This window comes from Chelonus insularis, unplaced genomic scaffold, assembly GCF_013357705.1.
Source record: "Chelonus insularis isolate UGA/USDA-ARS -01 unplaced genomic scaffold, ASM1335770v1 contig_12_pilon, whole genome shotgun sequence".
Lineage (NCBI taxonomy): Eukaryota > Metazoa > Arthropoda > Insecta > Hymenoptera > Braconidae > Chelonus > Chelonus insularis.
In genome coordinates this window covers 58,017-118,964 of record NW_023276370.1, presented here as the reverse complement: position 1 = coordinate 118,964, position 60,948 = coordinate 58,017, and the positions used below count along the sequence as shown (strand labels likewise).

The 60,948-nt window shown below is 34.1% G+C and overlaps 2 protein-coding genes across 2 annotated transcripts; one reads left to right on the top strand and one right to left on the bottom strand.

Annotated features, from left to right (window-relative positions):
• Nucleotides 1-1,524: 1,524 nt before the first annotated feature.
• On the bottom strand, nt 1,525-4,831 carry LOC118070121 (uncharacterized). Its single transcript, XM_035088554.1, has 4 exons — nt 4,726-4,831; nt 4,450-4,599; nt 2,485-2,634; nt 1,525-1,837 (listed from the first exon to the last, which is right to left on the bottom strand). Exons 1-4 carry the CDS (start codon nt 4,783-4,785, stop codon nt 1,649-1,651), a joined length of 549 nt encoding a protein of 182 aa, XP_034944445.1. The 5' UTR covers nt 4,786-4,831; the 3' UTR covers nt 1,525-1,648.
• Nucleotides 4,832-13,718: 8,887 nt separating this feature from the next.
• LOC118070199 (uncharacterized) lies at nt 13,719-14,481 on the top strand. Its single transcript, XM_035088655.1, has 2 exons — nt 13,719-13,999; nt 14,148-14,481. The coding sequence occupies exons 1-2, from the start codon at nt 13,719-13,721 to the stop codon at nt 14,479-14,481; spliced, it is 615 nt and encodes a 204-aa protein (XP_034944546.1).
• Nucleotides 14,482-60,948: the final 46,467 nt, after the last annotated feature.

Sequence of the window (60,948 nt, the reverse complement as noted above, 5' to 3'; positions counted from 1 at the left end):
AAAGGCAAAACTGCTCGGACGATAAATTTCAAAATATAATCGATAAACTACTTTGATAGTTTATCGACCTGTTTGCTAAATGATTTTCCTATTTTATCCACCCCCCAAGGACTAAACTTCATTACAAAATAGACAAGAAATTGTAATTGATGCTGCAAATGAAAGCTTATATAAGAATTATAGAGAAAATGCACGTATAATTTGCCCATAGATTATATAATTATTAGGTAAATGAAAAACATAGAATTGGTGAAGGAAAAAATTTTTTGTCAAGGGCATGATAGCAGAGAAATTGAGAGTGAGAAAAAAAGAGAGAGGGCAAAAAGTCAAGACGTCACATGGCGCGAGTGACGAGCAGTCACTCTTAATTCCCTATAATATTTCATTTCTATGATCAAGAAGTCAATTATCTCCTCAGTTCGCATACTTGTACAGTGTTATGTTCAAAGAAAATTTTATAGGAAGTTATTATTTTTATAATATTATTCTAAGAAGTAGCTGGCGATATTCATGGAGGCTTTGACTAACAGGGGGTTTTCTCCAATACTCAGATTTATGAATATTGAAGTTAAAAATAAATCTGGGATTTGTTAACCGAGATAGGAACCCTACGCCCTCGAGATTCCTTAAGCAATATTAGTGGTTAGAGAAAGTATAGTTAAACAAAAAATGTACACTTACCGCTTCCTTACATCTATGTGAGGTTTGAATGAAAGAGACGGTTGATCAGTAGAATTAAAGAGGCTGGATGATACGTAGAGGTGATTACCATGATCAGAGAAGCACTTAAATTAAGGGAGGAAAACGAGGCGTTAAGTCAATAACTATAACACTCCGCGTGATTCCCTTTAGTTGCACTACACTTTTATTAAAGCAAAAAAAGAATACAATGAAGAGATGAATATAATAATGATTTTTAATACCGATCTTAATCGGATAATTCTTAAGGGTAAAAACCCAGAATAAACTATGAGTCCCTTCAACGCGTCTTAGTATTCACAAAAATATTATGTTGGTGTTTCTACAGATCCTGAGAGATTTAGAAAAGAACATATTACGCGACGGGTTAGCGAATGCGAGCCGTCAACCAACGTTTTACCGCTAGCTTGAATTGACTGAGCCCCGAGTAACATTTTAGGGTGATTTTTATACAGGTAGACGTTAGGCGTTGGCCCTTTTGATTTCCAAGAGAAAATTGAGGACATTTGTGGAAAAGTACTGGATTTCCAAATATTCTTGACTGATAGAGAACATATTTTTAGCTCTTATTTACAAAACTGTAGATAGAAAAGAAGAACTCAGGAATTGAATCATGAAGCCAGATTTAAACCCTTTACTTTGTGAATTGTCACTTATCGGATTATCCAATGATGGCAGTTTTGGTAGGATGTAATATGTATAATTTCATTCCATAAAATCAACCATTTTTTGCATGCAAGAAGAATATTTATTGAAATTTTCTTTATTCAGTGCAGGTATAAAACATAAATTGTTTTCAAAACAAGAACTGTGCAGTGTCATTGAAGAGATATGAATTTACTAGATATTAGCCTTTTGGTAAAAATTTATTATAATACATGTAAATTGAGAATAAAACGATCTGTATCTGTCTTTTCTGTATCCATTAATTAATCAACCGAACTAATTCTCAGCCCATTAGTGAAGATGGATCTGGGACATCAGTATGTAATAATGACTCAGCATGGATTGTTAACAATGGGTTACTGTCATCACCATCAAGTGATACATAAATGTCAGTAATAACTGTTCCATCAGGTAATCCAGGTGGTATTTCTTCCGGTGAAATGGCATAGTTGAGAATAGTATAATTCATATTCTGTACAAAAAAAGCTGGATTATTATACATTCTGGGGGCTTAGTTGACAGTGATAATATGATTGTAATAAGTTGCGAAAATGAAGTTAATTCTAATACCAGTGTTGACAAAAGATTTTATTAAAATAAAACATTTTGATGATAATGAGCCTGAGGTAGATGTCTATACGGCGAAAGATGGCCAATCGAAACAATTTATAAAACTGTTGACTAAGTGTCGCTAGTAATTGTTTAGTTCGCTTCGCTTTGTATGGAGGATTAAAGCTAAGACCAGAAAGGAGAGACAAATATAGAGGTCCGATGTGAATAGGCGCTTACAGATGAACCTTTTACATGTATTAGCCGACGTTTTATATGGCCAAATGTAAATCTGTTAGTTGAAACTAGATTCCAATTTTTAACCTGGATTTGAACTTCTATAGCAGTCCCTTTTCTCTGGCTATGACGAAAACTTTAGCAAAAACGATCAAGAAGTAGAGACAGCTAGTGAACAGTTCTATAAATTATTTCGATCAGCCATCACTCCCTATATGACTGGCTACCCTTGAATTACCCTAAAAGTAACACAGTTGTAAATGAATCAGTATAAAGTCTGTTACATTATGAAAAAATCAAAATCGTTTACAATTTATCTATTTTTAATTTTACCGGAAGTACAGGGCATTGTTTCGGAAATTCATCTCTTGGTACTCCAGCTTCCAACACACTTGGAGCAAACACTTTATCATCAAATAAATTACATAATTCACCTTTCATTGGTGGAATCGGTTCGCCATTATAGACAATGTAATTGCTTAACTGTTCAAAAACAAAAAAGAAACGATTATTCAATTAACAATGAATCATGATTATTTTCAAAATAGGTTTTTTATAGTCAATTATCACGTCGCTATCGTAAGAAAGCAAAGGGGCTAGTTGCAACAATTTTCAGTTTTGTGAATAAGGAAATTAAAATATTGAGTAGTCTCATGATGAAGCGGTTTTAAATGAAAGAATAACTATTCAAGTATTAACTAAATCAAGAATTGGGGTTAATAATAAAAAGAAATGTTTTTATAAACAATTTTTTGTGAAAGTAGTGGCATGTTTTTGTTTCCCCAGTTCTGGAAGCAAGTTGTAACTGACGTGGAAAAAGTATGAGAGTAGTAATAAATAAATAAAAAATATTTGTATGATTCTCAAACATAAATTTTAAATCTACATGAAAAATGTTTATTCAACGAATATACTATAAACTCATTTCAACAAGACATTGTAGTAACTTAGAATCAATCTCTACGAACTTAATTGTGTTAAGTTACGCTGAGTGATTAATAGTCGAGTAGCTAAAAAATATACTCAAGGAATAATTGTTTAATGAAGATGGAATTATTGTAAAAAACACCGAGGAGAGCATTTGTGGAAAGTATTTTCACTTGGAATTGATTATTACTATCATTTAAGTGACGTACAACTTCTGCAACATGCATTTTTTCCCTTTCACCGCTTACGTAGCGACAACGGTGATAGATACGAGGAAAAATAAAAATACTATTTTTGTAGAGGTTCGGATTATCTACGAAAAGCCCGCAAGAACATCTGTTTATCTGAAACAGGTAAAGGAGTCTTCGAAGCGCTGTACAATACTTTACACAAATGCTCTCCTCGGTGTCTTTTACAACAATTTGTCGTCAAAAAAATTCCATCTTCATTGAACACTTGCTCGCTAGTAAGATAGATCTTAAAATTTCAGCGACTGGACTATAAGTTGTTATTACCTACACCTACACAGGAAAATTTTCTAGAAATTTTTGCTAGTAAATTTAGAATGAAATTCACTAGCCAAAAAAATTAAAAAGTTTTTTTTTAGTAAAAAAAAGCTAAAAACTTAGGAACAAGTATTATTCTGATTGCTAAAAATTACGAAAAATAGTAAAAGGGCCTTAGTTGGTTGGCAAGAATTTCTAGAAAAGAATTTATAAATTCAGGCATTTTTATCAACTTTTTTCTAAGTTTTTAGCTTTTTTAACTAGAAAAAACTAGTAATTTTTAATTTTTTTAGCTAGGAAATGTTATTCTAAATGTACTCGTAAATATGCTTAGAAAATTCTTCCCGTATATATTTATTACGCTTTTGTCTTAAGTCTTATAACTATTTTTGGATTTGAATAGTTGTAGTTAGTCGAAAGAAAGCCTTTACAAAAATAGAATCAGCAATGCAGAAAGTTTACTTGTTTTCTTGAGGAAGATAAAAACTAAAATATTGTTGTTAAGTTAAGAATTTCTAATCACAAATAGAAGCAATTAAAATAGCACATTACAGTGAATGCTAATAATTTTCAGTGTTACCCATCAAGTGCAATGCGGTTCTGAGTGTGATAAGGGATTTGTGTGTTACAATTGACTTAAATTTCAAAATCCTCTTCATGGCATGAGACAATATATCATCACAACAGCATTAACATACAATTAAGAATTAAGACAATGTGCTCCATCATTGAAATGTCATATCATTATAAATTTCTTTCAACTTCTGTAGACAAATAAACCAGATTCTCATTTCCGAATTCTCATTTATGATTATTATTGTTTGCTGACCGATGAATGTATAATAAAAAAATATCAAAAACTTACAATTATATTATTTGGAAGCTCCTTATGAATTGGTATCTTAATTGTCACTGTATCGTTATGCTGTCCATTTATTATTACGTTAACATTTGTAACATAAGGATTTGGATATACTTCAACAGTCACCTCTTGTATTATAAATCGCTGAATAGACTAAACAAATATTATTATGTCAATTATGATCAATAGGTTTATAAGTTTGTATCAAAGGGAAGAGAAAAACCGATACACGCAATATTGAAAGTCTTGTTCTTTCTAAAAAAAACGATTTCGACTTACTACTCCTGAAACTAAGCCGAAAGCTAAAATTATTCCAAAAATAGTTAAATAAAATTTCATATTGAAAGGTGTTATGATCGTAACCTAGAAAGAAGTTGGTGATGTCATCCACTACTAAGTTCACTACAGTCTTGTTCGTTCTTTTATACTTACTGTCTTTGCTATCTTTATCTGTTTATCATTCAATCGTTTTATTTATTTCAACTATTTTTAGATTTACAATTGTTGTATTATTCTCAACAAAGCAAAAATCACGATTGATAAAAAATTGGACGTAAATATTGTGATAATAGTTAAAAAAAAATCATATCTCTCCCGGAAAATATTTTGATTTTCATGTAGTCATTATTGAAAATTATCTTTGTTATCTAACACATATCTCTTTTGTTCTTTTTGTATTCATCATAGCAGAAAACAGTAATTATTGTAAACGACACTAGAAGGTACAAAAAGATTGTTCGTGTTTCATGAAAATACCATGCATTATCAAATCAAAATTATCTTATCGACTAGAAATATTAATCATTCTGTTCATTTCCGATTTTTTTTTTACCAAAAATGTGATTATATACTGAAAGATATGATCTAATCATCTAATAATTCTCTTCATTCCTATTTTAAAGGCATCAACGATTTCGTTACATCCAAAATATTTAGACCAAATATTTGTATTTGGTCCCGTACTTGATTCCTCTTCCCTGGTAGAACCACTCGGAAATGCGGTGTACACAGTTTTAACATCTGACTTTACTACTTCAGACGCTTCAGATCCTGGAGAAAAAGTCGAAGTGACAGCAAAAATGACTGAATCAAAGAGGGACATTCCATCTTTTCGCTTTGTAACAGACCTTCCGTCGTCCCCGTGAAAGTGCCAAAGACCAAAACTTGATAAACAGGGTAGGTAACGTTTTCCAGCAGTTACTCTCTTACGTAAACAACTGTACTCAACTGTGCTAACAAAAAATTCGACTGTTGAGAAACAGAACACATCAATTGAACATATTGAACAGATTTGCAAACAAGATCAAAAAGTGTCAACAAGATGCTTTTAATATTCAGGGTCTTAGACATTGTTTATAGTCGTTATAAAAGCTTGGATTCTATTTTTCATTTCGCAAACAATTTTGAATTGTTGAGAAATAATATGTTCTTCTTGCCTATCGGTGTACCGTTAAGTAGGAATGGCTTAGGCTCGCTTCCTGATCCTAATAGTGTATTTTTCCCGCAGCAATTAGCCTGTGCAAGTGGTAGAGTCGTCTTTATTTGTTACGCTAGAGGTTGAAAATGTTTAAATTATCGATTTGTTGTCCTCAGGTAAACTACCGGATAACTAATCAATTATCTTGCAAAATATCGTTTCATACAGGGTAACTCCTCTTCAGTTCTCAAATTGTTACAGAATCTAACAAGCAATTTCAGCTTAAGCTAGCTCGAAATTCTGCATCGTGTCGGAGGCCTTTACATCTGAGCATATATATGTATATAGCATTACATAGAATAGGACAGGTTTGAATTTTTTAGATTTCAATTTAAATTGTGATTTCTATCGTTTTGCCTTTTTAATTTTGTCAGTTGTTTAAAATATGCTCACATTTTTTTTTTATTTCTTTAACATTTAAGATTTGGTTGCAAAATCATTCTCGAAAACCATTGCATAATGAAAAATTCCACGACCTTATTCAATTTCAGTGAGCGTAAAAATTCAATCGGTTTATCAATATTGATATTTCAGACATTAGATAGTCAGTTTTACTAGTTGATAATTCTAAGTGAGTAACATATTACAATTTATGTTTTATATATTGATAAAGTTATGAAGTACATACAAAATTTCGAAATAATATGGAATTGTGTTCATAACAATTGAACATTGTTACTAACAAGTGATTATTGATCATAGTAATATTTGAATAATAAGTTTTAAATTGTTATAAACAATAAAAATAGGGACCCTTTCTATATATATGAGTACTTTTAACGCATAATTTTTTCTTTTACTAAAAAAATGTTACCAACCGTATGACATAAATGAAAACATACTTTTTTCGTGTATAACAATGAAATTTGTTGTAAATAATGAAAAAAAGGATCTATGAGGTATATTTGAATTCTTCTAACGCACAATTTTTTCTTTTACTGAAATAAAGTAATTTACCATATCAATCGAATAAAAACACGCTCATTTCGTTTATAACAATTCCATTTGTTACATAGAATGGAAACGGGTTCTATTCGAATTGTTTTTTCATTTTTTCCACTGGGAAGTTGGTCGTGTGGACCTTTCGGGTCGCACCCAGACCACTGCAGAGCACTGTTATTATTTAAATCTTAAGTTACACACTCGATTATATATATTGTAAAATATTTGTATGTTGCCATCTAATGACTAATAGACTAACGACAGTTTTATAAGTTGTTAACGTTACTTGATGATTAGAATGTTTCTAGCAACGAGGGTAGAGTTTGTTGATCTCCAGTTTTTGACTGAGACTTGAGTTGATCGGACGTCTTCTTTTCAATCAATTAATAGCTGTTAATCTTCAATAAACATTTCCATTACTTTATTGATTTCAGAAGTTATTTCTTGGATATATTTTACAATATAATAAAAAGAAGACAATGAGACAAAATCGAAACAAGCGGAGAAAAACAGATGAAGATGAGAATAAAATCAGATGAACTAACGTTTACAGGAGAAAAGCAGAAGTAGATCCACAATCAAGCAAAAATCTGACTAATTTCGGAGTAAAACAGGTGAAATCATCAATTTTAGGTATAAAACAGATAAAATTTTTCGACTTGGGTTGAATTTTTTTTCAATGAAACTAATTAAGCCTGTATTTCATACTAGCACTTTGCTTATATTTCGGATTGTGTTGTCTGGAATGTAATTAAATATTTATTAAAATTTTATAAACGGCAAATCATTGGTCGTGATAATTTGCAACGCCATAATGGTCAGTAAAATTCATGCTTTTTTGGAGCTTTTTCGAGTTTGATATTGAAATTTGTTTGTCTCGAAATAAAAAAATAAATGATTTAAAAAAACAAATCCAATGAGTCATTATAATTTATAATGTATTTTTTCTCATTTAGGTACAACAAAATATTATAAAATGAAGGAAAATTTGCCTTTCTGTTTTCTCTCAATTTTCTTTTGTATCCAATGAAGTGAATCATTGGTAATTGAAATAATTATTTAACTAAATACTTTCTTGTTAATATAATATTTCAATTTAATACTCAATTACTAAAAAAACTAATAAAATAAATTATAAATTTAATTCTTCTCCTATGTAACGAACAACTTTGGAAAAACGTATCGAGGTTTCTCGAGACCATCAGTGCATTCTACACGGAGAGAAGGATCGAGTAAAATTTACACTAAAAAACAGGGTAAAAATTGTTCTATGCAGCGTAATGCTGGGATGGTGGTAATTTTTATATTTCGTTAGGATAAATATTACTCAGTATGCAGGGTAAAATTTACCCCTGGTGTCAAATTTAAATACTAAACAAATAACATTTATCGACTGTAGATTATTTATAAATTAAAGCAGTATAAAAACTTGATATATGAGTTTTCATGAAACAAAAAAATATTTGCAATACGTTTTGTTTACCTCAATTATAATAAATAAATTACATAATTAATTAAAATTTCTATGAGATGATTTTTTTCTATTATAATAAAAAAAAAGAATTTTCTTCTATACAAGGGAAAGAATTAAAAGGAATTGATGAAAAGGTTTTTTTCAAAAAGAAGAATTTAGATTTAACTTGAAATCATGAACAAGTTATTTAATTTTTATTGATTTACTGTACATAACATCTTAAATATTATGGCCACCTTCTTACAACATAACTATCACCATTGCTGATTGTTACAATGTGTGTAACACAATGGAATCTAATTGATCTAATCATAGAATTTTCCACTCCCATATCATACTTGCCATTCTATATGACTTAGGAATAGTATTTTAATTTATTTGTATCACTTTTGATTCACATTGATGCGTACTATATGAAGGCTGTTGCACTATTGAAAAAAACACTAGGTCTACGCATACGTATTGCGCATATGGTGATTACGAATACACTCGAAGACAACCGACCATTGTAATCTCACTGCTTTAGAGTGCGGAGAAATAGTGGAATATTTTTGTGTGGTTAATGCAGCCTGGCAACAGAAGGATTGATTTTTGGTTAATAAATTCATATTTAATCGATACTTGTTCTTTGATAATTTTACGTAACGAGGAACCTTCAACTCCATCCTTTTATTTGTTGTTTCGGTAATTTTCGCGGGGTGCAACCGATAAATCTCTTTGCCGGACCTGACCCTCTTTCTACAACCCACATAACTGAGCTCCAGAAGATTCCCTGTCAGGACCTTTTTACCAACAGCATCTTACTTAAGTTTAATTTTTAGATTTTGGAACTAGTTTTAAGCTATTGATTGTTCTAACGTTTGGTTTCAGATTTTTGATTAGAAATTAGTTGTAAGTTTTGGTCTAAGTTTAAGGTTTTTGGGATTTAGATGTAAGTTTTGCCAGTTTAGTTATTCTGGCGATTAAAATAACTTGGCGCCCGTCGTTTATGATGTTTATAAGCAAAACAGGGATGTTAGTTGGTAAAATAGTGTCCTGGAGGAAGGTGAATATTTAGTACACCTACCCCAGTGGAAAAATATCGTTACAAATGGCGCCCCCGACGTGGGGCTGGGCGAATAATTTTCAGTTGTTGTAGTTTCGGAGTAGAGTGGTTGATTTCACTCTATTTTATTTGATAATATTGTCTAAGAAATGATGAATTTGGGGCATTAGAATAAGTAGAAGTTGTAGTTTATGGGTTTTGATTTATGTTGAGATATTTGTTGAATTATTGAGAATTTTGTAGAGTATTAGTCAGGGGGAATTATTAGTTTATTTCCTTTGTCTTGGTGTTGAAGGTTCAAGCTGAAAAACGTTCCTTTTTTTTTTATTTAGAGTGCTTTCTTTGATGGGTTCTGGAACACTCTTCAAGAGATTAATTTTTGTAGTCAATCAGAAAACGTCAAGAGATCGAGAAATTCAAAGATTTTATTGTTTAAATTCACGGAATCATTCGATATAAAATGTTAGTTAGGGATTGAGCTTAATCCAGTTAAGAAAACTACGCAAATCCTTTTCTATAAACAATTTTTTTTCCGTATCAGTATTAGCTCTAGTAATATTCCAGATTTTCCTTTGTTTGTTATCGTTGATGTTGTAAAATTAGATTAACAAAGTAAGTTCGAGACATGCTTTGTTTATTCACGGGACCGAGCTCTAGTTTAATTAAGTAATTTTTTTTTTTGCTTTGCCTAATTTTGGCTATGGAGAGGTCTTCACCACCCGCTTCAGAGATACACCTTTTTTCCCCTTTTTTCCTCGTAAATTTACTTATTTTGGTTTCACCTGTAAATCCCTCGAATTTACGATGGAAAGATCTTTGTTCCCATATTGTAAACAAAGTGTACTTGCTACGTACCTTTCCGGTAGTAAGGGCAAAATAAGCCAATCAGAGAACGCAAGAGATGACGCGAGAGCAAATCCGAGTGTCAGTTCTTCAATTAATCAAGTGATATTTCACTAATAATAATAATATTAATAATAATATAGTAATTATCAACGTTATTGTGGTGGTAGTAAATTATTTAAGTAATTAAATAAAATCAAAAGGCTGTTAGTGGGTGTAAGGAAGTGGATAAGTGCCACGAAAGTAGCTGTTGGATTAAGTACAACACATTTATCGGTAAGTTCCAGTCTTGTTACAGATTATTGCATGATCTAGTGTGCTTCTATGCTTTTTATTAGTGTATTTGATCATTATCAAAGTGAAGATCTAAATAATTTACCCTAAAATCATCGTTGGAAAATGGGAAGAAGTCAACTAAACCAGTGTGGTAGTGCACGTGCTAGCGTTGTGAATGATACCGCAATTTCATGAACGATTCAGTTATTTGCTCTGAATAGTATCATATTAAGTTGTGTGGGAATCGCGGTAAAATTGTTTATTGTCGATTATTTGTGTCAATTCTGGGGTTATTAGCATCTAAAAACGAAAATTTCTAGCCGTTTAGGGTTCTTTGTCAGCGAGATGCGCAGAAAGACGCGCGGTGGAGAAAACGAGAGACCAACGTCAACCTGCACGACTTGCCTCAGTTGCGAGCGGCAGGCATCCCCTCTCCTCGCAACACTCACGCTCGACGCTCGAACGTTGAGTTGAGAGCAAGTTGGGTTCATAATTTTTACATTATTGTAACACTCTCAATTTACCACCCTTAACTTTGTAATTTGGCAGAAGGCTAGAAAGAAGGTTAAATTTTTAAATATAAGTCATAAAATTGTAAAATTTTTAAAATTGAGGGAGTTATGAATCAATGTAAAAAAAAATCATATGTTGTCATTGTGAAACGTAACTAAGTGTTGATTTTGTTCATTTTCGTGACTTTAAGATAAAAGTTATGCGGTCGTTGTATATTTCTTTCTCAGTTAAGCATACAGATTTGTTCTAGTCTTCAAATAATTCGTTACTAAATCAATCAAACAGTACTAGTGGAGTAATTGTAAATCATAACAACCATTAATCTTTACTAATAAATATGTAATTAGCTCTTTTGACCAATTGTGATTTTTTTCCGGTGAATACTTAAAAATGGTTGGTAGCCATGAGTCTATCTCCTTCAATTGGTGGCCGACGTTTAAGTCAACATGGTAGGCTCGAATGAAACGGTGATTTACAACAAAAATACATAATATAAATGTATTAATTTTTTTTTTCAGTTGTGCTACAGTATTATATGAGTAGTTGTTTGCTCGAGTTTTGCTCCAGTTGCGGATCTCTGTGGGAGAATCCAAGACTTAACAGAAGTTGAAAAGAGTGAATAAAGTTTTTTTGTGAATATTTTTTTTTAATTAACGAAAAATGATTAGATAATATAGACTCATGAGAACCAGACCTGTTCCAGAAAGCATTAATGAGTAAAATCGAAGGCAGAAAGGTTCTAGTTTGGAAAAAAAAATTTTATAAAGAGAGAGAGAGAGAGAGATATATATCGACATCATGAGTTTGGGACTAAGAACCAAAATAAATAATGGTAGGATGCTACTCGAAGGAAAACCTTGAAAGTTTGCAATGAATTTTGTTTCTCGGGGTTCTATTAATTTTAGTAGATTTTTCTTTTTTTTTCTTCTCCCTCTTGCGAATGACAGAGCAGGAGAGTTAGCGGGTCAGTGAGAACATGAACGAGAGTCAGGAGACGAGTGAGGTTTCACCGACTCCAGACGTAGCTGAGAGGTAAGAAGTAGATCCTCGTCCTGTTTATGAGACACCGGATGCACATCAAGCAGCAGGGGGATCTGGTATGAATTTGGAAGGCCAAACTTGTGTACCTGGCACCTCAGGTGGGTATAAACGATCTGTGTCTAGCGGTTACCCTAGTTATACCTTCGATCCTCGTTCAGTTCAGGGATATTATTACCCTGAGTTTAATCAACCACCATTTAGTGGAGTCTACAATCACCTGGGATATGAGAGAAGACAATTCGAACATCCTTATATCAATACACAGTGGAGGGAGGGGGGTTATGAAGATAGTCGTAGTGAGGGTTTGAGTACCATCTCTAGTGGGCAAGAATGGAGTAATTTTGGTAATTCTGCCGTTAATATAAATACAGGGAATGTCCAGTCAGGTCAAAATGACAATCCACGACGTAGTACCATTCATCCAACTCATGCTGATTATCGTATAACTCTGACGATTCAATACTCGATCCAGCAAGCTCTAGCCAAGTAAAACTAGTTGCTTTTCTGCAAGCAATGCAACGGTGGGATATTAATTTCAGAGGTGCTCTAAGAGAAGACGTTGAGTTATTTTTGAGTCGAGTTCAAGAAAGTGTTGATTTGTTAGGAGTTAGCGATGAAGTTTTATTGAAAGCTATGCCATTCTTTTTGAAACGTAGTGCTCTTGTATGGTATCATGGTCGTATGGGCTCTCTTGCAAATTGGGTGGACGTAAACAGGGCGTTCCGCTCTAAATTTTCTGATCCAGACTATTAGATAGCGCTAAGAGAAGAAATTGCCAGAAGAACTCAGACTGAAGGGGAGCCTGTAGATTAGTACCTCGCATATATGAATGGATTGTTTGCTCGTACTGACTCTAGATGGATGGACGTGGAATGTGTTCGATATGCTCATCGGGGGTTACATCCAGCCTATCGTATAGCGATTCCTTGGAGCGATAGGTTGTCCATGGCGAAGTTGGAGAATCTGGCAGCTTGTCAGGAGCAAGTTTGGCGTAGTTTAAGAGATCGTAGGCCTCCACCTCGTCCGGAGGAATCCATTTTTTCTGCTTATGCCTACACTGATCCTAGAATCACCAACACTGGACCCTATCCTGTTATCCTCCCTCAAAGAGCTCCAGTAAATTTACAAATGATGCATCCAATGACGAGTTATCCTGCTGGAATGTTGGAGGTCATGCCACCCCGATCCAATATGGAAAAGACGGGTGATCCAACTCATCCAAACCCAACCCTTGGAGCGCTCTTCCGGCTCTAGCGCACTCACTTTGCTTTAATGAGTCAGCTACTAGAAATATTACAGTATCTTCAGATTGTGTTCCAGGATGTAGAAGCGAAGATAACTCTATAATTGATTTCTCAATCAAGTCGAATAAAAACCGTTCCTCCATGGCATTTTATGTATCTTTTCATATTGGTGACCATATCATTACAGCTCTTGTTGATTCAGGGGCCTCAAAATCTTTTGTGGGACAGAATGTTATTAATATCATTAGGGAATTAAAATTGCCAAACAAATTCATTATGTTTCGTAGAGTAGGAACAGCCAGTGGTGCCTGCCATAAGATCAATAAAGAGTTTACCTCTGATATTGAACTGAGTAAATGAGTTATCTCTATTACATTTTTATTAATATATCCGTTGTCCGAAGATTGTATACTAGGTATGGACTTTCTTCAAAAATCTGCGATAGTTATTGATTTTGCTATGAGAACGTGGTTTTTTAGAGATAATCCTCAGTCTCAGTTTACTTTCTCACCAACTATTGCAGCGTGTCAGATTACCTTATATGGTCTTCGAGAAGTAACACGGGGTGAAGGGAGTCAATTAGAACAACTATTGACTGAACTCATTCCTGAGACCCCTAAGGTATTAAATACAACGACCATGGCTGTTCACGATATTGATGTTGGAGATAGTCCAGCTACCGAACAGAATTTTACTCAGTAACTCCAGCAATTTTAGAGACCATGTGGAAAGAAGTTGATAGCATGCGGGAAACAGGGATTATAGAGCAATGCCAAAGTGACTGGGCAAGCCCAGTGGTGATGGTGAAGAGCCAAACAACACCTGGCGATTTTGTATTGATTATAGGAAAGTAAACGCGGTCACAAAGAAAGATGCGTATCCTATTCGTCACATGTCAGATATATTAGATCAACTTCGTCACACTCAGTATATAACCACGTTAGAATTGAGTCAAGCATATTACCAAATTCCTCTAACAGAAAGAGCGAAGCCTATCACTGCTTTTATCGTTCCAGGTAGAGGTTTGTTCCAGTTTACGAGGATGCCTTATGGGTTGACTAATGCTCCAGCTACCTTTCAGAGGTTATTAGATAAGGTTCTAGGCCCTGAGGTTCATTCTCATGTATTTGTCCACTTTGAATCAATTGTTAAAAAAGAATCAAACTTGGGAGTGGGGTGACGAGCAAAATAGAGCCTTCAGGAATTTGAAAGAAAAATTGACTTCTGCTCGGACATTGTCCAGTCCTGATTTCAGCGTACCCTTCACCCTGTAGACAGACGCTAGTTCAGTAAGCCTAGGAGCTGTTTTGACTCAAGTTATTGATGGAGAAGAAAGAGTGATTGCATACGTGCGTCGTTCATTAACCGATCCTGAGATAAATTATTCTATAACAGAACAAGAGTGTTTAGCAGTCATCTGGACCATACAAAAGTTTCGTTTTTATCGAAAGGGTTATTCATAACGTCAAAAATCCTACAGGTCGGCTAGCAACATGGGCTCTAGAACTATTGGAGTGTGATTTTAAAATTGTTCATTGAAAAGAGGCCCTGCACAATGTCCCTGATGCCCTGTCTCGTACTCCGGAAGATCTACACGGAAGTTTTACACTTCATAACAGCTACAGAAGAACGGTGGTGTATTCGTCGTTATAGAGGTGTCGAGAGACAGCCTCATAAATTCCCAGACTGGCGTATTAAGGATCTTAAATTATATTTTCATCGACCTTCGGCTTTTATTGACGTAGAAATTGAAGACCTAGATGCCTGGAAGTTAGTTTTACCCAGAGAGGCCAGGTTAAGAGCGCTCCAGAAAGGTCATTGTACGCCACAAGCGGGTCATCTACCTCGTAGTAAATCGGGGTTTTCGTACGTTCTAGTAATCCAGGACTTGTATGCCAAGTGGATTGAGGTCCAGCCTTTAAAAAAAGCTACAGGCAGTCTTATGAGCTCGTTTATCTACGACACCGTCGTATCTAGATGGGGTGCCCCTCGTAGATTGCTGACAGATAATGGTACAGAATTTGTAAATCATAATTTACGTCTTCTATCTAACACCATAGGGTTCAGGCATGTCATGACACCTCCATACCATCCTCAAGCGAATCCCGTCGAGCAGGTGAATCGAGTAATCAGAACCATGTTGATTTCGTTTATAGGAAACGACCACAGAGAGTGGGATAAGTTTCTTCATGACTTTCGTTTTGCACATAATACCGCTCACCATAGGGCCCCCGGGGTTGCATAGATGTTTCTGTCCTTAAGATATGTCGCGTAATAACGGGGGCAGATTAAAGATTATTAATCATAATCCGTCGTGCCCCATATTCGTACTGCCTTATATGGTGGTCTGAATACGGGCACGTGGAACACGTCGAGCGTGAGACGTGTTGGCGACCGCCGACCAAAGTGGATAAAGTTGGTACTACGGGAAGCCAAATTCCAAGCCCTGTGCCTGGGGCTGCAAAGTCAAAATATAACATGTAGGCCTAGGTACAATTGGTCAATTGAGGTCATTGGGAAATGCCATCGCGAAGAGAGTAGAGTTATTTCCCAGAGTTATGCCCAAAGAGGCGAGGTACTCAATTTCCGTCCTTCGGACGGGGGAAGCATGGTGAATATCGCTCACCATAGTTCCTAGAGTCTTCACTAGCCTTCGGGAACTTTGGACGAGACCAAAGCACTGTTCGATTACGCCAAAAGCACGAGGACCAAGTAGAGATGATAGAACGACCAACAGACGACTGGATGCAGCGTATGAGACGACTGGAAGGACTACGAGCTTCAGTAACCCATGCTCTAGAGGAAGCTCACTACTACAACCAAAAGAGGCGTGATGTAAAGAACAACATTGGAGACTTAGTTTGGAAAAACACCATGTCTTGTCATCAAGTGCTCAACATTTCTCGGCCAAATTGACACCACCATATCATGGGCGTTTCAAAATCACGAAGAAGACCTCAAAAGTCGTGTACGAAATCATTGACCTAGATGGAGTTCCAAAGGGAAAAGTCTCCATTCAAGATTTAAAGTCCTATAAAGCTTCAGTATTTAAGCTTAAAGCTTAAAAATATTTTTTTTTATTTTTGTTTTCTTTCACCCGCATGCTCTAGTACAGTAGTGTCTCTTAAAATTTTCCCTACTTAACCATTGTCCGTTTAGTGCTTCATTTTTTACTTGTAGATTGTTGAACTAACCTAAAAATTTCTGGGTGAATTGAATGACGAAGACCATTTGTATTTTTCAGGTATCAGAAGACGATTGAGAACTGCTCCAGTATGGCCGGATGTCATCCAGATGATGACGCGTTTAACTTTGTTAAGTGCCAAGGGCAGGAAAAAGTAGCGGAAGGTGACGAGAACTTGGGGGTAGACTCGTCAGACGGGAGCGATCTCGAATCTATTCCACAAGCAAGGCGTGGTTGACCAGGACCCGGAGGGCTGGGCACCTTAGAGCTGGATAAAGGTATAGTGATGGATAAAGATCCCCTGTGGGATCCTATTAGGCAGTACGTTCCAGCACTAGTATAGCTAGATGAATATCAACCTGGCTTAGTGAGAGCTCTAGGGGCAACATCCAAAGCCTTGGGACACAAAGTCAACCAAACGTGTCCACTTAAGGAAAAGTTTGGCATCAAGATTCGCCACGCGCTACCCGAGGAGATCCGGGAGGTGCCCAGGATGATAGATGTGGGAGTCCAGAGTGATCCGATGAAGAAGAGGATTACGTTAGTACCCCCTAGAAACTTGTCAACCCACACACTTGTGGGAAATGGGAGTGGTGGGCCAGATCTAGCAGCTCACTGTCTAGCTTTTCTCATGCTTGGAGTGGCCCTAACTAACAAGATTAACTTGCCTCTAGCTACAGTCAAAGCCACCTCAGGTCCAGTCAAATCAGATATTGAGGCTCCAGGTTCAGTGAAACCAGTGACAACGATTCCAGATCGATCCAGGAAGATCCCGCTCACGATACCAGAGACCGAGAAATTATGCTGGAGCTGCCGAGAATCGGGCCCCCGCTACAGCTAATGCCCTCAGCAGAGACGAGTCTTCTGCCAGGTGTGTGGGCGGAGAGGAGTTACCGCTCGTACATGTAGCCATTGTCATCAACGGTGGGAGAAGATGGGGCCATATGTTCCATAATATGGCAGGAACATACCTCGAGCTTCATCCACTTCGGAGGACACCTCTCGACCAAGTACGAGTCAAGCTTGGTGACTCGACTGACCCCAATGACACCTTGTCACACGTTTTTTTTTCATTTTTATTTTATTATTCTATTTTCTATTTAACATTAAATTCTTTCCATTATCTCTCCTTATTTATAAAATTTCACTTCACTACGTTAACTATTTTTTTTTGTGTTTCTTTATAAACAATATTTGAATATTTTTTTTTTGAGATAATTTTAGGCAGGTGCCATAACTGCTTCCTAGTAAAGACACATTATTATTAATATTATTCTACTGATATTACGAAAGCAATACAAATTCCTAAAAGTATACCATATACCACTTCACTTATAATTTCTATTTTCCTAAAATAGTAGATTAACCATAATTATGTGTTAAATATTAATGTAATGGACAAAAAAAAAATAATAAATAAGGGTTCCCTGAAAGTAATCTGATACAACAGTGTGTGAAAACCCTAACTCAAACCTCATCCCGAAATCCGACCTCGTGTAACTTACTAGTGTTAGTGCTACAGCCAAGATAATATGAAGAAACTGGGGGAAAGATGGATGAATCCAGGAACTGCAGCTAAATATGAATGCACCTCGCGTATGGTAAGTTTCGGAAGTTTCATTGTTACTTACGTTGGTAGCTGTCACCATACTTAGACAATAATGTGATCAGAGACTTAGGCTAGTTCAAATTCATGCTAAAGTACTTTATGGGCTGTTGCATGGCCCCAGCAGTTAGGTTGTCCTCTTTCCAGTAGTCTTGTCTCAAAATAATAAACACACCGAAAGAAACTGGGGAGAATTAACGAGAGAGAGCTATCACTCCATAGGCCTTAAGTGTTTAGCCAAAGAAAAAATAAAGAAAAAAAAAGAGTAATAATAAAAATAATAATCAGCGCTTATAGAGCATTCGCTATGTCTCTTTGTTGTATGTGTTTCGACTGCTCCAGCTTACAATGGTTCAGAGAACCTTGGCTAACGTAAGTACGTGAAGAGAAATAATTAAATAAGATACAATGCTTCGAGATTATGCTAAGGTTTAGTTTGCTCTAGGAAATCATTTAGCATTAATAATTAATCATTGTAGTTGAGTTGTCCCAGCATATGATTTAATTGTTGCACGACCAATTCTTTTGTTCATCGGATTGCTCTAGTTGAGATGCTTTGGAAAGTAAAGAGTTTTTTGAAGTAGTTAATAAAATGAGTTACTTTATAAGCTCTAAGGCTTTGATAAATTTGTCTAATTTCAAGATGTTCTCGTCAAGTTACAGTTTTGATTTTATAATTTTTCGAGTGGTCCAGGTTAATGTACAGAAGAACATGAGACTCTACGTCTGTGCATATCAGGCGTGGGTTCGAGCTGAGCAAAAAGTACAAGTAGAGTCCAGTAAAGTTGTGAGGCAGTTCCAGTATGCAGTGAAATCAGAACAAAGTTCCAATTAACCAACAAACAGTCACAGCTATCCAGTATCATCAGAGGCAGAAAATGGAGTGTTCCAGTTGTTCCAGTTTATATTAAATCTTTTATTGCAAATGTACTGAAGAAGATTGTGTCAGTGAAGACATTATTACTCATAGTTAAGATAAGTTATAAAGTATTTCAGTCGAAGGAATTATAGTTATTATTGTTATTATTTGTTTCCAAAAATTATTGTAAAAAGAGGTAGGAAGATTATGTATGTAATTCTGGTAGTAGAAAAAGATTCAATAGGATGAGGAGAAGAAACGAGCATTTGTGAAGTGGAGAACCATTAAGTGGAGAAATGAATCGCTAACGTGGAGTAGAGGGCCAACGAAACGTGCCACCCGTTAGACGGTCCATGCTAGGAGACGTTCTAGCCCTATGAGTTATCATCATCCGGTCAGGTCCAGCAACGTGGCACTCCAATAAAAGAGATGGATGTGTGAAAGGTGCATTTTGAAGATTTTGTGAAATAGTTAGATTTAAGTTAAAGAATTAGTTGTAAGTCTGCAGGCCTTGTGGGGGAAGCCTGATCAACTTTGCCTCCAGAAAGGCACCTAAAAGAGCGCTGTCCTTCCTTTGGATAAATTATCGGCAGCGATTGATTGTGATTGTTTTTTTTTTACCGACTGTGATAAATTATCTTCAATGATAATACCGATTTTGTAGCAACCACGATTAAAATTTCACTATCAGCAAAAATAACTGATTTTCAAAGGTTTGTCAATAAATTAATATTCTCTCAAATTTGCGCTATCGACTCTCGGGTTTTTCTGAAAATAAATAAATGAAAACAGTTATCTTTTTCGTGTACACAATTTATTTATAGCAAAAAAATTTGATTAATACATGAATAACATAATCATAATTATATAATACATATATTTTTTTACAATATTTTACAAGTGGTGCTTTATCTATAAATTTTTTCCTCGTGAGTAGAGGTTCTGCTTCTTTATCACAATATGATGTTTGAAAATCTCTATACATATCATATAATAAGGCAAATTGATTGTGACTTATGTCAAGATCCATGTTGCCATATGGAAAGCATTGTGAATTGAGGAAAAGTTTTACATCGCTTAGATCACAATGATCAAAATGACTTGCATCTTTTGTAGCATCATTTTTGCGTGCAGTTTAAAATCCTAATACAACATAGCGGGATTTTTTCGATTGAGTTGATGTTCTTACGACCCATACGTGTTTGGCTGTATTTGGCAGCATTGGATATTCATATAATTCCCATGATCTGAAACTCACTGGAATCGGTGGGTCTTTTGCGATGTAACTTAACAATTCTACTTTTTTCATGTCTGCTACAGTAACATGAGGAATTATTTATTCAATTTTTATAAGCGTGATCGTCTCTTCAGGTTCCGCTGCAGCTAGTACAATTGCATTAAGATCGGTATTTGAAGAAGTGGGTATTAATTGATGTTTGGCATTGACAATTATGCGATGATAATCTTCAACAAATCCCAATAGCATATGTAACGCTATCGAAACATCAAAGTATCCATTATCATTAAATAATCTTTTATTATCAGTTACCCAACCTGCATTATCTTAATAATTTTTTTGACTTGGATGAAGAGATAGATATCCCTTCATGAGACTTGTAAGACCAACATTTTTATTTTGGTCAATCTCAACATCTTGTAATTCATATCGTATTTCTTCAAATAAATAGTATACGGCCATATTAACGAATCTTGATGTTGCTGCTACTGCATTTCCGTAAGATTTTGTAAATTTCACCGTAATATGAAGGAAACTTTTGCTTGGCAACAGACATAAATCTTGATGTTGAACTGAGATATGTATCTCATCGTTATTATTATATGTTGTAGATGCATATGGTTGATGAGCATGCACCTTAATGTGTGCAATAGACTCATCAAATATGACACCTTTGCTTATTGCTAATTTTTCTTCTTCCATGGTAAAAGACATGCAAGGCAGCCCACTTTCACTTTAATTTTGTTGCACTTTTGCGTATTTTTAGATAAGTTAATCGTTTGAGTTTTCTTCATAGCTTCCACCATTGAGTGTATAATAAAATTTATTGCTGCCGTTATCAATATTTGGAACGGAATTAAAGGTTAACAATTCCACAAGTCCTAGGGTATATTCTTTAGATGATAATAATTCAATTGGTGGGAAATAAAACGCTTTTAGAATGGACGTTTATCCAGACAATGTTAACGTGAGTGAATCATCCATCACTGATACATATTGGCAAGTGCATATTACTTTCATACTTATACAACACAAGTGTCCGCAATTATCTGTACTGTAATCTTGATGTTTTTCATGATTGTACAGTATTTTATCTACATTAAGATATTTCATAAGCTCATGTAGTAGCTGCAAATTGCCAAAACTGTCATAATATATAATTTTATTACCACGTTTTTTATATGCCACCTAATGTGTTCCATGTCCAGTTTTGTCATCGAGATTAATAATTGCTGATTGATTTCATTACGGTGTAGATTTTGGAAGATTATTTCGCATAAAAATACCACGAAAAAAGGGTATTTTCATGATTCTTGCATATTTTTGAAGTTCAGTATCAGTCAGCGCACGATGGAGTAAATTAAAAAATTTTTTTTTTGCCAGCTTCAAATACGATTCTAATCCTCTCTTGTGCGGTTTTAGACGTAGACCTTTACCCAAAGCTATTGCTTCCATTTTCTCGTAATGTCATTTAGCTTCTTTTAATTGACGTTTGGCGTCTCTAGCATCATTAATTGCTTTTGCAATGCCAGCAGCGCCACCTGCTACAGCACCAACTGCACTTAAACCTGCAAATAGAGGTATAAGAGGTAAAATACCTCCCACTTTTGGCGGCATTGGTATAATACGTGGAAGTTTGATTTTTTTCTTTCCACCAGCATCGCGAACAGTCTTCCGTGCAGCAGCTAATGTAGGTTTAATAGGATCTAAACTGGAATTTAACATAAGCCTTGCTGAATTAAAAACTTTTCGCAAATGTTTAACTCCCTTGTCCTTCTTGTTTATTTCTTTCAAACCCACTCCCAATTTTGATTTAACTTTTATGACGTTGGAAATTCCTAAAGCAGCAATTCGTTCAGCAATATCTGCGTCTCTCGCAAAATCACGTTTCATAGATTTTTCAGCAAGTATTCTATCAGCTGCGTTTCTAGCTTCAATGTTATCTCGATTTTGCGAATATGCAATATCGTGTTCTTTACAAGCAGCGTCCAATGGATTGATTCCTGGATCTCCACGTGCTAATTCTTCTTCAATCTAGTTCCCGGACCACAATAATGATATCCTGGTATATGAAGTTCAAATGGCAATTTGTTTAAAAGTGTGTTTACAATACCAGCACCTCGTTTTTTGATACGTCTTTGCACTATTATTGTTCAAGAACGACTAACTCGACACCTATAAAAGATGTAAATTTATAGCTAGAATGTCATTCTACATCAAGATGAAGTTTAATAAACAGGACATTAAGTTGCCTGTAATCAACTTCAACCTATCACGAGACACAAATATCAAACGTCACGGGCAACTGTTACCAAATAGTGTCCGTGGTGTTATTTGTGGTCCATCAAATTGTGAAAAGACAAATACTCTTTTAGCACTTATTGTACATCCAAATGGCCTACGATTTGAAAATCTTTATTTGTATTCAAAATCATTCAACCAACCCAAATATTAGTTTTTAAAAATAATAATTGAACCAATTAAAGATACTAAATTTTATGCTTTTAATGAGCATGAGGAAGTGGTAAAACCGGATGAAGTAAAACTCAACTCAATTATGATTTTCGATGACGTAGCATGCGAAAAACAAGATAATATGCGAACCTATTTTTGTATAGGACGACATAGAGATATTGACTGCTTCTATCTTTGTCAAACTTATGCACGAATTCCTAAATATTTGGTGCGTGACAATACAAACTTTCTTGTACTTTTCAGGCAAGAATACATGAATCTCAAACACATTTACGATGATCATGTGAACACTGACACGACTTATTCTCATTTTCGAGATATATGTTCAATGTGCTGGAATAATGATAAATATGGCTTCTTGGTAATTGATAAAGACAGTGATCTTAATAATGGGCGATATAGAAGAGGATTTGATTGCTTCATAAGTATAAATTCATCGTGAATACATTAAATTGTACATTATGTATGTGATTGTCAAAGTGTCAACATGAAAACGACGAAGCTGCAACAAGAAAAGAAGATATCGCATCAAATAGCAAAAGCTAGTGATGCAATACGCCAAAAGCATAAGTTGATTAAACTTGGAAGAGATATGACTCAACAAACCATGAGTGAAATATTTAAACCTATGGCGACTTCTCTTAAACAATTAGCTGATAAAACATTTCTTTAAGAGGAACCACAAAAAATAAAAATAAAAAAAGAAGAACCTAAAGAAGAAGTTGTAAGCAAACAAGAAAGCCTTACACCTGATTTTGAAATAACTGATGATGAATCTTATACAACAGCAACAATTACCCATCAAAGTACTCCTATTAAAGACATACCTGTAGTAAGGTATTTGAAGATGTTCGATTCTAAGCTCTTGTCCAAAAAATTAGATACAAAGTATGGCATACGAAAGTTAAAAGGTAATCGACTGATGATGGGTGACTCTGAAGTCAGGTTTGACAATAATTTTATTTATATTGATGATAAAAAATACAACACTACGTCTGGTCTATTGGAATTATTGTTTATGAATTCACTTGATCAATCAAAAATAACAAAAAAAGATGAAATCACTTATGGCGGAATTATCAGTATGACAAACGCCTATCGAAAGCATTATCTTCCTGACAGAAGTATCAGAGTAGATAAGAATTTAAGAAAATTCACTGACATAACCAGTAAATATATACCGAAAAGTGGAGAAAGTTTACCACAATACATGATTAAACATAAACAAAATCATTCTACCGATTGTATTTATTGGGATGATCCCAATGAACTTGTAAATGGACTTCGTTTACTTATTGCATCTCAAACTGCTGGAAATTTCAGTCATACTAACGAAATTTTATCAATTTTAGAGGAATTGCGTGGAGCTGAAATCATTCATTAATCTGATGTATTCTACACATCTACTTATTCTTTGGAGAACTTTTGAAGTGAGAGGTTTAAAAATGAGTGTTGACGTTTTGGACGACAGTAGGCAAAAGATATTGTAAGAAGTGCTGTTCCTGGGTCTCCTGGTGAAGGATTCAAATTAACTGTGGATCAACAGTTTGACATGGACAATGAGAGATCGTGTAATCTCGCTGAACCAGTAGATTTGAATGATTATTAGGAGTAATTAAAAAAAAGATTACAATTGTAAAAGAATTTATTGAAATAGAATTACGTCTGTTATGCGAAACTGTAGCAAATTTAAGAAGAATTGGTAAAGAAAATATAGAAAGAAGCCGGATCATCGATGTTCAAGTAGAGCAACATATTGAATCATCACAAGAACATCGTAAATGTCTGAAAGAAAAATTGAATGAAACAATTGAACTGCATGAGTCAGATTGATTACGTTTACTGAAAAAAGCAAATCGTAAACAAGCAGAAATTATTAAACAATTGAAAGAAAATATTTGGAAATATCTTGATCAGCAGCATCATGAACGAGGAAAAAAAAATAATAACTGAAGAGCTGCATAGACCGGTCAGAAGAAATTATCAACGACGACATGTTGATGTACGTGGGCTTGATGAAACTTGGCAAGCTGATCTAGTTGACATGACATCATATAAATCTTATAATAAAGGTCATCAGTATTTATTGACTATTATTGATATTTTTTCAAAATACGCTTGGGCTGTGCCCACAAAATCTAAAAATGGTAAAGATATAGCCCATGCAATGAAATCGATTCTATCACAAAAAAGAGTGCCAAAATTTTTGCATGTTGATAGAGGAAAAGAATTTTACAATAAAGAATTTGAAGCACTTATGAAACAATATAATATCAAAATGTATTCCACACATAGTAATCTTAAGGCATCTATATGTGAACGATTTAATCGCACGTTAAAAAGTCAAATGTGGAAACAATTTACTTTCCGAGGTAATTACAAATGGATAGACATCTTACCAAAATTGATGACATCATATAACAATAGCAAACATAGAACCATCAAAATGAAACCGATTGATGTTACTTCAGCCAATGAGAAACAATTCCGTCATATTATCTACAATAACAATAAACTTGAAGTTCAACAAAAAATGAAGAAGACTAAATTTAAGGTTGGGGACAAAGTACGTATAAGTAAATATAAGCATGTCTTTAAGAAGGGATACACCCCTAATTGGGCAACTGAAATCTTTAATGTAAGTCAAGTATTGAACACTGTTCTGACTTCGAGTCGGCCGGACGAGCAACCTAAAAACTAGTGGACTGTAATAATTAAGAGCAGAATAAGAACAAAGGTTGGATGCTACTTGGTTCCTTAAAATAGTTTATTAACACCGAATTGCATGGGTTTTATAGATTTTATTCAACAATAACACTTAACTTAAACAATAGAAATTGATAATCACTGAGTTTATGTGAGTTGACTGTACATTAATTGTTTATACACTTATGAATTGTCTGATTGTTATTTTTTCACCAAGAAAAGTCTCAAAACAGTGAATAGCAACATTCACGGTATACACCAGAGTTGTTCGGGTGTGCGATGTATGTCTCTTGCTGAAGAGCTAGAAACAATGGCTGACAATATGTAAAGTGATGCTCAAAAATTATCATGTTATACAAAAGATGAAGCTGCTAATATTAAATGGATACTTTTAACTCATAAAGAACAACAACAAGTTGAAAAAGAAAAAAAAATAATTAAACGTCTTGATAAAATTAATAAACGAATGTTAAAAGAAATTTAAAAAAATAAGCCCAATAAGAATGAAGATGATCTTGTCATATTATTTGTAGAAGATAAATTCAATACAAATTAATGTAAATAATTCATAATATTTTTTTTTCTTACAAATTATTTTTTTTACATAAACCTCACATTTACAATAATTTATTTACACTATTTAATATAAATTATAACCCCAAGTGTATCAGTTGTTTGTGCTAAAGAACTATTTTAATGTCTTCCCAACTTAATGCTAATTTTTGTCTACTAATTGTATGTACTTCATGTCTCTTGCTGACTATATGATATTCCGTTTGACATCATTTTCCATGATTAAGTAAGCATTTTTTGTCATCATCAAATGTTATAGATTTGATTGTTGCAGTTTTGACACCCTTTGCTTTACTATATTTGTCTTTTTTATTTTGAACTTTAAATGTGTACATTTTTGCTTTTAGACCCATGAATTCCGTCATTATTTTACCTTTATTTTCATCTTTCATAAGACCTACAATTTTTGACTAATGGAATATTAAAACGGTTATTTGGTGGATAGTCTGAGGTGTCAAATTTATGTATATTATCTTTGATGCAATCGTTAATATCAGCATGGAGAAATTGATAAAGTAAACGATCTGTATCTGTGTATAATAATTTTACCTGATTGTCTGTAAATTGTCTTTTAATTAAATTGTAATGGAAATCATAAATAAACATGTTTGAAAGATCCAAAACTACAAATCCTACGTATATCAGCTTATTGAAATATATATTTTTTCGCTCCATTTTTATTATTATCATGTCATTGTTAAAAATTAAACTATTGTGGAATTTTAGAGAGGCAATGAGATTTTTTACACCATACCGACCTTCTCACTGTGTAATAAACTTCATACTTCCGAACGTTTTCCATTATTTTTCCGTAAACTGCATTATTCATTAAATTATAGAAATTCTTTTCAAAATCATTCTTAGATTTTTTTCGTAAATCGGTATTCAGATCTACATACTTCTTCATCCATGGTGATTGATTAAATTTAAGGATCCTATGGATTTTGGTTACAATCATTCCTAAATCGAGACATTGTCTTAAATTTCTGTAGTGAATCACATATTCAAGTTGAGGTAATAATGTCGTCATAAGTTTGCTGATATTGCTGTTTGGAGGTTTACGGCGTTCAGGACACAATGGCAAATCTTTATGATGCTCTTGTAAGATTTTTGGATACTCTAAATCAACCTCGAAAATGTAACCAACTGGAGAATCATTGGAGATATTTTTAATTATTTCACAGATATTAGAAATATTGATGTCATCTTTCACCCATTCAAATGATCCAGTTGGTAGGTACTCACTCATTGCTGCTCCATACAAATTATTTACATCAAAATACATGAGATATGATATATTTTCATTGGGGTTATGATCATTACACATATACGGGTTATTTGCTTTTGCATATCTATTTAAACACTGTGCCACTCCTCCTCTAATACGTTTTTCTATAAAATTAAGCATTTCCGCATTGTCCAAGAGTTCAAGTTCAACTTCTGTATATTTCAACATAGCATCAAAACCTAATCCAGGTGCAGTGTAGTGATTTAACGGATCAAGCTCATAAGTAGAAACGCAACTTTGTCTAGAATTTTGAGAAATGTCTACTAACAGAAGAACGTCTGTTTTTAAATATAAATCTATATATTCACCGAGGGTGTTTAGTTGAAATTGATCTCAAACGCGCCGTGCATGTTGGTAATCATCATCGGAAATGTCCGAATCGTTGAGTTTCGAATAGAATTTTGTTTTGTCAGGTAGTTGTCGTTCGTCAAGTTTTTGCCAACTGTCAATACATTCATATGGGAAAACACCTTTACGAGTTACTAACTGAAATTTATCTGGCTCGGGATAGAAACTTTTGGTAATTGATTTAGCGTTATTATCCAAAAATGATGCAAGTTTCTCAATACTATTGCTCATGAATCGGAAAGAATCAATAAATCGTAATTTAACAACTATTGCTTTCTTTCTTTTTTAATAAAAAAATGTGAGTCATATCCTGAAAGGTTATGAAAAATGACTGGAATTATGCATGAATTTTGATAATTTAAATTACAATTAACATGAGCAGCGCCTCGATAATTGCCTGTAAAGTGACAGTGATCATGTACTTTCGTTTTATCATGTAAAAATGGGTTATTATAAATGTGACAGATTTTTGCATTACGAAAATCATTTTATTGTTAGGATGTAAATGGTTTCATTGGTACTATGTTTTCTAGGTAAGTTTTGATAGTTTCAGCTATTTTTTTCAACTTAATCATGAACCAGCTTATACAATTAATGTCACATTTGAGATTAAATCGACATATTGAATTGTCATATGTACAGTGCATATAATAGGCTACACTACATGGAATATGCTTTTGATTACCTTTATTATCAGGTTCAAGAATACTCGCAAGATCAGCATGGATAGCAAATGGCACAGGCTCTTTAAAATGGGAATTTTTAAATTTTATTTTAACACCTTTTTCCGGAAGTGAAATTCGCGTATCGTTCATATTGATACAATCTTTTTGATGATTTTTATATAATTTTTCTATCTTAAAGTGATTTAAATATCTATTACATAAGAATAGTTTGTGTGCATTTTTAGAAATTTGATTTCCAACTAATCTCGAAAGATCCTTTATCAGACAAAAATGAAAAACTGGATTAATATTATTTTCATCACCTACTTCTACTCTACTGTGTACCATTAACAGGTGAATACATGGCTCATTTACTTTATAATATTTACTTAAATATAACGAAATAATTTCACAATTATTATCTAAACCATACGTACAGTAATCTAAACCATACGCATTTATTGCTAAATCGTTGAGTTTTTCAAATTTGGGAACATCATGTAAGTTGCGGGACAGTTGATACCTTCACATTTTAACACACTTTTGTCATCAGGATATAAACTTGTTCTTGTTGAATTTACAAAAGAGGATAAAAAGCTGCACTAACCGCCCAAAAAAAACCACATTGATCGTTGTTTTTAATATTTAGTACTGCTTTTTTTTGTTGTATAAATTTTGGTAGAGGTATAAATGTAGATTGTCCAGCTGATAGAGGTTGATAAAGATTGATATTGACTTGCAGATATTCAATTTCTACAAGTGACCAACCAGAATCTCGTTTTTGAAAATCTTCGACTTTTGTTAGTAGTTTGTTAACAACATTTTCCAGAAAATGTTTTTTTATGTCTGTTGACGGTAAAATTGCTTCATTTTTAACATTAAAATACTTAATTTCTACAACTGTTCCATCATTTGTTTTATTATTGAATTTACAAGCGAGGGCAAAGTTTATTTTTCAATTTCCCTCACTTATTACTATAGCTGTCAACATTTCGGTAATCAGCTTTTCAGCGTCCAATAAGAAGTCTCGTAAATTTAAATGTCGCAAGTTAATGACAACACCAGTGCAAATTCGATTTTGGAAAATATTTTCTAAATCTTTCCATCGAATCAATTGTTCTGTTGATTGAAGGCTTCCTCCAATGATTAAATGATTTATAAACTTTTCATGTAATGTGCCGAGTGCTGCAATTATCGATTGAATTCGTTGTTTTTCACCAACCGATAAACCACTCGATTGCAAATGTCTGTTTAATGTAGTAATATTGTCACTACTAATTTGCATCCCCTTATCAATGATTTTACTAGATTCATGATACAAAGATGGTAGAAGAGCAAATTCTTTGATTGTTATCGACTTTTTACTAAATTAGCTGTAAATCCGTATATACGTTTATATATTCATAAATTTACGAATAACTTTGTATTATGTTCACCAAAAAAGCGCCGTCCTTCCTTTTTCCGTTGAAGTTAATTTTGTAAAACTCAATGGCGAATTTCTTACTGGACAAAAAATACTTATGCATCGTTTAAACATATTGTAAAATATTTGTATGTCGCCATCTAATGACTATTAGACTAACGACAGTTTCATAAGCTGTTGACGTTGCCCGACAATGAAAATGTTTATAGCAACGAGAGGAGAGTTTGTTGATCTTTAGTTTTTGACTGAGACTTGAATTGACCGGACATCTCCGGAAAATTATACTCTCTGCAGCGCATCTAGCTAGTACCAAGAAAGATCTCGACCATCGGGTAACAGATGGTATAGACCTTTTTACACTGAATAATACAGTCTATAATGTGGCTCGAGGGTTCACCCAGGGAACACGAACACCTGTCAATCCTCAGTTAAGCCTGAAAAGATGCATCAAACAGATTGCAAATAAGATCAAAAAGGCTCGACAGGGTGCATCTCGTATTCGAAGTGTGATGGATCACTTAAATACTTACAGGCCTTATACGCCAAGGATTCAGCGTATCGTGGCGAACATTAGACGTGAACATCACACTTTGAATACGGCCGTGTTACTGATCCTAACGGAAAGGTACACAGGCAAAATAAGATCGCTAATGGCCATCAAAAAGTCATTAGCAAAGCAGTACAAGCGGCGAAGGGACAACGGATTGTTCCAATCTAACCCTTCGCGCTTTCCTAAGCCGCAGGCCCCTGTCACTTAGGAGCCTCTAAGTGCAGAAAGAGTCGAAACCTACTGGACCGGAATATATTGTCGCATTAGTGCGCTAGATATAGACACTCCAGCCCTTCAACTTTTCAGAGAATTCTGTGACGAACATCTATCACGAATTCCTGAAGAGTTTCAACGAGTCAGCATTGATGAGATCAGGAATGCTCTAAGGAGCACAAAAAACTGGGCTGCCCCTGGGCCAGATGCAATCCCCACCTTCTGGTGGAAGAAACTGACGTCATCCCACCAGCATCTGGCGCATATCTTCTCAGAATATCTAGGAGAAGATACACCCATTCCTGGATAGCTCGTTGAAGGGCGTACTGTGCTGATCCCAAAAGTGGTGATGTGTCTAACCCTAAAAACTACAGGCCTATGGCATGTCTAAATACTCTCTACAAATTGTTTACGAAGATTTTGAACGAGAGGATTTTGTCTGCAATAGAACCTGTATAGAGACAGATAAACGAACAACGTGGCAGCAAGCGTGGCTTGACAGGTTGCAAGGAGAACTTGCTAGTAGACCGATGCGTCACAATGGACGCATACTACTACAAGCGCAACTTGTCAATGGCCTGGGTGGATTACAGAAAGGCATTTGATACAACATCATACGAGCTTCTCCTCTACTTGCTCGAATGCCTTTTATTACCCCCACAAATAGTGAGATGCATCGAACGTCTGATGCCGCTCTAGAGGACACGTTTCACCGTAATATCTGGTGAAACAAAAGTGTCTACCAGAGCAGTGCCATTTAGGAGAGGCGTATACCAGGGAGACACCCTGAGTCCTCTTCTATTTTGCATCTCACTGCTGCCATTATCTGTCACTCTACGCCGAACGCCTGGATATGAAGTCGAACAAGTATCCAACCGCGTACAGACAGGAGCATCATAAAACATCTGGATGCTAGAGAGACTTACCGATATCTTGAACAGGCACAATCTCCTTTACAGGACGTGTCTGTCATCAAAGATACTCTCCGCAGTGAGTACAAGTGGCGACTTAAGAGAATATGGGGCTCTGAATTATCAGGCCCTAACAAAGTCAAAGCCACGAACATGCTCGCTGTCCCAGTCTTGCTATACTCATTCGGAGTTCTTAAATGACTCCGAAAAGAGCTTGAAGATCTAGACATTATCACGAGGAAAGTGATGACGTTATATCGAAGTCATCACCCGCGATCTTCTGTCCAACGCCTATACTTTCCCCGTGATCTGGGAGGGCGCGGACTACTAAGTTTGGAGTGTCTACGTGACAGGTTAGTGATAGGCCTGGCTTATGACATCTATGAGAGCTCTGATCCTCTTCTCAAGTTCGTGAACAGCTTTGAACTATTTGGAAGGGATGCGTTCCTATACAGAGCAGCATATCAGGCAGCGCAGAACCTCGGCTCAGTTTTCAACCCTAGCAGCCTAGACGGTCTAAGGCTTTTGCAATTGACCAGAGGGCAGCGAAAGGTCGATATAAAAACAACTAAGCAGCTAAAACTGCTCGACAAACATGTGGCAAAGTCCCTACATGGTGTGTTTTATCGTCATCTCGAAACACAGGACTTGTCACACCAGCTGACTTTCCAATACCTTAAGTCAGCTGGCTTGTTCTCTAAGACCGAAGGATTCATTATGGTCTGCGAAGATTGTGTATTTTCCACCCTCGCCTATCGGCGTGATGTTATGCACGAGCAACTCGAGGACACAAGATGCCGAGTTTGTCACGGTGATGTAGATGAGACGCTATTTCATGTTTTATCGGCTTGTCCGATATTAGCGCGCTCAGCCTACATTCACCGGCATAACGCCGCCCTAAGAGTGCTGTATTACCACCTTCGGCACTCTTATGGAATAGACGAGACACCAGTGCTGCCCTATGTGCCCGATGAAATTGAGTCAGTCGTTGAGAACGGGAGAGCAAAAATTCTTTGGAATTATCCGCTCTCTACGCCCCAACGTATTGAACACAATAAGCCGTATATTACTCTTTTCGACCATACCATCAAGCACGTGTATTACATTGAGTTCTCAGCCCCGGCTGAGACAAATATACGTGCAAAAAAAGAGAGTAAACAGGAACGCTACAGAGAGCTCATGGAGGTCATGAGAAATGTCTATCACGAATCCACTATCAGAGGGATGAGGGACCGCTTTCTGACAGAGCTTCAAACAATACGAGTCTGCCGTAGTCAAGCTGAGATTCTCGCGGCTCGTATGCAGAAAGCGATCATCCTTGGTTCTCTCTGTATCCTGAGACGTTTGTAACAAATGACTGAACGGCTGCAGCCTCGGCTCACCCTCAAATCTGAGGGAGTCGGGTGTCTGCAGGACCGTCTGGTCGGGCCCGAGGTGGGTCAGAGCCCTGGGATCCCTGGCCAGACACTTTTGACGAACCGAAAGAAGATAATGATAACAATAATAATAACAATAACAATAAATAATTAAGAAATTTGTAATTTAGAAAATAGTTCTAATAATTTGGTTGAATTGGTCTCAACCAAAGTCCATTTGCTTTCGCAAAACCAAGTAAATTTGATGGTTCTCAGACGTAGGAATCTTATTTTCGTCAATTTAAAACTATCGCTCGTCTGCAAAACTAGACTAATGAAGTAAAAGCATCGATTTTAGTTTCTCTTTTAAGGACAAAGCTTAAGTTATTTTGGAAAATTTAAGTTTAGAAGATTTAGGGAATTTTAAAAAATTGAAGAAAATTTTGGAAGATCGTTTTGGTGAAGCTCAATTTTCTAGAGCTTATTTTAGTCGTTTTCAGGCTAGAAAACAGTCTGAAAATGGAAATTGAACGGACTTTTAAAATGATTTGGATAGAATTGTCAAATTTGCGTATTCTCCGGTCTCTTTCGAGAAAAGAGATGAAATTGCTGGTTTGCAATTCATTTCTGGATTAAAAAAATTAAAGTCACAATTTTCTCTTCGTTCGGAGAGAATTGAGTCTCTTTAATTAGCAACTCAGAGAGCTTTAGAACTTGAGAGTTAATTCAAGAATTGATCTTTGGAGGTCAGAATAAAAATAAATTTAATAATAAGAATAATTATAATTTTAGTAAAAATAATTATAATTTGAATAAAAATAATAATTTTAGAAATAATTTTAAAAAGGAAGATAAAAATAATTCGTTTAAAGGAAATTTTAGGTCAAATTCCCAAAATCAAAATTCTTCGCAAATTTTTCAATGTTGGATTTGTGGTAAAAAAGGACATTCTAAGAAGAATTGTCAAGTTCTTTAAGCTGTTCAAAGTAGTTTATTAAGTATTCATAATTCTAATGAGTCTACTGGTGAAAGTTCATCAAAAAAAAAAATTTCGTCAAAACTAAAAATTAATTCAATTGATTTTTCTTATTCTTCTGATTCTCAACCGAAACTTTTACTTAGAGGGGAAGTTAATGGCAAAAAATTTATTATGACAGTTGATACTGCTGCTGATATTACGGTTGTTAATTCTTCTTTGTTTAAAGGGATGGTAACTGTTTCGAATAATTCTTCTATTTCTTATTCTATTTTTACAGTTTCAGGTGATAAATTTGATTTTGATTTTATCGAGACTGTAGAAATAAAGATTTCCAATATTAAGGTTAATTTAGAGGTTGTTTTTGCTCAAATTGAAGAAGAATGTATTTTAGGATTAGATTTCTTAATCAAGTCTGGTTTATTTACTGATTTCAAAGATCTTCTTGATAAAAAATTCTCAGAAAGTAATAAAGTTGTTTCAATTAATAAAATTAGTTCTTCTTTGAATAAACTTCCAGAATTTGTTTTAGATTTGTTTGAAAGATCTTCAAAATTTTTGGATGTCAATGATAAATTTCGTTTTGAAGAACTTTTATTGAAGAATTTTGATATTTGTGCGAAAAATTCTTTTGATTTAGGAAAGTGCAAAATTTTACAACATAAAATTAATGTTGGAAATGCACTTCCTATTAAACAGGCTCCTCGTCGTATTCCTTTACATTATAGGGATAAAGTTGATTCAGTTATGGAGGAAATGAAACAACAGAATGCAATAGAACCATGTAATGGTCCTTGGGCTTCTCCTGTTGTTCTTGTTCCAAAAAAAGGTGATGAAATTAGATTTTGTGTTGACTATCGTAAATTAAACGATGTCACAGTTAAGGATTCAACTCCAATTCCTCATCAAGAAGACATATTGAATATGGTTCTTGGTGCTCAATGGTTTTCTACCGTTGATTTAAAAAGTGGATACTGGCAAGTTGAAGTTGCTCCGGAGGATAGATCTAAAACTGCTTTTTGTATTTGGAATGAGGTTTGGCAATTTAAGGTTCTTCCTTTTGGTTTGTGTTATGCTCCAGCTATCTTCGTTATACTTATGAATATAGTTTTAAAAAGTCTTCTCGGTAAAATTTGTTTAGTTTATTTGGATGATGTTATTATTTTCAGTAAAAGTCTTGATGAACATTTTATTTATCTTCAAAATGTTTTTGAAAGACTTTTACAAGCTTCTCTTAAGATAAATCCTAAGAAATGTATATTTTTCCAAAAAGACGTTATTTTCCTTGGACATGTAGTTTCTGGTGAAGGACTGAAAAGTTCTCCAGATAAAATTTCTGCTATTATTAATTGGCCTGTTCCTAAGAATAAATCTGAACTTAGAAGTTTTCTAGGTCTTTGTTCTTATTACAGGAAATTCGTCAAAGATTTTGCTACTATTGCAAAACCTTTATATCTTATTAGTCAGGAAAAGAAAAATTTTATTTGGGATGATTTAGCTTTTCAAACGTTTCAAAAATTGAAACAAATTTTGACTTCCACTCCAATTTTGGGTTAACCTGATCCAAATTATCTTTTTATTCTTGATACTGATGCTTCAAATGTTGGCATTGGTGCTGTGTTATCTCAAAAGATTCCAGTTAATAATAATGGTGAGACTGTTTATGAAGAAAAAGTTATTGCTTACTTTAGTAAGACTTTAAATAATCGAGAACGTAACTATTGTGTTACTAGGAAAGAATTATTAGCTGTTGTTATTTTTGTTGAACATTTTCGTCATTTTCTTCTTGGCAAGAGGTTCACTATTAGAACTGATCATGCCTCTCTCACTTGGTTACTTTCTTTCAAAAATCCTCAAGATCAAATCGCTCGTTGGTTTGAAATCTTATTTCAATATGATTTCGAAGTTCAACATAGACCTGGTCATAAACATGGCAATGCTGATGGTCTTTCTCGGCGTCCATGTGATTATAAAAAATGTCTGAAAATAGATTCTGATGAAAAATGTGATAGTAGGCATATTTTCCGTATCATTTGTGAAATTAATAATGATTCTGATTAGGTCAAGTTTCAGAATGATGATAACATTTTGAGTTTAATTATTAAATTCAAAAAGGAAAATAAAGTTCCCGAGTTTAATGATGTTTCACATTTGGATTCTACTTTTAAAATTTATTTACTTTATTGGAATTCTTTAGAATTGAAAAATGGTGTTTTAGTTAAACGTTGGGAAGCTCCAAATCTTTCTCATATTATTTTTCAGGTTGTCATTCCTCGAGCTAAAGTGAATAAAATAATTCATGAGGCTTATAATTCTTCTCCTGGTGGTCATTTTGGTATTAATAAAACGATTTCAAAAATTCATCAACGATTTTTCTGGGCAACTCTTAAGAAAGATGTTGAGATTTGGTGTAAAAAATGCAAAGTTTGTTTCGCTAAAATGGTCCCTATAAAAAGTCTTGTGGTCAACTTCAAATTTATAATGTTGGTTCTCCTTTTGAAAGGGTTGCCATTGATATTCTTGGTCTTTTACTAAAACCTCTTCTGGAAATAAATTTTTACTTGTTGTTACAGATTATTTTACTAGATGGCCTGAGGCGATTCCGCTGCCTAATCATCAGGCTTCTACTATTGCTGAGGCTTTAGTGACTCAAATATTTTGTAGATATGGTGTTCCTATTGAAATTCATTCTGATCAGGGTCGAGAATTCGAATCTGAAATCTTCAAGGAGGTGATGAGTCTTTTTGGTATTAAGAAGACAAGAACCACACTTCTTCATCCTCAATCAAATGGTTTAGTTGAAAGGTTGCATAGGACTATTCTTCAATATTTGTCCAAATTTATTAGTAAGAATCAAAAAGATTGGGATAAGTAGATTTCTTTATTTTTATTGGCCTATCGTTCTTCAAGACATGGAGACTACTGAGTATTCTCCAGCTTTGTTGATGTTAGGTCGTGAATAAAGGTTGCCTATTGATCTTCTTAGAGGAATTAATCCTTCAGATAATTCTTTTGAGGATAATTCTATAACTGATTTTGTCTTTAATCTTCGTGAACAATTAAAGATTGTTCATGATAATGTACGGGATAAGTTGCAAATTAAATCTGAAAAACTCAAGTATATGTATGATTTGAAATCTAATATTCTTTCTTTTGATGTCGGTCAAAAGGTTCGGTTACTTTTCCCTAAAAGAGTTAAAGGAAAGTGTCCAGTACTTCAATGTGAGTGGGAAGGTCCTTATATTATCAAAAACAAACTTAATGAGGTTGTTTTTCGAATTCATAAAATTCCGAATGGTCGTTTGAAAGTTGTTCATGTGAATAGACTCGCTCCTCATGAAGATGATAAGTTATTTTGACTCTTTCTGGATTCCTAATTTCTGTTGAATTCAGGGTTTTTGTAACTTCCAGTCTGAGACCGTTGGCTCTCATTGATCATTTGATTGTTGATTTAAATTCACAATGTCTGTTCTGGAGCGTTCTCGTGGAGTCACTGTAGGATATACTCGGTTGGAGTCATTGTACTGGAATCCTTTTCTTCATTTATTGGCCAAAGTGAAGCAAAGTGAGGTACTAGATGTCCATGGTATCCTATTACTTTTGTTCGGATAGTATGCGTAACTATGAGCTCAATTTAGTTTGCACAGTGGGCAGAAGCCATGGAACTTATTTTTGAAAATTCCTTGCGCAAGGTGGAATTGAATTGATTGTTTTAATGATATTGTATCATTTATTTGAAAGTCGGATTTTTATTTTAAAAAAGGATGCGAAGTCGGAATTTAATTGGAGAATTGACTCCATGAAATGTGATCATTCAACCTAATTATTAATTGAACATTAAATTTATGATTAAAAATAAAATTTTTAAAAAACTTTGATTTTGTGAGGAACTTTTATTTTGTTTAGTTCCATGACCTTCCAGTTCTTGGCATTTCCTACTCTTTGGGTTCTTTTGGTTCTTCCCAGTGGTTCCTCCTGACGAAAAAGAAGGATGGAAAGGGAATTGAAGATGGAAATTTTAATTTTTAATTTTTAATTTGACTAACGGACGATTAGTTTTTAAGAAATCTTTTATTGTATAAAATCACGTTTTTAGTTTAATTTAGATTATTTTGGTCTGTTCCTAATTATTTGTTTTATTTATTTTTTAAAGCAGACAGAGTTGGGAAGCGGCAATATTGGAATCTAGGCTGAATGATTATTGTTTTGATTATCATAATTTCGAATTAGAAATTAAATTTTAGATTTTTTTCATGTTTTTTTATTTCAGCCTAATCCAATATTTTTACCTAACTAATAGAGATTGCCAGGTGGCAATTTTTAGAAGATCGGGAGAAGTGTAAAATATTTGTATGTCGCCATGTAATGAATAGTAAACTAACGACAGTTTGTTAGTTAACAACGATTGCTCGACAATGAGATTGTTTATAGCAACGAGGGGAGAGTTTGTTTATCTCCAGTTTTTGTCTGAGACTTGAGTTGACCGCACGGATTCTTCCTTTTCATTAATTGCTGTCAATCATTAATAAACATTTTTATTTATTTTCTAATTTTCCGAAGTTGTTATTCATTTTTTTTTTACAATATATTCATTTATTAACGTTGATAAGTACATCTAAAAATTTCATAATAATATGTTCTTTCATTGTGAGAATAACAAATTGTCACTTATATCATGAATTATTGATTTCTGTATTTTTCAGATCAATGTTTTTCAATTACTTAAATAACTCTTATAAACTGACTTAAATAGCTGAAGTATGTAACAAATAAATTCATTGTCTAAGAAATATATCAAAAATATGCGGATTTACTTTTTTTTTTAGCATCTTGAAAACGTTAACGAACGAATTTCATGTTAGACGTAACGAAATGTTATGTATTATTGCTATTGAAAGGTTTTAATATGTAAACCACATACCATCTAGTATACCACTCTGGTCGATATGAATTACAATTAATTGATCCTTAGTCGATGCTTCAGTCAGCGCAATATTCACTTTTACTCACGAGTTAATTAAAATATCAATTTTAAAATAATTTGTCGATCAAATAAACTTCATACAAAAATTTACAAACTTTGAAATATTATCAGTACAATACTCAAAACAAAACGAGACTTACAATTTTACAACCACTAGAAAAAAACAGAAAGGAGAGAAGTGTTCAATAAATTCGATAGTCTTGTTTTTTCTTTTAGCGGACATCTTGAGTTTTTCAGAATCAAAACAAAAATAATAACTTTTTCAAGGTTTCTTCATTTGATATACTTGGATACCATCAACTAGTTATAACGATCATTGGGTACGTGTTCTTTGTGTGAATTATTCCCTCTTCACTCAGGGGCGAAACTCGTAGTTTTTATCTTTAATAAATTCTTAATATATTATTTTAAACAATTTTTTAAATAGAAATACCTAATAATTATATTTCTGCAAATATTATATTTGATAATTATTTTCGTTTTGACCATCAGTGGTATCATTACTTGTAATATATTTTCTATCTTATTCAGAGTGATGTTTCACGGATAACTGTTATAAACTAAATTCTTGGTAATGGCGACGAATAGTTCGATTAATAATAATATCAATAATGCAAATAACTTGGTAGAATCGATATAAATAATTTCATCCTTATCAAGCGGAATGTTAATAGCGATAAAACTTAAGGATTGAGGTGAACGATTATTACTTGAGTCATTTTTCTTTGAGTTTTCTTAAGATTTCGTTGAAATAGGAAGGATTTCGAAGAATAGTTGAGAAAATCATCTCTTAGATATTTTATTGCTTCTGGAAAACCTACGTGGCAAAAAGCAATGAAACTTTAAAAAAAGAGTACGTGACGTAAGAATAGCGCTAGCTTTCCACAGAAGGAAAGACCACGCGTAGCGACTTGTGCGCGCCTGAAGGAAGGGACTTCTAATTATGTCACATTCGACTAAATAAATATGTAAAGTTCGATGCATCAGTCAGTTGTCGAAGAAGTAAGATCGAGATCAGATCGTCGTGGAACATCTCTTGAAATTGTAAGTCTCGTTTTGTTTTGAGTATTGTACTGATAATATTTCAAAGTTTGTAAATTTTTGTATGAAGTTTATTTGATCGACAAATTATTTTAAAATTGATATTTTAATTAACTCGTGAGTAAAAGTGAATATTGCGCTGACTGAAGCATCGACTAAGGATCAATTAATTGTAATTCATATCGACCAGAGTGGTATACTAGATGGTATGTGGTTTACATATTAAAACCTTTCAATAGCAATAATACATAACATTTCGTTACGTCTAACATGAAATTCGTTCGTTAACGTTTTCAAGATGCTAAAAAAAAAAGTAAATCCGCATATTTTTGATATATTTCTTAGACAATGAATTTATTTGTTACATACTTCAGCTATTTAAGTCAGTTTATAAGAGTTATTTAAGTAATTGAAAAACATTGATCTGAAAAATACAGAAATCAATAATTCATGATATAAGTGACAATTTGTTATTCTCACAATGAAAGAACATATTATTATGAAATTTTTAGATGTACTTATCAACGTTAATAAATGAATATATTGTAAAAAAAAAATGAATAACAACTTCGGAAAATTAGAAAATAAATAAAAATGTTTATTAATGATTGACAGCAATTAATGAAAAGGAAGAATCCGTGCGGTCAACTCAAGTCTCAGACAAAAACTGGAGATAAACAAACTCTCCCCTCGTTGCTATAAACAATCTCATTGTCGAGCAATCGTTGTTAACTAACAAACTGTCGTTAGTTTACTATTCATTACATGGCGACATACAAATATTTTACACTTCTCCCGATCTTCTAAAAATTGCCACCTGGCAATCTCTATTAGTTAGGTAAAAATATTGGATTAGGCTGAAATAAAAAAACATGAAAAAAATCTAAAATTTAATTTCTAATTCGAAATTATGATAATCAAAACAATAATCATTCAGCCTAGATTCCAATATTGCCGCTTCCCAACTCTGTCTGCTTTAAAAAATAAATAAAACAAATAATTAGGAACAGACCAAAATAATCTAAATTAAACTAAAAACGTGATTTTATACAATAAAAGATTTCTTAAAAACTAATCGTCCGTTAGTCAAATTAAAAATTAAAAATTAAAATTTCCATCTTCAATTCCCTTTCCATCCTTCTTTTTCGTCAGGAGGAACCACTGGGAAGAACCAAAAGAACCCAAAGAGTAGGAAATGCCAAGAACTGGAAGGTCATGGAACTAAACAAAATAAAAGTTCCTCACAAAATCAAAGTTTTTTAAAAATTTTATTTTTAATCATAAATTTAATGTTCAATTAATAATTAGGTTGAATGATCACATTTCATGGAGTCAATTCTCCAATTAAATTCCGACTTCGCATCCTTTTTTAAAATAAAAATCCGACTTTCAAATAAATGATACAATATCATTAAAACAATCAATTCAATTCCACCTTGCGCAAGGAATTTTCAAAAATAAGTTCCATGGCTTCTGCCCACTGTGCAAACTAAATTGGGCTCATAGTTACGCATACTATCCGAACAAAAGTAATAGGATACCATGGACATCTAGTACCTCACTTTGCTTCACTTTGGCCAATAAATGAAGAAAAGGATTCCAGTACAATGACTCCAACCGAGTATATCCTACAGTGACTCCACGAGAACGCTCCAGAACAGACATTGTGAATTTAAATCAACAATCAAATGATCAATGAGAGCCAACGGTCTCAGACTGGAAGTTACAAAAACCCTGAATTCAACAGAAATTAGGAATCCAGAAAGAGTCAAAATAACTAATCATCTTCATGAGGAGCGAGTTTAATCATTCAATCACTTAAAAACGACCATTCAAGATTTTCTGAAATTCGAAACACATCTTTAAGTAGATTTCAGATGCATGAAGACCTTCCAAAAATAACTAATACTTCAGGCCATTTCCTTCATTTAAAAGAAAAATTAAATCAAATCTATGAATTCAACCTAAAAGAATTTTGAAACAAATCGTATCATTTTATGATCAACTTGATTTGTCAGTCGGAAGAATCATACAGTTCTTCTGAAAATGACCTTCTGTTCCACAAACCCAACATCTAAGCCCATGAAAAGAATTTTGATTATAGAAGACTTTAAATTTCTTGCAGCAGAATCGAAATGATTATTATCATCATACTAAATTTTATCTGTTTTGAAATTATCGTTGAAATTGTTTTTATTCTGACCTCCAAAGATCAATTCTTGAATTAACTCCCAAGTTCTAAAGCTCTCTGAGTTGCTAATTAAAGAGACTCAATTCTCTCCGAACGAAGAGAAAATTGTGACTTTAATTTTTTTAATCCAGAAATGAATTGCAAACCAGCAATTTCATCTCTTTTCTCGAAAGAGACCGGAGAATACGCAAATTTGACAATTCTATCCAAATCATTTTAAAAGTCCGTTCAATTTCCATTTTCAGACTGTTTTCTAGCCTGAAAACGACTAAAATAAGCTCTAGAAAATTGAGCTTCACCAAAACGATCTTCCAAAATTTTCTTCAATTTTTTAAAATTCCCTAAATCTTCTAAACTTAAATTTTCCAAAATAACTTAAGCTTTGTCCTTAAAAGAGAAACTAAAATCGATGCTTTTACTTCATTAGTCTAGTTTTGCAGACGAGCGATAGTTTTAAATTGACGAAAATAAGATTCCTACGTCTGAGAACCATCAAATTTACTTGGTTTTGCGAAAGCAAATGGACTTTGGTTGAGACCAATTCAACCAAATTATTAGAACTATTTTCTAAATTACAAATTTCTTAATTATTTATTGTTATTGTTATTATTATTGTTATCATTATCTTCTTTCGGTTCGTCAAAAGTGTCTGGCCAGGGATCCCAGGGCTCTGACCCACCTCGGGCCCGACCAGACGGTCCTGCAGACACCCGACTCCCTCAGATTTGAGGGTGAGCCGAGGCTGCAGCCGTTCAGTCATTTGTTACAAACGTCTCAGGATACAGAGAGAACCAAGGATGATCGCTTTCTGCATACGAGCCGCGAGAATCTCAGCTTGACTACGGCAGACTCGTATTGTTTGAAGCTCTGTCAGAAAGCGGTCCCTCATCCCTCTGATAGTGGATTCGTGATAGACATTTCTCATGACCTCCATGAGCTCTCTGTAGCGTTCCTGTTTACTCTCTTTTTTTGCACGTATATTTGTCTCAGCCGGGGCTGAGAACTCAATGTAATACACGTGCTTGATGGTATGGTCGAAAAGAGTAATATACGGCTTATTGTGTTCAATACGTTGGGGCGTAGAGAGCGGATAATTCCAAAGAATTTTTGCTCTCCCGTTCTCAACGACTGACTCAATTTCATCGGGCACATAGGGCAGCACTGGTGTCTCGTCTATTCCATAAGAGTGCCGAAGGTGGTAATACAGCACTCTTAGGGCGGCGTTATGCCGGTGAATGTAGGCTGAGCGCGCTAATATCGGACAAGCCGATAAAACATGAAATAGCGTCTCATCTACATCACCGTGACAAACTCGGCATCTTGTGTCCTCGAGTTGCTCGTGCATAACATCACGCCGATAGGCGAGGGTGGAAAATACACAATCTTCGCAGACCATAATGAATCCTTCGGTCTTAGAGAACAAGCCAGCTGACTTAAGGTATTGGAAAGTCAGCTGGTGTGACAAGTCCTGTGTTTCGAGATGACGATAAAACACACCATGTAGGGACTTTGCCACATGTTTGTCGAGCAGTTTTAGCTGCTTAGTTGTTTTTATATCGACCTTTCGCTGCCCTCTGGTCAATTGCAAAAGCCTTAGACCGTCTAGGCTGCTAGGGTTGAAAACTGAGCCGAGGTTCTGCGCTGCCTGATATGCTGCTCTGTATAGGAACGCATCCCTTCCAAATAGTTCAAAGCTGTTCACGAACTTGAGAAGAGGATCAGAGCTCTCATAGATGTCATAAGCCAGGCCTATCACTAACCTGTCACGTAGACACTCCAAACTTAGTAGTCCGCGCCCTCCCAGATCACGGGGAAAGTATAGGCGTTGGACAGAAGATCGCGGGTGATGACTTCGATATAACGTCATCACTTTCCTCGTGATAATGTCTAGATCTTCAAGCTCTTTTCGGAGTCATTTAAGAACTCCGAATGAGTATAGCAAGACTGGGACAGCGAGCATGTTCGTGGCTTTGACTTTGTTAGGGCCTGATAATTCAGAGCCCCATATTCTCTTAAGTCGCCACTTGTACTCACTGCGGAGAGTATCTTTGATGACAGACACGTCCTGTAAAGGAGATTGTGCCTGTTCAAGATATCGGTAAGTCTCTCTAGCATCCAGATGTTTTATGATGCTCCTGTCTGTACGCGGTTGGATACTTGTTCGACTTCATATCCAGGCGTTCGGCGTAGAGTGACAGATAATGGCAGCAGTGAGATGCAAAATAGAAGAGGACTCAGGGTGTCTCCCTGGTATACGCCTCTCCTAAATGGCACTGCTCTGGTAGACACTTTTGTTTCACCAGATATTACGGTGAAACGTGTCCTCTAGAGCGGCATCAGACGTTCGATGCATCTCACTATTTGTGGGGGTAATAAAAGGCATTCGAGCAAGTAGAGGAGAAGCTCGTATGATGTTGTATCAAATGCCTTTCTGTAATCCACCCAGGCCATTGACAAGTTGCGCTTGTAGTAGTATGCGTCCATTGTGACGCATCGGTCTACTAGCAAGTTCTCCTTGCAACCTGTCAAGCCACGCTTGCTGCCACGTTGTTCGTTTATCTGTCTCTATACAGGTTCTATTGCAGACAAAATCCTCTCGTTCAAAATCTTCGTAAACAATTTGTAGAGAGTATTTAGACATGCCATAGGCCTGTAGTTTTTAGGGTTAGACACATCACCACTTTTGGGATCAGCACAGTACGCCCTTCAACGAGCTATCCAGGAATGGGTGTATCTTCTCCTAGATATTCTGAGAAGATATGCGCCAGATGCTGGTGGGATGACGTCAGTTTCTTCCACCAGAAGGTGGGGATTGCATCTGGCCCAGGGGCAGCCCAGTTTTTTGTGCTCCTTAGAGCATTCCTGATCTCATCAATGCTGACTCGTTGAAACTCTTCAGGAATTCGTGATAGATGTTCGTCACAGAATTCTCTGAAAAGTTGAAGGGCTGGAGTGTCTATATCTAGCGCACTAATGCGACAATATATTCCGGTCCAGTAGGTTTCGACTCTTTCTGCACTTAGAGGCTCCTAAGTGACAGGGGCCTGCGGCTTAGGAAAGCGCGAAGGGTTAGATTGGAACAATCCGTTGTCCCTTCGCCGCTTGTACTGCTTTGCTAATGACTTTTTGATGGCCATTAGCGATCTTATTTTGCCTGTGTACCTTTCCGTTAGGATCAGTAACACGGCCGTATTCAAAGTGTGATGTTCACGTCTAATGTTCGCCACGATACGCTGAATCCTTGGCGTATAAGGCCTGTAAGTATTTAAGTGATCCATCACACTTCGAATACGAGATGCACCCTGTCGAGCTGTATTATTATTATTATTTTCATCTTGCGATTCGTCAGAGGTGTCTGGCCAGGGATCCCAGGGCTCCGACCCACCTGGGGCCTGACCAGACGGGATTATCCTGCAGGCACCCGACTCCCTCAGGTTTGCGGGTGAGCCGGGGCTGCAGCCGTTTAGTTATTTGTTACAGTCGTCTCAGGATTCGGAGAGAACCGAGGATGACCGCTTTCTGCGTACGAGCCGCGAGAATCTCAGCCTGACTACGGCAGACTGGTATTGTTCGAAGCTCTGTCAGAAAGCGGTCCCTCTTCCCTCCGAGGGCGCCAATCACCAGGACTATCACGTGCGCTGTGTATTCGTCATAGACATTTCTCATGACCTCCATGAGCTCTCTGTAGCGTTCCTGTTTACTCTCTTCTTTTGCACGTATATTTGTCTCAGCCGGGGCTGAGAACTCAATGTAATATACGTGCTTGGTGGTATGGTCGAAAAGAGTAATATCCGGCTTATTGTGTTCAATACGTTGGGGCGTAGAGAGCGGGTAATTCCAAAGAATTTTTGCTCTCCCGTTCTCAACGACTGACTCAATTTCACCGGGCACATAGGGCAGCACTAGTGTCTCGTCTATCCCATAAGAGTGCCGAAGGTGGTAATACAGCACTCTTAGGGCGGCGTTATGCCGGTATTATTATTATTATTATTATTATTAAATTATTATCCATATAATTAAATTTCTTATCTCGCCAAATAAATTTTGGGTCTCTCTTCGACCTTCTTCAAAACGAATCTGATCACGATTTAGTCTTTCTTCCAAACGATTTAATCTCATCTATAAGGCCAGAAGTACTCTATTACTACCGTCTTCGACACAATCGGCATATTGAGTTTTCCTTCCAGCTCGAGTTTGTCTCCGACTTGGACTCTTTGGCATGATTTTTAAATATTCTTTTAAAAATCACCATCAAAAAAATATTCACGGCACGCGAAACTAATCACTTCCTGACACCAAGGTAAAATAAGATCCAATATCAACTTCGGAAAATTAATAAATAAATAAAAATGTTTATTAAAGATTGTCAGCAATTAATTAAAAAGAAAGAATCCGTGCGGTTACCTTAACTCTCAGTCAAAAACTGGAGATAAACAAACTCTCCCCTCGTAGCTATAAACAATCTAATCGTCAAGCAATCGTCAACAACTTATAATACTGTCGTTAGTCTAATAGTTATTAGATGACGACATACAAATATTTTACAATATGTATTTTACGTAAATTGCTTCAAATTAATTTATGAAATACATATATTTTTCGACTATACAATTATAGGTCGCAAGATGTTATTTGTACCATGTACTTAATTTCTAATAGAAGATAGAGATCATTTATTAAATGACACCGAAATAAAAAACAGTGAGACAGACGGTGAGGTAAATGAATGTAACGAAGAATAACGGGTGCAGAATAAGCCGCTGAAAATTAAAAATCGACAAAAACCTTACACATAAATCACTCGAAAATTTAATTTATATATGTCTAACAATATGGAACATAAGACAACGGAGTGTACGACCACCGACAACATTGTAGTTGAAAGAACCCATACGAATGACAGTAATGGAGATTCAAGAGGATTTGTTCGCAATAAATTGACCGAGTTGAATTTATCGGAATATTTGGAAATTTTTTAACGTACGTATATAATTATTCTTAAAAAAAATGATCTAATATTTTCTTATGAAACTCATTGGTGTAATGGAAAATTGGCACATTAATGATCAGGTACAGTTTGTAGCTTGATCTGAAAAACAAAAATATATTCCAAACATCTGTATAACTCATTTATTACTGATCGTATAGTCTGTTTTTCTAATTAACAAATCATTTTTTAGTACAATGAGCTAGGAGAGAAAAAAGATGACTTTGTTTTTCTACGAATGTCTGATGATGATTTAAAAATGTTAATCAAACCTATGGGACACTACATCAGATTTATCCCTGAAAATAACAAATTAACGGAATTATCAACTGTAAGCGTACATTCCCTTATTATTTTCCTTATATGACGAAATTAGATATTAAATGCGCCGTCCTTCTGTTGACATGTACGTATTATCTGTATACAGATACTATGAATGACTCGCCTCGTGTTTTTGTATTAATAAATACGTATTGCCAATACTTTTTTCCGGAAATAATCTTGTTACACATTTTCACATGTATATAATTTTTCATAGCCACAGCACACACGACAATCATCGACGTTACATCAAAAAGGAAGTGTAAGCACTTATATTTTCAAAAAAATCTATAAATTACATTACGTGATAATAAATCTTGTTAATTGTAATGAAAAATATGTTAACAGCGATTATAAAAATTTTGCTGAGCACACCAAATGTAAAGTATTTATTAAAACATTCTCTAACTCGAAGCAATGCCAAAACATTAGCAGAAATTCTTGTCAATTATTTGCTTAAGGATACTCGCAAATTATCGTCAGTATATCGTAAGTTATACAACATTAAAAAATTTCGCAAGAGCAAGGTTGGGTTATAAAGATTCTTAATAATTTTACAGAATACATAGAGATACATTGATAAAATGGTCCGAAGAAATACGAGGCATATGGCCTGAAGAGGACCAAACGACGTGGTATTGTTGTGCTTTGGATAAAAAATCGGCTTCTGGAAAATTGTATCACAAGTATACAAATATATTAAAGAAGATTGAACCGACAATACTCAAAAGTTATAAGAGTGAAGATGAAAAATTGCACGCAGCGAATAAAATAGACTTTGAAGAGTATATCAAAGAGCTAAGTACCTTAACAGTTAACGACAGTTACAAAATTTTGATATTACGGGTAAAGATGCACGACTTTCGTCGGGGAGAGTTTGAGTATCGGTGAATATTTTGATAAATACCCACAATTAAATCCACCGTTTGGAGAGAAATTGAGTGAGCTAGATTTAAAGTTATTAAAATTACAAGTTGAATCATTAGAAAAAAAATGGATGAATTTACATGTCAATATTATTGAGATCGCTAGTGGATTTAGAGCAGCCAAGAAAATTTTAAGCGAATATAGAGAAAATAAACATATACGACGATTAGTGTTAGCATGGAAAATTTTTTCGTATCCTAGAAACCATCAAGTACGAAACAAAGCGATGCATTTATCCTATGGATGTAAGTTTAAATATTGTTATGATACTTCCTTGATTAATTTTTCAATTTCAATGAGAAAAATCTTTCATGCTATTTACAGACAATCACTGATCTGGAAACACGTTCAAATAAACAACGAGATGTAATTGGCGAGAAGAATTTAACTTTACAGTCATTTATTGCTGGTGTCAGACCCTCAACGAAGTTAGATGCAGTGTATGTCATTATCGATAATAAAAAGTTCCAGTTTAACGATGTAACGAGTGCTGTAGGATTTTGTTGGAAATTAATGGTTGCTTTAGACATAGAGTACTCTACGGTGTGCAAGCAAATTTTGGTATTTATTGAAAAGTATATTTATAATTATGATGATAAGAAAAGTAAAATTTATCAGGGTGTACAAACATTGATACGCTATTTAAATCGTTTGAATACGGACAATAATAATGAAAATTCACGTTCTTAATTTGCATACAATTATGAATGATTCTATGCATATGACTTATTGCTTTAAAGAATTCATAAATTTACTGTTCATGACATTACTGAATTCAGTAATAACCTGCTCGGATTCCTTATGATTTATTTTAGTATTTCCATGCAACATAGTAGCTATTTCACTATCATAACTGATAGAACTTGATTCGATTTCCATTAATTCTACGTTATCATTAACTATAGGTTGTAAGTATATGTTGTAACATTATTTTTCTACCCCCCATAAAAGGGTATACTCTATAACGCACCTTCCTTCAGGTGGAAATCCTGATTAGAACCATCCCTGGAAGACTAATACTACTTTACCTAGGGCGCCAAGTTATTTTTATTTACCGGAAAAACTAAACTGGCATAACTTACAACTAATTTAAACTTAAATCTAAACTCAATATCTCAACTTACTAACTAACTCAAAATCTACACAATATCTCAAAATCTCAATACTTAAAACTAAATATCAAACTTATATCTAACTTAACGAAGATGGTTCTACAAAAATCAGGATCCTCCTGAACAGGGCATGTCCTGGCCCTCAGTTGCGTAGGTTGTGGAGAGGGGTCGTGTCCGGCCAACAAAATAAAATTAAACAAAAGAAATAATCGAAATAAGAGACCAAATGAAATAAACTAACTGACGGACTGGGTTGAAGGTCCCCAAACTACCAGAAATAAACTAACAAGTTCAACATATTCTTTTAACTCTCAAATTTATTATAACAATTTTTCTCAATTAAGTTTTCTTAACAATTACTAAAACTCAAAGCATTATTATCTTAATTCTCTTGATCAACAAATCAATTACGTTATAACAATCTTCAAAATGAATTAACTAAAACTCTGACTTGTTACAATCCTGGAGCTCAAATAAACCTTACCTACTAACTAAAGAATATTTCTCAACAAAATGTTTCTCAATAAATCGTAACTTAGAATTCTAAACTCATAAACGGAATATTTTAGTTTTCCATAATAATCAAATCTTTAAATCAAATCAACTAAACTAAATCATACCTTCTTTATCAAAATCTGCAATTGAGCTTAAACTAACGAGTACGAGAGCAAACCAAGCCTCACGGATTTTCTTTAATTCAACAAAAATAATTTTTACTAACTACAAATTTACCTATTAACCTATTACAAATCCCTTTTCAATAACTTACAGTTTGAGCAGAGCTCTAGATGTTAATAGCTTTACTGAACCTGGTCCTAGTTGTTCTGGACCTCCTTTCACAGGAGCAGTACTTCTGTGTTCTAGCTTGCTGACTGAACCTTCACTAGACCTTCATCTTCTCAAACTCTAGTCTTGACTTGATCGACCGACTCGGAGCTTGGCTATCTCTCGATTCCTTCAAACTCGGCTTCCTCTCGACTCCCTTGCAAAAATCTCAATTTAAAATTCTTAACCTTTGTTCTTCTTTCCCCTTCCAGGCTCTAATTCTTTTCAAATTATCAAGGCACATTTTTCATTGGTGGTTATCTTCACGTGACTTCTCCCAGATTTTCATGTGGAGGGGTCACTTAATTCTAAGGTGCACCCAAAACTTAATTCTAAACTCAAAAACTTATCTTTTAGACTCAACAACTTAATCCTAGGCTCAAAACTTAATCCTAAGACCACATCCACACTTCCATCTTCTCCTTGGAGTCCCATTTCACTGGCGACAGCCCCGTGACTACAACCCTTAGGGCTGGAACATCTTCTAGCATGGGAAAACTGTAGGGTGACTCGTTCGTTTGGTCTCCTTCTCCACTACAGCCTCCCAACTCTCCTCACAACGGTCCATATTTCTTGATAACTTTACTTGTTGATTTTAACTCTGCTTCTTTTTGTGTTATTGAGATTACAAACTAATTTTAATTACTAAATAAATCCCTTAGCCTTGGTTTGCATGAAATAATAATTAATAACTTGATAAATAATAATTACTCTCTACAAATAAGATTAATAAGAAAAATATACAAAAATCAATTGAAAATAACTCTTATGACGTATAAATTTAAATGGAACAATAATATAATCAAGCTATTAAGTATTTTGGCGTACCGAAAATAATTATGATGAATGAAACATGTGAAAATAGGCATGATTCGACTATAGAAGTCAAGGTAACTGCTCAAATGGGCTTTAAGCAAATAGATTTTCTTTATAAATAATTACTAGAACACTCTAAATTGGCTATTATCAGCCTCAAATATTTAATAAAACAATTCTAGAGCTGACAATGGGACGTTATCAAAAAAAATAACGTCACAATTTATAATGACAAAAATATTAAATTAAATATGGCAACGTTGAAATTTAATAAACGATTGGTAACAATGAATTGGGTAAGTTAAGGTTAAGTAATGTGTATCTGGTGCATGGTTTACATTGACCAAAAGAAAATTTGAATGGCTTGATAATGTTCGTGCCGCAAAAAAGCACCTCAAAACGATGTTGAAATAGAAATTCATGGACGACGTTTTGTGGAGTATGATCAGTTAGGAGGCGATTTATGGTGTCACATTTGTAATCAAGCTTTATCTTCGCTTTATATCGAGGAAGAGACACAAGTTGGTCTTGCCAATTTTGTAAAACTGAGATGTCATAATTTTTTAGCATTATATGATGTTAAAACAGCTAAAAGCAGTTTTACATCAGATGATACTGATAGGAAACGATATGATGTAAATCCCAAAATTTCTATGGGTAAGTTGTTTATTTTTACAGAAACATGTAGTTATGGTGTGTATAGTGAATAGCAATTATTGTTATTTGTAGCTATGCTTGATGCATAGGGGCCAGTAATTAATACTTTAGCAGAAGAAACTTATATCCAGGCAATCTGTTCTGACTTGGAGGGCCCCAAGTCAGCAAGTCTCAGAATATTCGAAAATTGTTAATGCCGGACTTGTCCACCGCCGCGTCAGTCAACTCACTGGACCAATAATCGGGAAGTATTTCTCTCATGGCCCAGAAGGCAACTCTACGGCCCTAGTGACGCCAACAAGCACGCGGTCGAGCACTTGTGGCGTCAGTTAGCTCCAGGCAAATCACGCGGTCAACTCCGTAGAAAATTACGCAGTCGATTCGCAGTTTTTGCAGTCAGCTCACCTTTTTTCGAGAACAAATAATATCAATCATACTCAGACTACTCTAGTGATCCGTACCAAATCATCAAGATTGCTCTCATCAGTGCCAGTGGTCCAGTAAAGTCAGTTGTAGTGTCTTTGGGCGCGAAGCTGAACTGGCGTCGACGCCATAGTGCCTCACGGACATTCACATATACATCACACACCCGAACAACTCTGGTGTATAACGTGAATGTTGCTATTCACTGTTTTGAGACTTTTTTGGTGAAACATTGACCAGCAGACAATTCACAAGTGTAGAAATAGTTAAATTCCGGCCAACTCACTGAACCTTAGTGATTAGTGTTTTCTATTGTACTAGTTTAATTGTTATTTGTTAATAAAAGTGATAAAAACCATACAATTTTGTTGTTTGAACACTATTTTTAAGGAACCTTCTAGCATCCAATCTGTTTCTTTGTTCTGCTCATATCATTACAATCCACTAGATTTTAGTTTTTCTCGTCCGGTCGACTCGAAGTCAGAACACAATCAGAAAAGAAAAAGAGTTGACTATTCTCAAATATGAAACGTAAATATGACGTCTGTCAAAAATAGGTTATTTCTATTTAATTTTTTCCTCTATATACTATATCATGATTGTATGAAATTTGAAAAAAAACATCCGATTCGGTTATGTATTTCATGTTTTAATATTTTCAACAGATGTCATACAGGAGAAATATAGATATTGTAAGAGTTCGCATAATTAACCAATGTTTTTCTTATAATTCCAGAAGCTATAATAGTAAAATAAGTATGGTAAAACTGCTTTGCTCTATCACTAGAATAAATGAATTGCTAGTCTTGCATTATTTTTTGATTTGAACATTCAACAACTTTTATTAATCATTCTGTCTTTTAGCACTCTATTTCCTGGATGACTGGCGTTATGCTTGGAGCTTCTTTTTTTATTATTCAACTTTTTTTGCTGTCTAATTTATTTTAAAAACCAAATTTCTTTCTTATGCTTGGTTTTAAATAAATACTCTTTTATTTGTAAAGTGATGCTTATGATGAGAAAGGTCGTGTTAAATTGCGAGCTAGTTTAGATAGTGCATGGCAAACAAGATGAAATGATGTGCCATATGATAGTCTGTCAGGTAAAGATCTAAAAATTCCAAAATACTATTTATTAGGAGTTATAATTTGCTAATCTGAATTAATTCGACATTGCTCTTTGATTGGAGTCAAAAGTGGCTTAATATTAGGAGTTAAAATTCGTCGAAAATCTTGTGCTACTCGGGTCAATAGACAATGTAAATGTGGTGAAAAATGTTCTGCAGATTACGCTGGAAATGCTAAGTCAATGGAAGGAGATATGGCAGCATCATTGATTGCTCACAATGAGCATCTCCAAAATACAAACTGTATTATAGCCTTTATAGTTGGCGATGACGATGCTTCGACCATGTGTCGAATCAGATAAGAAATTGATGATGATCTTCAAAAAGAAAGTGATCTTAATCATACGATTAAATCACTTAGTAATAAGTTATGGAAAGTTGGTATTAAAAATGATCAAAAGAAGGTTATCGACTATCTGAAAAATGGTTTTTCTTATGCTGTAGAAACAAATAAAGGTAATCCAACAGCAGTTAAAGCTGCTATTATGAATGTAGTTGACCATTCATCTGGTAAAAACTGTAAGTGTGGAGCATGGTGTCGCTTCTCAGAAAATCCTGAAAGTTATCGTCATAATGGATTGCCCAATGGACAAGCATTGAAAGGAGAAGATCTTTATTATAAAATGAGGAAAATTTTTCAAACATTTGCATATAATGCAACTGAAATTGCTCCATGCAGTTCGTCACAAGCTAACGAGTCATTCAATGCTACTGTAGCTTCTAAAGCACCAAAATCTAGGTGCTACAGTCAATCTGACAGTTTAAGTTATCGTGTAAGTTGTGCTTCTTTACAAAAAAATATAGGTACGAGCTACATTACTGATAGCTACTGATACTTATGGTAGCTTCATCAATTTTTTAAAAACACTATCTTCTAGTGTAGTGCTTGTTGCACATAACGGCATAACGTTTGATGCTCCTCACATTATAAAAGCAATAAAAACTTTTGATTTATTTAAAGAATTTAAAGCAGTTTTCAAAGGTTTTGTTGACTTAATTAAAGTTTTTAAAAACGTAAAAGAGTTGAATCTGAGTTGAATCAAAGGAATTTTTAAGCAAGCAGAACTTGCTGAAGATTATCTTAAGCCTCAGAGTGTGTAATGTAATATTACATTAATTAATTTAAAAGAAACCTGGGATAAACACGGTAACGAAGGTATGAAAATGCTTTTAGGTTTAACTGCAGGTAAGATGCCTCGAGTTACGAGTAATGAAAAAATCATTAACAAAGTGTGCAATTATTTCGAATCATAAACAGTTAAAAAAATATTGAATGTTTTTGTGCACATATATTTAGATATATATTTATATATGCATAAATATTATATTTTTCCAAATATTTATTAAAAATAAATAAATGTTCGTTTCCATTTTACTTATTGTTTATTTTACTTTCTCGTAAATATGTCTATTTAACCTTTTATTCCTAATTCCTTTTTTTACTCACAAAATAAATACATGTAATATAGAAATCTGCTGTATTGTCAGCGGCGTTGCCAGATTTTCTAATGTCAAAAGAAGAGAACCACAAAATTTGTTATTTTAGTGAAGTATTTTATTTAATATCTTAATATTTAAACGATAACTTTATCTTTTTTTTTGTTCTAAATCATAAAAAAGAAGTTTAATTTATTATATTTATTGAATTTATGTGAAATATCTTCTTTTTCAGAAATGAATGATGAAAATGTCTATGCTCCATATAAGCCTATGTTAATTTTACGAACTTTAAACTTGAATATCTTGTTAAAGAAATGATGAAATCTATTTGAATTTTTCCTACCGAAACTTCATTACATTTTATAGAAAAAAAAAATTTCAACTTGAAAAAGTTTAAAATTAATTTTTATTAAATATCATTAAACAATTAAATATGTTAGCCACCGATGGAATATCCGTAACTGTTCTACGCCGAGAAGTAAGAATATTTTTTAAACTCGCGTTAATTATTGGTGATAATTTAAGTTTGAATACAATGCTCAGTTTTACTCAAAGTGTCAATGCGAAAATTTTTTTTAGATTCTATAAAGTTTCCAAAGAATTGTCAAAGAAATTGGCTACCGTAAAGTCCTCTTTATTACGCAATAAAAATAATTATGAAATAGACGTTAAAACCAATAATATGAAAGAAACAGGGATTAAAGAAAGTTGTATTTTGAATGATGTTATTGACTCTCATGTTACGCGTAACTTTGCAGTTGATATAATGAATGACTTATTCGAAGGTACATGCAATTATGATATAGGCTTAATTTTATATCATTTTATAGAAGTCCAGAAATATACGAATTTAAATTGTCTTTATTTTAAATTGAAATATTCAAAATATCTAGATAGATGTAATAAACCCACTCTGATAACTGATAATAGAATTAATGATAAATACATAAAAATTTCAGCTGCAGAAATGCAATGTTTTATTTTGAATTCTAACTTAATAATTGGTGATGTCATTCCTACGACTAATGCTCATTGGAAATTATTTATATTACTTCGGAAGATAATATCTATAGCGTTGAAGCCAGGAATAAATGACGATGACATTGATAAACTTCGAATTTATATTAAAAAACATCATTCCTTATATGTAAAACTTTTCAATGATTCTTTGAAACCTAAGCATCATATTAAGTTGCATTACCCTAAAGTAATGCAGAATGTTGATCTTTCAGTTAATCTTTGGTCAATGCGTTTTGAGGCAAAGCATCAAGGATTGAAACGTAGTGCATTAATATCGAAAAATAGGATCGGATAGGAATTTACCAGTAACTATAACTACTGAACAACAGTATCCCATGAGCTCGTTATTAAGTAAAAATCATAATTTTCGTTCACCTCACATATATAAAAACAATAGACCTTCATAAGACAAAAGTGTTCTTGAGTGTCTCCCAGATATTGAATTAGATTTCTACATCTCCATGAAGTATGTTTGTATTAATGATATAAAATATAATATTCGTACTGTGATCAAGATTAATGATAATAATTGCCCTACATATGGTGAAATATTGAATATCGTAGAATTAATAACAAAACATCCGAAAAATAATAATAATTTGTTCATTATTGTCAAAATTTTGGAATGTAAGAAAAAAAATGAACATTCACAAAGTTACGAAATCGTTGAAAGAAGTGAGCGTCGATTTATCTATTACGATTCATTACAATTTTTAGAGCCTCGCAATATTGGTATTTTCTCGAATGGCAATAGTTCATCGTGCCCCATTTCGTACTGCCCTAAATGGTAGTCTGAATATGGGTACTCCGGACACGCCGAGCGCGAGACGCGTTAGCGACTGCCGACCAAAGCGGATAAAGTTGGTGCTACGGAAGGCCAAATTCCAAGCCCTGTGCCCGGGGCTGCAAAGTCAAAATATGACATGTAGGACTAGGTACAACTGGCCCATTGAGGTCGGACTCGTAGTGGTATGTAGTAAGGCCTCGGGCTTGTTACGTGTATCCCTGTGCCTATTTCAAGGTGCAGGTATATGCGTCCCGGGGAACGCCATCGTGAAGAGAGTAGAGTTATAATTTCCCGGAGTTATGCCCTAAGAAGCGAGGTACTCAATTCCCGTCCTTCGGACGGAGAAAGCATGGATTGATGACAATTATATGTTTTAATATTTACGAAATTCTCTATGCAGTCATGTTTTTTTAAGTAATTGAACGTTACAAACAAAGTTTACTTATTGCAACATAAGATAAGACATGTTTTTAAAGAATGTATGTTTTAATTCGGATTGTATTTATTTATTATTATAATTATTAATGCAGCATGTTTTCGTTAAAGAAAAGTTTACGTGCAACTATTTATGTAAGGATTTTGGAAGTCATTGAATGAATGTTCACATAACTTAGAATAAGTGTTTCTTGCAACTGTAATTCTTGTGTTAATGTAACTATAAATTATTATTTACAACAACCTAAAAAATTGAAGTATCCATAACTTTAAGAAAGTAGTTGTCTCAACAACTAATTAATAGTAAGTCCAAATAATAAGGCAATAGAGTAGTCAACTATTTTATAAAGTTGCGATAATTATGTAATAGTAGTTCACTCAACTATACTGTTATTCCTAATAGAACTAAATTTTACAAATTAATATAACCTTTCAGTCTGTAGTAGTTGTAACTACTTAACAACTATTAACGTAACGAATAGAAAAGTAGTTACTTTTAAAAGATGTTTATGTCTGAGCGAACCATGTGAACATTTGTTGACATAACTATTTTTATAGAGTTGAAAAAACTAATGTAAAGTAGTTAAATCAATAACTTTTGACTAGTGTCATTAACCATTGTTTCGTAGTAATCACAACGTCTGTTTGACAGTTTCTATTGATTTGTTTTCACAGTTACATCAACTATTGTTCCTCTAAATACGATAACTACGGTTCCGTAGTTAATGCAACTACTTTACATTAACTATTTCAGACAAGTAGCAGTGACTACTTTTTTTTTTGATAAAAAAAAAAAATTATTTTAGAATAGTTGAGTTAACCGGAAATTTCTCTGAGTGCAATAAACACCGTCAGTGTTTAGTTTCTAAACACTTGGTTTAGCAGTGACGTTTAGAGATATTTTTGACACATCCCGGATAAAAGCTACTAAAGTTAAACAATGGGCCAAATTGGGGCCCGTTTTGGCAAGACAAGCTTTGGTCAATCAATGTTGGTTGTAGTCTGGGCCAGTTGTGAATGCTCAGACAAAACCACGATTCAGTTTATTATTAAACACGTACAAGCTATATCATGTTTATTTTGATTTCTACTTATATTATTAACCTTTCAAAAACCTCTTTTATAGTTTTTAGCAGGAAAGTCTTTCAGCCTTCATATTTTAGATGCTCAACCTTTTCTTATTATTTATTACAGTACATATGTTTAGGCTTAAATACTTAAGTATTAATCACTCGAATGATAATACTGTACTGTTAATTGTAATTTGATAGTAAAAATTAGAGAATTAAATAACTTTTTAAAGGAAAAAAATAGTATTTCATGTTTTGTTTCGTGAGAAATATTTAACTCATTGTAAAATAAATACTAATTTTATTTAAAAATATAACTGAAATTTCATCAATTAATATTATTCATTTTTTACTTCACAAATATTTAAATTTTGATCAAAGAAATTGTTCTTCTAAATAAGTTAATAAATTTCTTTCTTTAAAAAACATAAAACTTTAGAGTAATAACGTGCTTCATTTTTACAACAGTCCTTAAATTTTTTCGAATTTCGTTTAATTTATTGCTTTAATGTACATAAATTATCGAAAAAGATATTCACACAGGATGTTTTTTGAAGTAAACAATTCAAAAAATTAGCTTACCTTCAAATGAAGCAATCACTCGATCCCATGATATTTGTTATCAAAAACACATTTTGTTATTTGATTCAATTTTACGACAAGTTTGAATACAAATGACATTTTATTCATTCTTCGCGAGAATCCTTACTATACTATCGCCATAGATCTGATCAAATAATGATTGAAGTAATAAGTTGCTTTAATAATTCAATAAATTTTCCTTTGATTTTGGAGAAATCTTTACTCCGAATAAATGGATCTTTTCAACTAATAAAAAGATTTAAGTAACCCAATAGTTCAAATTCATTTATTTAAAAAAGCGAAATTTAATGAAATAATTATTCAATGATGAATTTAAATCGTAAATTGAATAATTTAAATTTTTCATTCAATATTAAAAATTCCATGTGATGGCGATACTAACGCTCGGCGATACTTATGCGCATGTTCTCAATGCTCTAAAGCATGCTAACAACTTGTCCTGGGATTCTTTAGGAGCGAACAACTCCCAGAAAGAAGGCTTCAACCTTGCCTTAACAGCCGACGAGCTACAACATGTCAGCTAGAAGCTACAACTCCTCCACGGACTTAATCGTGAGCATCAACTCTCGATTGCTATCTAAAACCTAGAGCACCAACTCCTGGCTTAAAGGCTACAACCCTCCGTGGTCATTCCCGGTGGCTACAACCACAAGTTCTTACTTTTGGACAGCTTCCACTCTCCAGGAAACTGAAAGGCTATAACCTTTTAGCCAGCGCTACAACTCTCGCCGGTCTCTTTAGTCTAATACTTCGGAGACAAGTGTGTCGACTGCAGAAAAATCGACCCTATTTATACAGCTTGACTCCGCCTACTTCACTATTTCCCACCACTAGTGTGGTGAGTTGCGTGGGGAACTCGTCATGACAACAAAATCATCACAATATCTCTCTCTCTCTCTCTCCAATCTATTATATTTCTTACGGTCTTCTCTCTCTCTCTCTCTCTCTCTCTGTAGTACATGGTTTCAATAGGCTTTGCGGATAATTCAAATTTCGCGTTACTTTTCATGAGACGATTAATCAATTTTTTTGAGTATCAATCCGTTAGACAAATTTATTTTCCATAATATCGACCTCAAAACGTAACTTCGATACATCTGAAAAACGCATTTATTGCTGTACGTACTTGGTTGAATAATTCATCAAAGAATCTGAGAAATCTTTTTTTTGTTTTCGTAGAGCTCGCTTTGCGAGTTGAATAACAGTTTAACCTTGATAGCGGATTAGTTTATTATTTTTCTCAGAACATAGAGTCTCTATACGTCATTTCTATTATTTGTTTCTTTTATTTTATGAAATTCAGCTTAGTTTTAACAATCCAAATTTTTTACATTTCTATTCTTATTGTTCCGAGTTTTCTGGTAGTCCAGTCAAATGAGGGAAATGGGATAATTTTGGTTTGCTGCGGCCAAATTAATGATTTATAGATGACTGGATCGGAAATTTCGCGAGAAACACAATGGTGTAGGTTAAAATTGTTTGGCACGCATAGGGGGGGGAGTAAATCGCGAAAAACCGCCCCCCCTCGCGAATTTCTCGATTTGTATGATAGATATGAAAAAATGTTTTAAATCAAAAATGTTCAGAATTTAATTTTAAAAAAAAAAAGTACTGAACACTTTTTTTCATATCTATGATAGATAAAAAGTTATTCGCGACTGAAGCTTCACTATTAACAAAAGCTTCAGTCGCGTCTAAGAAAATTAATAAAAAATACTTAATGTTAGAAATATTACGTTTTGGCGATTTATTTAGAAAAAGGAGATGTTGAATTTCATTTTTAGAAAAAAATTTTTTTTTTTCATTATTTTTATTAACAATTAATTATTTAAATCCTTCTCATTTTGGTTCAAATGCACCGATCAGCCAGATTTTGGGCTCAAAATGTGCAGAATTAAAAATTTTTTAAAAGAAAAAGAACGAAGGAAAAATTGATTATTTTGGAGAGTAAAAATTTACATCTCCCACATAATTACCTAAATAAATCTGAAAATGTGCATACATGTTTTTAACATCACAAACGTGCGAAAATTGGCATATATGTTTTCAAAGGTGTATAATACATGTATGCAGATTTTTAAATTGATCGATATAATTGTGTAAGAGATAAAAATTTTTTCTCTCCCGAATAATTTTTTTTTTCCCCTTTACTTTTTTTTAAAAAATTTATATGGATGATTTCCGGTCATCACGAACGTGCAAAAATTGGATCTTTTGAGGTAATTATGTGGGAGATATAAATTTTTTCTCTTCCACATAATTATTTTTTTTGACAAAAAAAATCGGAAAAAAGTGCCCAAAAAAGTATAGCTAGATCGATGGAAAATTCAATTCTCTATCAATCTACATACACGATTATTGGACCAAAAATTAAAAAAAAATTCCTAACATTTAAAGTGCATAAAACTTAGAAAAAATCTCGCGCGAATACATTTCGAGCTCGAAAAGATTTTTAAAGCAACCAGCATCGGCCCAAAACATCCCCTCTCCACTCACTGTATAGTGTCTTTGTC

Excerpts from the sequence above, each read along its gene's own strand:
- LOC118070121 (XM_035088554.1), bottom strand. The coding sequence starts at position 4,785 with ATGAAATTTTATTTAACTATTTTTGGAATAATTTTAGCTTTCGGCTTA. Across the intron at positions 4,600-4,725 it reads TCGGCTTAGTTTCAGGAGTA|TCTATTCAGCGATTTATAAT; the intron begins GTAAGTCGAAAT and ends ATATTTGTTTAG. Across the intron at positions 2,635-4,449 it reads AGCTTCCAAATAATATAATT|TTAAGCAATTACATTGTCTA; the intron begins GTAAGTTTTTGA and ends GTTTTTGAACAG.
- LOC118070199 (XM_035088655.1), top strand. The coding sequence starts at position 13,719 with ATGGACTTTCTTCAAAAATCTGCGATAGTTATTGATTTTGCTATGAGA. Across the intron at positions 14,000-14,147 it reads ACCGAACAGAATTTTACTCA|GAAAGTAAACGCGGTCACAA; the intron begins GTAACTCCAGCA and ends TATTGATTATAG.